General features: G+C 52.8%; 1 protein-coding gene across 1 annotated transcript; it reads right to left on the bottom strand.

The window, feature by feature from the left end:
- Positions 1 to 17,378: 17,378 nt before the first annotated feature.
- LOC124775169 (basic proline-rich protein-like) lies at positions 17,379 to 38,896 on the bottom strand. Its single transcript, XM_047250009.1, has 2 exons — positions 38,870 to 38,896; positions 17,379 to 20,903 (listed from the first exon to the last, which is right to left on the bottom strand). The coding sequence occupies exons 1-2, from the start codon at positions 38,894 to 38,896 to the stop codon at positions 17,379 to 17,381; spliced, it is 3,552 nt and encodes a 1,183-aa protein (XP_047105965.1).
- Between the last annotated feature and the right edge of the window lie 33,193 nt (positions 38,897 to 72,089).

Genomic DNA, 72,089 nt, shown 5'->3' with positions numbered 1-72,089 from the left:
TAGCTAGAGGGGAGATGTTTGTCCTTTCCAGGTTTCGGAACGGGAACGACAATAGCTTCCCGCCATCGCCTGGGAAAGGTACTGTCGGTCCAAATTTGATTATAAAGGCGAAGGAGGTAACGCAGGCTATGGGTTGATAAATGCAGCAACATTTGGACATGGATACCATCCGGTCCTGGGGCGGAGGAGTGAGAAGAAGAGAGGGCATGTTGGAGTTCCCGCATGGAGAAAACAGTATTGTAGCTTTCGTGATTTTGAGAGGAGAAAGCAAGATGTCGCACTTCCGCTGCACGTTTCTTCGGGAGAAACGCTGGCGGGTAATTTGAAGAGCTCGAAATTTCAGCAAAGTGCTGACCCAATGAGTTGGAAATTGCGACGGGGTCCACTAAGGTATCATGCGCGACAGTGAGCCCACAGACCGGGGAGAAACTAGGCGCGCCTGAGAACCGTCGAAGCCGACTCCAAACTTCCGACGAGGGAGTGAAGGTGTTAAATGAGCTAATAAAGAATTTCCAGCTTGCCTTCTTGCTATCGCGGATGACGCGACGGCATCGCGCACGGAGCTGCTTATATCGGATACAGTTGGCCAAAGTTGGATGGTGACGGAAAATGCGAAGAGCACGTCGCCGCTCACGTATTGCGTCACGGCATGCCTCGTTCCACCAAGGAACTGGGGGGCGCCGGGGCAATTCGGAGGTGCGTGGTATTGAACGTTCCGCAGCTGTGAGAATAACGTCGGTAACATGTGTGACCTCATCGTCGACGCTGGGAAAGTGACGGTCATCGAATAACGCTAGAGACGAAAAAAGTGTCCAATCGGCTTGGGCAAACTTCCAGCGTCGCGAGCGCATATTTGGCAGTTGAGGCTGCAGTCTAAGAACACATGGAAAGTGGTCACTCGAGTGTGTATCATCAAGGGCGAACCATTCAAAGCGCCGAGCTAGCGGAACAGTACCGACCGCAAGGTCCAAATGAGATAAATTTGTCGTGGAGGCAGACAAAAATGTGTGGACCCCAGTATTGAGGCAGACTAGATCCGCTTGGTGGAAGACGTCTAGCAATAGTGAGCCACGTGGACAAGGATGTGGAGATCCCCAAAGCGGGTGGTGGGCATTGAAGTCCCCAACCAGCAAATAGGGGGGTGGAAGCTGATCAAGAAGATGAAGGAGATCAGCTCGTGCCATTGGTGTAGACGATGGAATGTATACCGTACAAAGAGAGAAAGTGTATCCAGAAAGGGAAAGACGGACGGCGACAGCTTGGAAGGAAGTGTTTAAGGGGATTGAGTGATAATGGAGAGTATCATGGAGCAGAATCATGAGTCCTCCATGGGCTGGAGTGCCTTCAACACAGGGGAGGTCATATCGGACGGACTGAAAATGAGGGAGAACAAAGCGGTCATGGGGACGCAGCTTTGTTTCTTGAAGACAGAAGATGACCGGCGAGTAGGATCGTAAGACGATCGACAATTCATCCCGATTGTTTCGAATGCCGCGGATATTCCAGTGGATAATGGACATAGGGTGAACAGAAAATGGAGAAACGTGACCAAGGGTGCTGTCAACTCAACGACTGCTCAGAGCTTGCGACCGACAGCATGGAATGGCATTCAGTCGAAGGCAGAAGATCCTGATCCATAGGTTTGTCAGGAGTAGCTCCTGCCACCAACGATCGGCCAGTTGACCGGCCACCAGCAGTGCGCCTCGGCGACACAGAAGACGGCCGAGGGCGATTTCCGCCAGGTGGTGCTGTAGATGGGACACGCCTTGGAGGAGAAGGAGAGGAACTGTGTTTCTTCGTAGCCTTCTTGGAAGTATGATGTTTAGATGAAGGAGGAACCGATGGTTGTGAAGTTGCGGTACGTAAAAACTCTTCACGAAAATGCTCTTTTTTCGAAGACTTGGCGTCTGACTTTCGGGCTCGAGATTTAGCAGAACCCGACGAAGGGTGAGCCATAGAGTGGACAGGCGAAAGTGGTGAGGTTGAACGGGCGATCTTTGCGCTGGCCGATCTGACGACCGTGGTACTAAAGGTGAGGTCGCAAGTCTGCGTGGCCGCCTCCTTTGTTGGCCGAGGAGAAGCAAGGACAGTGCTGTATTTTCCTTTCTGAGGCACGGTGGGCTGTCGACTAGCGAGTAACTTTCGAGCAGCAAAGGTCGACACCTTTTCCTTCACTCTTATTTCCTGGATGAGATTTTCGTCCTTAAAAACGGGGCAATCTCGAGAGGAAGCAGCGTGGTCACCCATACAGTTGATGCAGCGAGGGGATGGAGGTGGACAAGCACCCTCATGGGCATCCTTGCCACATGTAACACATTTGGCCGGATTGGAACAGGACTGGCTGGTGTGATTGAACCGCTGACATCGATAGCAACGTGTAGGGTTTGGGACGTAAGGGCGAACGGATATTATCTCATAGCCTGCTTTGACTTTTGATGGGAGTTGAACTTTGTCAAATGTCAAGAAGACAGTGTGGGTTGGAATGATGTTCGAGTCAACCCTTTTCATAACCCGATGAACAGCCGTGACGCCCTGGTCAGACAGGTAGTGCTGAATTTCTTCGTCAGACAGTCCATCGAGGGAGCGTGTATAAACGACTCCACGCGAGGAATGTAAGGTACGGTGCGGTTCCACCCGGACAGGGAATGTATGGAGCAGAGAAGTACGCAGCAATTTTTGAGCCTGGAGGGCACTGTGTGTTTCTAACAACAGGGTGCCATTCCGTAATCTGGAACAAGACTGTACAGGACCCGCTATTGCGTCGACACCTTTCTGAATAATGAAAGGGTTGACGGTGGAAAAGTCGTGACCTTCGTCAGACCGAGAAACAACAAGGAACTGTGGCAACGATGGAAGAACCGTCTGTGGCTGAGACTCAGTGAACTTACGTTTGTGAGCAGACATAGTGGAAGGTGAGGAAACCATTGTGGAAGAATCCCCCACGATTACCGGCGTCTCCGATGGCGCGCTCCTCCCTTGTGGGGGCCCTCGCTGAGGGCACACCCGCCTTAGGTGATTGTTCACACCTCAAGTCACACCTCCCGACAAACGGACGGAGGGACCAATCGGCACTTTCGGAAGGTATCAGCTCGGGTAATCACCCCTCCTGGGCCTGGCCGTTACCAGGGGGTACGTACGTGTCCTACCTGTCTACCCGGGGCGGGGAATTACGCGTTACCCCGTCACCGGCTACGCATGGAAGTGCGTGGGTCGGCCTTCAGACACGCAGAGGGAGGAAAAAAGAGAAAGGGAAAGGAAAGAAGAGGGGGTCTCAAACGCCGCAACGGAGAAAAGGGCAAGGAGAAGAGGGAAGGAAAAGATAAGGACAGAGGAAGGACGAGGACTTGCAAGTGCAGAAAGCAAGGAATTTGGAACAGTTTCGAGCGTCCGTCTCCGGACGTAGGCACAAACCATACTCCCAGAGGGGGAGGAAGGGAAGGAAAGAGCCAGAGGTGAGGGGGGGGCGAAGATGGGGGACGGGGAGGGATGCGGAAAGGGAAGGGAAGGTATGCAGCCCGGAAAGGAAGGAGGGCCACATTAGCTCGGGGTCCCGTGCTCGCTACGCACGTGTCCACAAAAGAGTTGTGGACCCCTGGGGGGGTGGAAGGCAAGTGCTTGTCCTTCCCCGGCTTAGGAATCGGTACAATAGACTCGCGCCAGCATGCGGGACCATGTCCCTCAATGCAGATGCGATTGTAAGTACGAAGAAGGAAACCTTTACCCGCAGCAGAAAGGTTCTTCAGCATCTGAATATGAATAGAAACAGGCCCAGGAGCGGAGGACCGTGACCGGGCAAGTGCAATTTGGAGTTCCCGCATGGTGAATGGGGCATTATACCTTTCACGATTCAAGGAGCGGAAGTTAGGTGGCCTAGCCTCCTCTGCCTCTTTTCTGGGGAGGAAGGCAGGGTGGTAATGAGCGGAGCTCGAAACCTCTGTGAAAAAGCGGCAGAAGGCATTGGAGACATCCTCAGGGGCCACAAGGACGCCATTCGCGACCGTCAAGCGAGAAACTGGTGAGTGGACCTTAGTGCCAGATAGCCGGCGCAGGCTACCCTAGACAACAGAAGAAGGAGTAAAACTGTTGAAGGTGCTTGTGAAAGCAGCCCAGCTGGCTTTCTTGATTTCTTTAATAATAAGACAACACTGTGCACGTAATCGTTTATAACTGATACAATTCGCCACTGTAGGGTGGCGTTTAAAGGTGCGTAAAGCACGTCGACGAGAACGTAAAGCGTCTCTACATGCTGCGGTCCAACAGGGGACCGGCACGCGACATGGAGAAGAAGTAGGGTGAGGTATGGTATATTCAGCAGCAGTGAGAATGACGTCCGTGAGGTGTGCGACCTGACTATCGCAGTTTGTGAAGGTTTGATCCTGAAAGGTCGCCCTGGAAGAGAAGAGCCCCCAGTCTGCTTTGGAGATGGTCCAACTAGATGAGCACGGAGGGGGGGGGTATGCTGCAGGAGATGGATAACACACGGGAAGTGGTCGCTCGAATATGTATCAGAAAGTGCATACCACTCAAACCGGTGTGCAAGTTGGGGAGTACATATAGAGAGGTCTAAATGGGAATAGGTGTGAGATGTGTCCGAAAGAAAAGTAGGGGCGCCAGTATTGAGGCAGACAGGATTGAGGTGGTGGAAAAGGTCTGCTAACAGGGAGCCCCTCAGGCAGGATGCTGGAGATCCCCAAAGGGGATGGTTACCATTGAAGTCTCCAGTTAAGAAAAATGGTGCAGGTACCTGAGCAATAATTTGCAGCATGTCTGCCCTGGAAACGGCAGATGACGGTGGAGTGTCAACGGTACAAATGGAAAATGTAATAGTGAGGAGAGTAATGCGGGTGGCAACTGCCTGCAGGCCAGTGTGCAACGTGATGGGATCGTAGTAAATATCATCCCGGACCAGCAACATAACCCCTCCATGAGCCGGGATACCTACCACAGGGGGTACGTCAAAACGCACAGAGGTGTAGTGTGCCAAGGCAATTTGATCTTATGGGCGTAGCTTCGTTTCCTGGAGGGCTACGACGAGCGGACGGTGCAAGCGGAGCAACAACTTCAAGTCCTCTCGGTTGGAGCGAATGCTGCGAATATTCCAGTGAATAAGTGCCATCGTAAGAAAAGGAAGATGAAAGAAGGGGTCACCTCGAAGGCCGCTGAGGGCCTGGCTTTGAGCGAGCACTGCCGCCGCTATCAGTAGGCGGACAGTCATCGTCCATTGGGTCTATTGGTTCATCGGCCATCTTGGGAAGATGGCCGGGAGGGGGAGCTTCCTCTGCCGGTGAACGGCCTGATGTTCGGCTACCAGAGGAGCGGCCAGGCGAAACGGATGACGGCCTGGGGCGGCAACCGCTGGGTGGCGCAGGAGAAGAAATGCGCCGTGGCGGAGAAGGAGAACTGTGCTTCCTATGAGCCTTCTAGGAAGGACGTTTGGTGGAAGTACCGGTCGAAGGCTGGGAGGTCGAGGTACGTAGGAAGTCTGCACGGGACGGTTCCTTCTTGATGGCCCGTGCATCTGACTTCTGGGTCTTCGTCTTAGCAGAAGCTGAAGAAGGGGCTGGTGTCTGTGGGGTGATGGGAGGAAGAGGAGACGTCGACCGCGCGATCTTAGCACTGGCCGAACGGACGACCGTGGTGCTGAAGGTCAGATCGCATGTCTGGGTTTCCACCTCCCTAGCAGTCCGAGGAGAGGCGAGGACAGAACTGTATTTCCCCGCTGGGAACAGCGTGGGCTTCCTACTAGCCAATAGCTTGCGAGCAGCCGAGGTGGACACTCTCTCTTTGACCCGAATTTCTTGGATACAGCGTTCTTCCTTATAGACGGGACAGTCGCAGGAGGATGCTGCATGGTCACCCTGACAGTTCACACACAACGAGGAGACGGAGGTGGACAGTCACCCTCATGGGCATCCCCGCCACAAGTGACACATTTAGCTGCATTGGAACAAGACAGTCGAGTGTGATTCAAACGCCGACACTGGTAGCAGCGCGTAGGTGTCGGGACATAGGGGCGAACAGAAATAACCTCGTAGCCCGCCTTGATGCGCGATCTCAGCTTAACACTGCCGAAGGTCAAGTAAAGTGTCCGGGTCGGTACAAGGTCATTGTTGACCTTTTTCATGCCCCTATGGACAGCCGTCACGCCCTGCTCAGCGAGGAAAGATTGAATCTCCCCTCAGTCAATCCGTCGAGGGAGCTATTACAGACTACACCACGAGGCGAATTCATAGTCCAGTGAGCCTTCACCCGGACAGGGAACGTGTACAGGGGTGTGGCCCGAAGCAGTTTTTGTGCCTCAAAGGCGCTCTCGGTTTCTAGTAATAAGGAACCGTTACGCAACCTGGTAAGAGATTTGACAGATCCGGCTATGGCATCTACGACCTTCTGGGTAACGAAAGGGTTGACAGAGGAAAAATCCTTTCCGTCCTCAGATCGAGAAACGACGAGAAACTGTGGGGCAGGCGGTAGTACTTTTGTCACTGGTGGCTGGTCATGTTTCCGTTTTTGGGCAGAAGTCGAGAGAGATGGAGTGAAAGCCATTGCGGAGGAATCCCCCATGATTGCCAGCGTCTCCAATGGCACGCTCCTTCCTTGTGGGGACCCTCTCAGAGGGCACTCCCGCCTTAGGTGAATGTTTCCACCTCAGGTCACACCTCCTGAGAAACAGTCGGAGGGACCAATCGGCATGGTCAGAAGGTATCAGCTCAGGCAATCACCCCTCCCTGGGCCTGGCCTTTACCAGGGGGTACGTGCGTGCCATACATGTCGACCCAGGGTGGGGAATTACGCGTTACCCCGTCACCGGCTAAGCGTGCGAACGCGTGGGTCGGCCTTCAGGCACGCACAGGGAAGAAGGAAGAAGAGGAAAAAGAAGAGAGAGAGGGAGAGAGGACAGACTGTCTCAAACGCCGAGGCGGAGACCAGAGGAGGCAATGAGGAGAAGGCAATGAGAAGAAGGCAATGAGAAGAAGGCAATGAGAAGAAGGCAATGAGAAGAAGGCAAGGAGAAGAAGGCAAGGAGAAGAAGGCAAGGAGAAGAAGGCAAGGAGAAGAAGGCAAGGAGAAGAAGGCAAGGAGAAGAAGGCAAGGAGAAGAAGGCAAGGAGAAGAAGGCAAGGAGAAGAAGGCAAGGAGAAGAAGGCAAGGAGAAGATGGCAAGGAGAAGATGGCAAGGAGAAGATGGCAAGGAGAAGATGGCAAGGAGAAGAAGGCAAGGAGAAGAAGGCAAGGAGAAGAAGGCTAGGAGAAGAAGGCAAGGAGAAGAAGGCTAGGAGAAGAAGGCTAGGAGAAGAAGGCTAGGAGAAGAAGGCTAGGAGAAGAAGGCTAGGAGAAGAAGGCTAGGAGAAGAAGGCTAGGAGAAGAAGGCTAGGAGAAGAAGGCTAGGAGAAGAAGGCTAGGAGAAGAAGGCTAGGAGAAGAAGGCTAGGAGAAGAAGGCTAGGAGAAGAAGGCAAGGAGAAGAAGGCAAGGAGAAGAAGGCAAGGAGAAGAAGGCAAGGAGAAGAAGGCAAGGAGAAGAAGGCAAGGAGAAGAAGGCAAGGAGAAGAAGGCAAGGAGAAGAAGGCAAGGAGAAGAAGGCAAGGAGAAGAAGGCAAGGAGAAGAAGGCAAGGAGAAGAAGGCAATGAGAAGAAGGCAATGAGAAGAAGGCAATGAGAAGAAGGCAATGAGAAGAAGGCAATGAGAAGAAGGCAATGAGAAGAAGGCAATGAGAAGAAGGCAATGAGAAGAAGGCAATGAGAAGAAGGCAATGAGAAGAAGGCAATGAGAAGAAGGCAATGAGAAGAAGGCAATGAGAAGAAGGCAATGAGAAGAAGGCAATGAGAAGAAGGCAATGAGAAGAAGGCAATGAGAAGAAGGCAATGAGAAGAAGGCAATGAGAAGAAGGCAATGAGAAGAAGGCAATGAGAAGAAGGCAATGAGAAGAAGGCAATGAGAAGAAGGCAATGAGAAGAAGGCAATGAGAAGAAGGCAATGAGAAGAAGGCAATGAGAAGAAGGCAATGAGAAGAAGGCAATGAGAAGAAGGCAATGAGAAGAAGGCAATGAGAAGAAGGCAATGAGAAGAAGGCAATGAGAAGAAGGCAATGAGAAGAAGGCAATGAGAAGAAGGCAATGAGAAGAAGGCAATGAGAAGAAGGCAATGAGAAGAAGGCAATGAGAAGAAGGCAATGAGAAGAAGGCAATGAGAAGAAGGCAATGAGAAGAAGGCAATGAGAAGAAGGCAATGAGAAGAAGGCAATGAGAAGAAGGCAATGAGAAGAAGGCAATGAGAAGAAGGCAATGAGAAGAAGGCAATGAGAAGAAGGCAATGAGAAGAAGGCAATGAGAAGAAGGCAATGAGAAGAAGGCAATGAGAAGAAGGCAATGAGAAGAAGGCAATGAGAAGAAGGCAATGAGAAGAAGGCAATGAGAAGAAGGCAATGAGAAGAAGGCAATGAGAAGAAGGCAATGAGAAGAAGGCAATGAGAAGAAGGCAATGAGAAGAAGGCAATGAGAAGAAGGCAATGAGAAGAAGGCAATGAGAAGAAGGCAATGAGAAGAAGGCAATGAGAAGAAGGCAATGAGAAGAAGGCAATGAGAAGAAGGCAATGAGAAGAAGGCAATGAGAAGAAGGCAATGAGAAGAAGGCAATGAGAAGAAGGCAATGAGAAGAAGGCAATGAGAAGAAGGCAATGAGAAGAAGGCAATGAGAAGAAGGCAATGAGAAGAAGGCAATGAGAAGAAGGCAATGAGAAGAAGGCAATGAGAAGAAGGCAATGAGAAGAAGGCAATGAGAAGAAGGCAATGAGAAGAAGGCAATGAGAAGAAGGCAATGAGAAGAAGGCAATGAGAAGAAGGCAATGAGAAGAAGGCAATGAGAAGAAGGCAATGAGAAGAAGACAAGGAGAAGAAGACAAGGGAAAGAGTAAGGAAGACAGTGAGGTGGAGAAGAGCATAGAAAGGAACCAAACAAAGGAAGGAAGAAACGAGAAGTGAAAAAGCAAAATGACCGCAAATAGAGGTCATGGAACCGTCCGTCTCCGGACGCAGGCGCTAACAACCTCCTTGAGGGGGAGGGACTCCTTTTAGTTGCCTCTTACGACAGGCAGGAATACCTCGGGCCTATTCTAATTCCCGGACCCACAGGGGGGGAGGGAGAGGAGAGGGCGAGGGTAAGGGAGCATGGAGGGGAAAGGAGGGGAAGGGAGCGGAAATGCAGCAATGGCTCGGGGCCCCATGCTCGCCACTCACGTATCCACAAAAGAGTTGTGGACCCCATGGGGGAGGCTTCTGTCTGGCAGTATGTTGCAGCGTCTCAGTCACGTTGCCAAGAACTGGACAGAACCACCCTAAAACTCACGTGTAAACAATCAGCAGCTTATTTCACGTGTTGATAACGACGTGAGGCAACGTAACTACGCGTATTACGATCTGTCCGACAAATAGAGAGGCTTGGAGGTGGTACCGTGACCAGCTGCACGGTGCGGACACGCCGTTCGCTCTCTTCCGCTGACAGCTTCCAAACCGACCAGACGCCCTCTTCACCTGCTGTCTTGGGCGGCTCCTCATTCAGTCTTGGCGGCTTTAACAGGCCTGCTCTTCATTACGGCATTGAAACATCATACAGTTTGAAATATATTTTATTCTTCGCCTCAACAGGTGCCTACTGCTTTCCCCTCCCGGCCAATCCTGCCGTATTAACAGTCATTACTCTCTCTGGCGCCTGTGTGCTACTTACAATAATTTTGTAAGGCCTGCGTGTTATAGGAAACTATTAATTCAACACTGTTTGCCTTGATGTGACCTGAATTTGCCGTAAGATTCGATGATGGCGGCATTAGTTTCGCCGAAACCTGTAAATAAGGAATAAAAATAATTCCTGCGACCTTGGCTGCCAGTTTATTGTTTTAGGTTTAGAAATGTTCCTGTTTCTACCACAAAGCTTCTTAGATTGAGGGAATAGATCAAGTAAATAAGGATTGTGAAGGATTCCGAAGGATGAGGGAACCTTTCTTCCCTGTGAATGAAATCGTGCAGCAATTATGATAATCGCCAGCCATAAAAACTGATTAGTAGAAACCGTCAAATAAAGGTGAGAAAGGACCTCCAGTGACCCATCGGTTGGTATCTTCGTGTCACAGGGCGACATGTAGCCCAACTGCTGTCAGATGAAGTAATCGAGGAGGTAAATTCAAAGATAAAAAAGCATATGGCAGACATGTATGTCGAGGAACATATATCACTGCCTGAGACAGAGCGGCTGTCAGCACCAAGAGTCTGACAATCTGATGCCCAATGTTAAATCTAGATATTGGAATGTCTTGTGAGGTATTATGTTAGGTTGGTTTGTGGGATGAAAGGGTCCACACTGCTACGGTTATTGGTCCCTTTTTCCAAAACTTAATAACAGCCACATAGAATAAAAGCAAACGAGGAAAACATGACAGACGACACAGGACAAGAGAACCTGAGACAAAGACCAGACAAAACAAATTAAAATCACACAGAGTGACTGGTTGGCTTGCCATAGAGATACAAAAAAGGGAATGTCTACCACAGAATAAAAAAAACACTAAAAACTCTGACTAAAATCGTTGGCCAAAGGCCAGAGTCAATACAAAAGGAAAAACACTGAAATTGAGTGATAAAAGCCCCCTGCCCGAATAAAACTCAATAGTAAGCCCGCCATAGCATTGTCATCAGTTAAAAGGGCAGGGAGCGTGTCAGGCAGCGCAAACGTCTGCCTGAGCACAGCTAAAAAGGAACAGGCCAACAAAATGTGGACCACTGTCAATGCCGACCCACAGCGACATACAGGGGGGGGGGGGGGGGTCCTCAGCGTAAGAAGTGGCTGTGCGTCATCAGTGTGTGCCCAATGCGCAGTCGGCAGAGAACGACAGACTCCTTGCCACAGACTCTCAAGGAGGAGCTCCACACAGTCGTCGTCTCCTTGATAGCACTGAATTTACTGGGCGCACTCAGATCGCGCGATAAAGCGTCCCAAACGCGGTAACTTTGCGGCGTAAGACAGCTCGCAAGTTAGTGTGCGCGAGGCCAATGTTCACAGATAGTTCAATGGTGGCCTCTATCGCCAGGCAGTCAACAGTTTCATTGCCGGGTATCCCAACATGGCGTGGGGTCCACACGAAGACCACAGAGCGGCTGCAACGAGGAAGAGTATGCCGGGACTCCTGGACAGCCATCACCAGACGAGAACGAGGGATACACTGGTCGTTAGCTCGTAAACCACTCAGGGAATCACTACAGAGAAAGAAGGACTCACCTCAGCAGGATCGGATGTACTGTAGGGCACGAAAGGGGGCGACCAGCTCATCAGTGAAAACGCTGCAGCCAGCTGCCAAGGATCGTTGTTCATAATGGACCCCTACAGTGAGAGCTTAACCAGCACGACCAGCAACCATCGAACCGTCAGTGTAAAAAACGCCGGAGCCCTGATACAGGTGGTGGTGGTTGTTGGATGTTTAAGGGGGACTAAACAGCGAAGGTCATCAGTCCCCCATTCCAAAATCAGGTGAGCCGAAAATCTACGGAGCAGATAAAAACCAAAGGGGGAGGAGACGTCCCCCCAGGCGCTAAAAGAACACAAATGCAGCAAGAAACACAACGGACAAGAAAAGGACAGAGGAACACCAGACAGAAAGAAACAGAAGGAAGGAGGATGGCCGGAGACTGGTTGACTGACCATGAGAACAAAAAAGGGAAAGAGTCAACCATCTGACGGCACACCAGAACAGCAACAGACACAAGGACAAAAGACACAGAAAGGGAAAGGTGCAGGACCGCCCTAAATCTAACCATAAAACGGACTACCACGGATAAAATTTAAAACGTCATCAGCCATGGAGGCATCGTCAGATAAAACCAAAGCCAAAGTGCCCGGGAGATTAAAAGATTGCCGGAGTGTGCGCAGTCGAGGACACTCCAGCAAAATGTGACCGACCGTCAGCCGGGACCCACACCGACACAAGGGGGGATCCTCCTGACGCAACAGATGGCCGTGCGTCAGGTATGTATGGCCGATGCGCAGCCGACACAGGACTACCGAGTCCCTGCGAGAAGCCCGCAGGGAGGAACGCCACACATCGGTCGTCTCCTTGACAGCCCGCAGCTTATTCGGGGATGTCAGGCCACGCCACTCATCAGCCCACACCCCAAGCACCTTATGGCGCAACACCAGCTGCAGGTCGCGAGCTGTGAGGCCGATCTCCAAAGCTGGGGCGTCGATCGCCCCTTTGGCCAGCCTGTCAACACGTTCGTTCCCCGGGATGCCAACATGACCTGGCGTCCAAACCAAGACCACCGAACGACCAGAACGGGCAATGGCGGAAACAGACTCCTGAATAGAGGACACCAGAGGAGAGGAGGGATAGCAGCGGTCGATGGCCTGAAGGCTGCTCAGGGAGTCACTGGAGATGACGATGGACCCACCTGAGCAGAAACGCATATGCTCAAGAGCGCGCAAGATTGCCACCAGCTCTGCAGTAAAAATACTGCAGCCAGCCGGCAAGGAGCGTTGCTCAACATGGGCAGCGTGAGCAAAAGCGTAGGCAGTGCGACCATCAACCAGGGAACCATCCGTGTAGACAGGCTCACAGCCCGGAAATGATTCGAGGAGCGCAAGAAAACGGCGACGGAGGGCCACAGGCGGAACCGAGTCCTTAGGTCCCTGTGCCAAATCCAGACGGACGGACGGACGGACGGCCGGGACAAACACCAGGGAGGCGTAGGTGTACGGACCCGGAAGGGAGGCAGAAGAGGGAATGACCCCAGTTCTGACAGCAGGGACTGGACACAGACAGCTACGGAAAGCCCAGACCTAGGTCGCCGTTCGGGCAGATGGAGGACCATAGCAGGGAAAAGCAGGCGACGATTGGGATGGCCTGGCGAGCAATGCACGCGGACAGCATAGTCGGCGAGCAGTCGATGGCGGCGAATCCGCAGCGGGGGAACCCCGGCCTCCACCAGTAGACTATCCACGGGGCTGGTACGAAAGGCGCCAGTTGCAAGCCGAAACCCACAGTGGTGTATGGGGTCTAACAACTTCAACACTGAGGGTGACGCAGACCCATAGGCCAGGCTCCCATAATCAAGCCGGGACTGCACAAGGGCTCTGTACAATCGCAGCAGCGTGCAGCGATCTGCACCCCAAGATGTGTGGCTAAGGTAGCGGAGGGCGTTGAGGTGCCGCCAGCATTTTTGCTTCAGCTGAGTAACATGAGGAACCCTTGTGAGCCGGGCATCAAACACGAGTCCCAAGAAGCGGCAATTGTCCACCACTTCAAGCAGGTGGCTGTCGAGGTAAAGTTCAGGATGAGGGTGGACCGTCCGACGCCTGCAGAAGTGCATAACTCGAGTCTTGGCTGCAGAGAACTGAAAACCATGAGTCAGAGCCCATGATGCTGCCTTGCGAACGGCGACTTGCATCCTGCGTTCGGCGACTCCCGTAATCGTGGAGCTAAATGAGATGCAGAAGTCGTCGGCATACAAAGAAGGAGACACCGACGACCCCACTGCTGCAGCCAGACCATTAATGGCCTCCGGGATCCCATTTTCTTGTATATAAGATGAACTAGAGGTGGCACTGACTTGCACCTGGAAAGAGCGGCGCAATAGAAAGCTTTGAACAAAAGCCGGGAGCAGTCCACGAAGACCCCACTCATGCAACGTGGCAAGGATGTGATGCCTCCATGTGGTGTCATACGCCTTCCGCAGATCGAAAAATACACCAACGAGATGCTGACGTCGGGCAAGGGTCGTACGAATAGCAGATTCCAGCCGCACCAAATTGTCCGTGGCAGACCGGCCCCGACGGAAGCCACCCTGGTATGGAGCGAGGAGACCGTGCGACTCAAGGACCCAACACAAACGCCGCCCCACCGTACGTTAGAGCAATTTGCACAAAACGTTGATGTGCGTAATGGGACGATAGCTGTCCACCGCCAGTGGGTCCGCACCGGGCTTCAAGATGGGGACAGTAAGACCCTCTCGCCATTGCGACGGGAACACGCCCTCGCTCCAGATGCGGTTAAAGATGGTGAGGATGTGTCTCTGGCAGTCTGGCAGTCCCTGGAGAGATGCTTCAGCATCTGTGCGTGGATGCAGTCCGGTCCTGTTGCTGTATCAGGGCAATCGGCATGGGCAGCGAGGAATTCCCTCTCGCTGAAAGGAGCAATGTATTTTTCAGAACGACGCGTGCGGAACGATAACTGCGTCTGCTCGGCACGCTCCTTGAGAGAGCGAAAGGCGGGGGGATAAGTTGCAGTCGCAGAGCTCGTAGCGAATTGCTCATCAAGGCGTTCAGCAATGGCGGCAGCGTCCGTGCAGACAGCGGCGTCCAAAGAGATCCCAGGGACCCCCGTAGGGGTCTGGTGGCCATAAATCCGCAGTATCCGGGACCACACGAGCGAGGGGGAGACACGGGAGCCCAAGAAGGAGACATACGTCTCCCAGCACTCCTGCTTACGCCATGTATTAAGACGACTGGCGACGGCACGTAGCCTCTTAAAGGCGATGAGGGTCTCGAGAGACGGGTGCCACCTATGACGCTGGAGGGCCCGCCAACGGTCACGAATAGCCTCAGCAATCTCCGGCGACCACCAGGGTACAGCCATCCTCCGAGGGAGTCCAGAAGAGCAGGGGGTGTCAGCCTCGGCCGCCGAAATGATTGACGTGGTTAACACACGGACCACCTCGTCAATGTCACCCTGTGGGGGAGACTCAATGGAGGCCGCAGAAGTAAAACCCGGCCAGTCAGCCCTGTGGAGAGCCCAGCGGGGCAGGCGCCCAGAAGAATGACACTGGGGCAGTGACAAATAGATGGGAAAATGGTCACTACCACACAGGTCAGGATGCACTCTCCAGTGGAGGGATGGGACAAGTCCGGGGCTGCAAAGAGAGATCGATGGCCGAGAACGAGCCATGGGCCACACTGAAATGCGTGGGAGCACCGGTGTTCAAGAGGCTAAGGTCGAGCTGAGCCAACAAATGCTCCACGGCACGACCGCGGTGAACGGAGACAATCCCACCCCATATAGGGTTGCGGGCATTGAAATCGCCCAGCAACAAGAAAGGTGGCGGCAGTTGCGCTAGCAGAGCAGCCAGGACATGCTGCGCGACAGCACCATCTGGTGAAAGGTAAATACTGCAGACGGTAATAGCCTGGGGCGTCCACACCCGAACAGCGACAGCCTCTAAAGCTGTTAGTAGAGGTACAAACTCGCAGTGAAGAGAGTTAAGGACATATATGCAGACGCCACCAGACACCCTCATAAGCTGCCCCGTTCTTACAATAACCCCGATAGCCAGGGAGGGCGGGGGTTCACATTGCTGGAAACCATGTTTCCTGCAGAGCAATGCAAAGGAAAGGATGACGGCTGAGAAGTCTGCGGAGCTCAGATAGATTGTGGAAGAAACCGCTGTAGTTCCACTGGAGGATGTTATTAGCCATGGATGGGAAAGACGTGAAGGGACTGGGGAGGCAGATTACACCTCCGGGGCCCCTGCTGCTACTGATTCACCACCTGGACAACAGCTTCTATTGCATCCGAGGGACTGGCGAGATCCATGTCCTCAGCGGACGCCAGAATCTCCACCTCATCCTCAGACGCAGAGCTTGTAGGAAGCTGTGGAATGGGTGCCACTGCAATGTCGGTAGCCTTGGGGAGTTTCGTCTTCTTCTGCTTCTCGCGCTGTGCCTTTGGTGGTTTAGGCTGGGAGGGTCCCACTGGGTCAGTCTCAGGGACGGACGACGACCGAGAAGCCCTATGACCAGCGACCGGTTACTGTTTCAAAAAGTTGCGGGTGTCCGCTTTGGCACTGGGCATAGCCAGGGATGGGAGGGCCCCGAGGGACCACTACCGGGCTAGAGTAGCCGACGAAGTCTCACGCTTCTCTGGCCGGGAAGGGGGAACGAATATCCCCGATGGTTTTGGGGGTGTTGCTCCTGAAGTAGGTGGGGCAGGATCAATAGAGGGGCAAGTGCCCCAACAACCAAGGGGGCCAGTTCATTCTGACATAGCTGAGAGGCAAGAGTATGTGACGACATGGGAGAGGATCATACTGGTGTTGCAGCAGCAGCATAGGTGGATGTCACGGGCACAGGATGTAGTCGCTCATATTTCCGCCTTACTTCGGTGTAGGTCTGGCGGTCCGGAGTCTTATACTCCATTATCTTCCTTTCTTTCTGGAAGATCCTACAGTCCGGTTAGCAGGGGAATCGTGTTCTCTGCAGTTAACACAGATAGGAGGCGGGGCACATGGAGTATCAGGATGGGAAGGACTGCCACAATCTTAACAGGTGATGCCGGAAGTACAGCGAGATGACATGTGCCCGAACTTCCAGCATTTAAAACACTGCATCGGAGGAGGGATATATGCATCGTTGGACTGCAGAAGAAGATCCCTGTGGAATATAATACCCTGGACCATGTTTAAACTTTTATACGGAGTGATGGTGACAGAAACATCCCCCAACTTGGTACAAGTGAGCAACCTCCGTGACTTTGCAGAGGATGATCTTTTGATGAGAACCGACCCAGAGCGCATTTTGGACAAGCCCTCCACCTCCCCGAACTTGTCCTCTAAATGCTCCACAAAAAACTGAGGCTTAGTTTGCAAAAAAGATTCACCATCGACCCGCATACAGACAAGGTACCGGGGTGAATAATCTCCACTGCTGTCTTTAGCCATGTGTTCCTCCCATGGAGTGGCCAGGGAGGGAAATGATCTTGGATTGAATTGCTTGCTGTTGAGTTTAGACCTCGATCACGTAGAGACTGCTGGTGGAGGCCCATTAGCGAGAGATAATGTACCACACTTCATTGCGGGTCATCCACCCCGATGCCACCCACTCCGACCAGGGGCTCTCCCCACGGGCACCACCCAGCCACAAGTAAGACCTCCTGGCAGGATGGCCTTTGGTGGGAGTCCTGATGCCCCAGAGGAATAGGCATCTACTCCTTGATATATGCAGGGGGGCAGCAGCTCGGGCATCATCAGTGCTATCCCTGTGTAGTCAGGGGGCTACCACCAAGAGGGTACACTACAACCCCACCACAACAGACTGGCTACCGTGCTGGATGTCGGGTGTCGACATATCCATGTACATCATGAGGGCAAAGATGGAAGTGCACAATGGAGGGAATGTATGCTACCCGGAACACACTGCAGCCAATGTGGCCAGAAGCCCGATGGAAGTCCAACTCCATGACAATATCGGGTGTGCCAGATGTTAGGACAAGATGGATATATAATACACCACGCAAGGCATCCTTCCCCAAATGGTACGCACAAACAGAAAATGTTGAGTGGTAGTGGTCAAACCCCTTAGGGGACCAACACATTAAGGCCAAAACGTTTGAGACTCCTTTTAGCCGCCTCTTACGACAGGCAGGAATACCGGGGGGCGGGGGGAGACGGAGCGTGGGGGCGGGGCGAGACGGAGCGTGGGGGCGGGGCGAGACGGAGCGTGGGGGCGGGGCGAGACGGAGCGTGGGGGCGGGGCGAGACGGAGCGTGGGGGCGGGGCGAGACGGAGCGTGGGGGCGGGGCGAGACGGAGCGTGGGGGCGGGGCGAGACGGAGCGTGGGGGCGGGGCGAGACGGAGCGTGGGGGCGGGGCGAGACGGAGCGTGGGGGCGGGGCGAGACGGAGCGTGGGGGCGGGGCGAGACGGAGCGTGGGGGCGGGGCGAGACGGAGCGTGGGGGCGGGGCGAGACGGAGCGTGGGGGCGGGGCGAGACGGAGCGTGGGGGCGGGGCGAGACGGAGCGTGGGGGCGGGGCGAGACGGAGCGTGGGGGCGGGGCGAGACGGAGCGTGGGGGCGGGGCGAGACGGAGCGTGGGGGCGGGGCGAGACGGAGCGTGGGGGCGGGGCGAGACGGAGCGTGGGGGCGGGGCGAGACGGAGCGTGGGGGCGGGGCGAGACGGAGCGTGGGGGCGGGGCGAGACGGAGCGTGGGGGCGGGGCGAGACGGAGCGTGGGGGCGGGGCGAGACGGAGCGTGGGGGCGGGGCGAGACGGAGCGTGGGGGCGGGGCGAGACGGAGCGTGGGGGCGGGGCGAGACGGAGCGTGGGGGCGGGGCGAGACGGAGCGTGGGGGCGGGGCGAGACGGAGCGTGGGGGCGGGGCGAGACGGAGCGTGGGGGCGGGGGGAGACGGAGCGTGGGGGCGGGGGGAGACGGAGCGTGGGGGCGGGGGGAGACGGAGCGTGGGGGCGGGGGGAGACGGAGCGTGGGGGCGGGGGGAGACGGAGCGTGGGGGCGGGGGGAGACGGAGCGTGGGGGCGGGGGGAGACGGAGCGTGGGGGCGGGGGGAGACGGAGCGTGGGGGCGGGGGGAGACGGAGCGTGGGGGCGGGGGGAGACGGAGCGTGGGGGCGGGGGGAGACGGAGCGTGGGGGCGGGGGGAGACGGAGCGTGGGGGCGGGGGGAGACGGAGCGTGGGGGCGGGGGGAGACGGAGCGTGGGGGCGGGGGGAGACGGAGCGTGGGGGCGGGGGGAGACGGAGCGTGGGGGCGGGGGGAGACGGAGCGTGGGGGCGGGGGGAGACGGAGCGTGGGGGCGGGGGGAGACGGAGCGTGGGGGCGGGGGGAGACGGAGCGTGGGGGCGGGGGGAGACGGAGCGTGGGGGCGGGGGGAGACGGAGCGTGGGGGCGGGGGGAGACGGAGCGTGGGGGCGGGGGGAGACGGAGCGTGGGGGCGGGGGGAGACGGAGCGTGGGGGCGGGGGGAGACGGAGCGTGGGGGCGGGGGGAGACGGAGCGTGGGGGCGGGGGGAGACGGAGCGTGGGGGCGGGGGGAGACGGAGCGTGGGGGCGGGGGGAGACGGAGCGTGGGGGCGGGGGGAGACGGAGCGTGGGGGCGGGGGGAGACGGAGCGTGGGGGCGGGGGGAGACGGAGCGTGGGGGCGGGGGGAGACGGAGCGTGGGGGCGGGGGGAGACGGAGCGTGGGGGCGGGGGGAGACGGAGCGTGGGGGCGGGGGGAGACGGAGCGTGGGGGCGGGGGGAGACGGAGCGTGGGGGCGGGGGGAGACGGAGCGTGGGGGCGGGGGGAGACGGAGCGTGGGGGCGGGGGGAGACGGAGCGTGGGGGCGGGGGGAGACGGAGCGTGGGGGCGGGGGGAGACGGAGCGTGGGGGCGGGGGGAGACGGAGCGTGGGGGCGGGGGGAGACGGAGCGTGGGGGCGGGGGGAGACGGAGCGTGGGGGCGGGGGGAGACGGAGCGTGGGGGCGGGGGGAGACGGAGCGTGGGGGCGGGGGGAGACGGAGCGTGGGGGCGGGGGGAGACGGAGCGTGGGGGCGGGGGGAGACGGAGCGTGGGGGCGGGGGGAGACGGAGCGTGGGGGCGGGGGGAGACGGAGCGTGGGGGCGGGGGGAGACGGAGCGTGGGGGCGGGGGGAGACGGAGCGTGGGGGCGGGGGGAGACGGAGCGTGGGGGCGGGGGGAGACGGAGCGTGGGGGCGGGGGGAGACGGAGCGTGGGGGCGGGGGGAGACGGAGCGTGGGGGCGGGGGGAGACGGAGCGTGGGGGCGGGGGGAGACGGAGCGTGGGGGCGGGGGGAGACGGAGCGTGGGGGCGGGGGGAGACGGAGCGTGGGGGCGGGGGGAGACGGAGCGTGGGGGCGGGGGGAGACGGAGCGTGGGGGCGGGGGGAGACGGAGCGTGGGGGCGGGGGGAGACGGAGCGTGGGGGCGGGGGGAGACGGAGCGTGGGGGCGGGGGGAGACGGAGCGTGGGGGCGGGGGGAGACGGAGCGTGGGGGCGGGGGGAGACGGAGCGTGGGGGCGGGGGGAGACGGAGCGTGGGGGCGGGGGGAGACGGAGCGTGGGGGCGGGGGGAGACGGAGCGTGGGGGCGGGGGGAGACGGAGCGTGGGGGCGGGGGGAGACGGAGCGTGGGGGCGGGGGGAGACGGAGCGTGGGGGCGGGGGGAGACGGAGCGTGGGGGCGGGGGGAGACGGAGCGTGGGGGCGGGGGGAGACGGAGCGTGGGGGCGGGGGGAGACGGAGCGTGGGGGCGGGGGGAGACGGAGCGTGGGGGCGGGGGGAGACGGAGCGTGGGGGCGGGGGGAGACGGAGCGTGGGGGCGGGGGGAGACGGAGCGTGGGGGCGGGGGGAGACGGAGCGTGGGGGCGGGGGGAGACGGAGCGTGGGGGCGGGGGGAGACGGAGCGTGGGGGCGGGGGGAGACGGAGCGTGGGGGCGGGGGGAGACGGAGCGTGGGGGCGGGGGGAGACGGAGCGTGGGGGCGGGGGGAGACGGAGCGTGGGGGCGGGGGGAGACGGAGCGTGGGGGCGGGGGGAGACGGAGCGTGGGGGCGGGGGGAGACGGAGCGTGGGGGCGGGGGGAGACGGAGCGTGGGGGCGGGGGGAGACGGAGCGTGGGGGCGGGGGGAGACGGAGCGTGGGGGCGGGGGGAGACGGAGCGTGGGGGCGGGGGGAGACGGAGCGTGGGGGCGGGGGGAGACGGAGCGTGGGGGCGGGGGGAGACGGAGCGTGGGGGCGGGGGGAGACGGAGCGTGGGGGCGGGGGGAGACGGAGCGTGGGGGCGGGGGGAGACGGAGCGTGGGGGCGGGGGGAGACGGAGCGTGGGGGCGGGGGGAGACGGAGCGTGGGGGCGGGGGGAGACGGAGCGTGGGGGCGGGGGGAGACGGAGCGTGGGGGCGGGGGGAGACGGAGCGTGGGGGCGGGGGGAGACGGAGCGTGGGGGCGGGGGGAGACGGAGCGTGGGGGCGGGGGGAGACGGAGCGTGGGGGCGGGGGGAGACGGAGCGTGGGGGCGGGGGGAGACGGAGCGTGGGGGCGGGGGGAGACGGAGCGTGGGGGCGGGGGGAGACGGAGCGTGGGGGCGGGGGGAGACGGAGCGTGGGGGCGGGGGGAGACGGAGCGTGGGGGCGGGGGGCGACGGTGTACCAAATGCTCTGCCAAGCAGTTGGCAATTACGTCGGAGTGAGTGGAAACTGCTCCATTCTGTGAGGGCGGTGGAACACTGCCAGGGGTCCGATAGCCGTAGGGGCAAGGAATCATTGCCCAGACCTGCGAGGGAGTGACATGATGGCCAATGGCGGACACATACCGCTCCCAGCACTCCTGGTTGCGTTGGCGAATAATGCGGCGGGCCCATGCACGCAGCCGTTGGAAGGCGATGAGGTGTTCTATGGAGAGATGTCGCTTGTGCCACTGGAGTGCCCACCAGCCACATTTAATCGTTTCAGCGATCTGAGGCGACCACTAAGGCACTGTCCTCAGCCGAGGGGACCCAGAAAAACGGAGAATTGCAGATTCTGCGGCTATTTACGATGTTGGTAGTGATTGAGTGAACCACCGTATCAATGGTTATATGAGAAACAGGGACAGTAGCGGCAGTGGAGGAGAACGAGTCCCAGGCAGCCTTATTCATAGCCCACCTACAAGGGAGCCCAGGCGAGAGACGCTGTGGCAGCTACAGAAAGATCGGAAAGTGGTCACTAACACACGGGTGGTCATGCACACTGCAGTGGACAGTAGGTAAGCGGCTAGGGCTGCAGATCAAAAGGTCGATGGCGGAGTACGTTCTGTGCGCGACCCTGAAGTTTGTGTAGGCACCGCCATTCAAAATCGAAACACAGCCCCACAAATATACGCTCAATTGTGGCGCCTCGACCTGTGGCCACTGATCCACCCCACGGAGGGTTATGGGCGTTGAAGTCGCCCAGTAACAAGAATGGTGGCTCCAATTGGGCTATCAGCGCAGCCAGGATAAGTTGCGCGACGTCACCATCCGGTGGAAGGTGAAGACTGCAGACGCCACCAGACACCCTTTCATAAGCTGCCCGGTTCTTATAATAACCCTGATAGCCACGGAGGTTTGGGTTTCACATTGGTGGAAACCTTGTTTCCTGAACAGCAATTCAGTAGAAAGAGTGAAGGCTGATATGTTGTCAGAACTCAGATGATGAAAGGAACCGCTTCAGTTCCACTGCAGGATGGTATTTTCCATGGCTGAGAAATACATGAAGGGACTGGGGAGGCCATGTGTTCACTTGCTGCCACCGTTTCAGTACCTCCACGAGTGACATCCATGGCGTCTGACCGGCGGGCGAGATCAAGGTCCTCAGTGGACGCCAGGATCTCCACCTCATCCTCATACGCAGAGCTCGAAGGGTGCGGTGGTGTCGGTGCCACCCCAAATTCTTTGGCCTTAGAGGTCTTTAGCTTGGACTTCTCTTGCTGAACTTTGGGTTTCACCAGCTGGGAAGGCTTCACCATTGAGTCTCCAGGACGGAGTTGGATCGCGAAGCCCTACTACCAGTCGCTGCTGGGGACTTATGCCACTGTCTGGCGTTATCTTTCCTGCTTTTGGAAGCCTGGCCAGGGAGGGATCCAAGGGAACCCTTACGAGCGAGAGTAGCGGAAGACGTTAGACGCTTCTCCAGCTGAGAGGTGGGGATGGACTGACAGATGGGTGGGAGGATCTTGCTCCTGAGGTAGGTGGTGCAGGAGCAACTGGGTGGGTAGAGCCCCCCCCCCACAGGCAAGGGTGCAGGAGGAGTTGTACTGCTCATCGAGCTGGGTGGAAATCTCGAAACTAATGGGCCTAGCACAGTAGTTGTAACAGCGGCGTAAGAAGGTGTCATTCTCACAGGATGTAGTCTATAATATGTCCGTCCGTTTGGCCTCGGTATAGGTCAGTCGGTCCAGGGTCTTATATTCCATGATGTTGCGCTCTTTCTGAAAGACTTTGCAGTCTAGCAAGAAAGATGAATGATGCTCTCCGCAGTTGACACAGATGAGAGGCAGGGTGCTTTGAGTATTGGGATGTAATGGGCGTCCGCAATCTCGACCTGTGAGGCTGGAAGGGCAGTGGGAAGACATATGGCCGAACTTCCAGCACTTAAAGCACCGAATCGGGGGAGGGATATAGGGCTTGACGCCACAACGGTAGACCATCACCTTGACCTTCTTCGGTATTTTATCACCCTCAAAGGCCAAGATGAAGGCACCGGTAGCAACCCGATTGTCCCTTGGACCCCGATGAATGCGCCGGACGAAATGAACACATCTATGCTCTAAGTTGGCGCGCAGCTCGTCATCAGAATGCAAAAGGAGGTCCCTATGGAAAAGAACACCCTGGACCATAATTAAACTCTTTATGTTGTGTAATAGTAACGTTAACATCCCCCAACTTGTCACAAGCAAGTAACCTGCGTGACAGGGCGGAGGATGCCGTTTGTATCAGCACTGTCCCAGAGCGCATTTTGGGCAAGCCCTCCACCTCCCCAACTTTGTCCTCTAAATGCTCGACGAAGAACTGAGGCTTTGTGGATAGAAAATACTCCCTATCACCTCTCGTACGAACTAAGAATAGGTTGGTTGTTTGAGGGTTTATGGACCAAAGAACAAGGTCGTCAGTCCCTCGTTTCCAATTTAGTCCATTCCGCTAATGTGACATCTCAGGAAAGTCAGAACAGTAAAAGCGGAAAGGCTAAAAACGTAAAGGGGCAGTCATGTTGTCAATGGTAAAAACAAAACGAGGGAATTCAGCAAGAGAACGAACCTAACGCTATGCTGAAGCAGCATAGGCAAGACCACCTGTGACTTGAAAGGTGCAACCGCTAGAATGTAGAAAGTACATATGGGAAAAGGAGACTAACCAAACCTTTAAAACAGAGTAAAAGGGGAAGAAAACAGGATTTCGGTCAGGGAAGTGAATTGGGAATCTCCGAACACTGCTTACAGTGGGAGACACCCAAACACACACCGCCCTGCCTGAATATCAGAGATTAAAAACCTTAAAACAGAATAAAAACCACTTTCCCAGAGGAAACCGAGAACCAGAGAGACCATCCAGGAATCGTCAGCCAACATCAAATGTATAGTGTGGGGGAGTCTGTACTTAGCGCACACGGCCAAAAGAAGGGGGCATTCAACCAAAATGTGGGATACTGAATGGAAGAGTCCAGATGCCCCAGAGAGATGGGCATCTACTCCTTGGCATACGCGGGGATTTAACGGCGCAGGCATCAGTAGAGCGATCCCTGTGTTGTCAGGGGGTTACAAACAACAGGGTACATAGCGGCCCCACCACAATGGACTGGCTACCATGGTGGATTTTAGGTGACATGTAGTCTATGGTCGCCGTCAGTGCAGAAACTGGCACTGGACATTGCATGGCGGAAAGTGCACACACGAACGTATCCATGCCCCAGAGATGGAGAGCAGGCAGGACTGCAATGCCCAGGAGGAATAAGCTGGCGAAAGGTCTCAACTAGAGATGGACACAATGCACCAAGTAAGGCGCCCTTACCCAATCGACTCGCTCTTCGGAAAAATTGAGATATGGAGGTCAAACCAAACAGGGGACCATCAAATAAGGCCGAAACATTTGAGACTCATTTTAGTCGCCTCTTACGACATGCAGGAATACCGCGGGCCTATTCTAACCCCCGAACCCGCAGGGGGGGGGGGGGGGGGGAATTCGTGGAACTTTGAACCCTTCTTTATGCACCACCAACAATTTTAGACCCACTAACACGCAGCACCAATGAACAGGCCACGCACTGTAGCATCTACGTTTTAAGGACACTGATGGTCTAGGATGAAACTTCTATGTGGCACATTTCCTGCAGGTTTATTTAATAAGCCCACCAGCTCCAGAACAGAGTAATTTTAGTTGTTCCTGTCCTTACGCTATTCCATGTAACGTTATTGTACTTTGCTCAAAACTAACGCCCTAGGTCGAGTCTGTCAAGTGTTTCATGAGGCGCACTGTAGAGTGAACATTATGTTGTGGAACACCTTTTAGATGCCGCTTACGGAGTGCACCGAGTGCAATCACGTGGTCGTCCTTAAGTTTACACACCTACGAAAGAGGGACGTGCGTGAGCAGTCGGGTGGTCTGTCTTCCATCACGCTGCTACCCAGTACCTCATGGGCCTCCGCAACACATGTCCCGTTAGCGGAGCGAAACTCTTAAATAGTGGACGTTTTGTGCGCACACCGTTCCAGTATGCCAGTACTCATTTAATAACAGAAGTATTCGGTATCGCTTTCTGCGTGTATACCCCCACAGTCCTCGACAATGTGTATTTGTGGTTGGAGCTCACGGGCAATCAGCGGCGAAGTTATTTATTAACGCCCTTAAACATCTAAGAACATACTAACGAGAATGAAATAATTAAACATTTTGTCACAATATGTGGTAATACCACAAAATAACACCCATTCCGAACATGACCCACATTCAACATCTCACTAGCCATAACGGAAGGTAAGAATAACTTAATGGTGCTTCACATCGGATTAAAATGTACCGACATCTATCATAGAGAAAATAATGACGCAGGGAAACTTAACTGGCTGAACACTTACAGCAAACTTGGGTGGATCAGTCACCATAACACTTTCAAAATCCTCCTGAAACGTCTAAAGAATAAGTTGAACCCATCACAATACTTACAAACACACCAGACACACTTGCGTCTTCTTGCTGGAACAAGAGGCCATGGGCTACAATGCCACAACTGCTGAGAGTTAGGTGGAAACAGTGATCAGAAAGTTCTGAATAATCAACAGTCTTATTCCCACTGATGTCAGTATTGGACTATTGGCTGTCGATATGTAAAAACCCGCGACGGGAAACAAATGGAACATTGCTATTAACGCTTCCCCAGAAACGCATAATATGATTATTTCGTCCAGAACTTCTGATAATGAAGTGTTGACGACGCGTATGTGTTTCAGAAAATAACGGCATTATATTACGATGTGTCCCCACTAGCAACAATGAGTGACCCACAGTCGAACAGCCGACCCGAGCGGAACGCTGCTCTCTGCACCTGGCGTAGCTGCCCGTCAGATAGCTCTTCGGAGTGGTCACAAATAAGCTGCAACTGGCGTAGCTGCCGGTGATAATCTCCTGAGAGGCACGAGCTAGTGTGTGTGTGTGTGTGTGTGTGTGTGTGTGTGTGTGTGTGTGTTGGGGTTTATGGCCGCTCAACATCGAGGTCATCAGCGCCCTGACACACAGTAAAAGGAACGAACGAGCTAGCGCAAGCCACTTAACGCTTCTGGGCGCTAAGTGGCAAGCGTTTCGGCTCAACTTCCTAACAGTACGGTTGCAAATCTCCCCAGTGGGACTCTCCCGTTCTTTGCTAGGGTAATCTCAGTGTCAGGGGCCCAAGAGTCTGAAATGCCGGCTACTGCCGCCATCATTTCCGTCCCACTGTCCACCGTTCAAGAGCAGGTGGCCTTGAAGGACAAGCAGATTTCTGAACAGCAAGAGCTGATCGCAGAGCTGACAGGCAGTGAACACACGCAGGCAGCAGCACACCCACACACACACACACACACACACACACACACACAAACACACACACACACACACACACACACACACACACACACACACACACACACACAAACACACAAGGTGCTACGCAGAACCCAAACAACACCGCGACTGGCTTCCCACCAGTCATCATACACAACTACGGAGACCTCAGTCTCCGAAACAAGGAATTTAATAAGAAACACAACGCCACAACATACTACTCTAAGCTCACTGGGGAACACGCCGCACTGTACGTGGCGTACAAGTCAGATTACTTGAATCTACTGGACTTTCTTAAAGAAAGGAAGGTAGAGTACTTCACGTACAGAACAGTCCTTGAAAGTACACAGCAGTACGTGATAAAGGGGATACAGTCACGAACCCCGACCGACTCGGTACACAAAGAACTCTCAACTCTCGGGTGGGGGTGCATTCGGGTAAACCGAATGTCATAGTTCGGCACAGTAAGACCGTCGCATAACTACATGGCGGAATTGGCCGACACGGCCAAGTCCCGCGACCTGTTGAAGTTGTTTCTTCACATGGCCGTCAATGTAGAGATCTACAACACGCCGCGCACCCCCCAACAATGCCATAACTGCCAGCGCTTTGTGCACGTGGGTACCAGATGCGGTTTCGCTCCCCGCTGCTGTATTTGCGCTGGCGGTCACACAAACCAACACTGCAAACTCCCCATACAGCACCTCGCAAGTGCGCCAACTGGTGTGCTGCCCATCCGGCGAACTACAGGGGTGTGCAGTGCTTACAAAGCAGCTCTGAGGCGCAAAATAGCCGAACACGCTAAACCTACCGCCATCACAGTTCCGAAACCGCCCCCGCGCCCCGTAAGAAGTGGAGTATCCTTCGCTGCAGTGGCCACTGGCAGACTCAGCAGCAGCAGCAGCAGCAGCAGCAGCAACAACAACAACAACATAAACACCACCAACAACACCACCACCACCACACCAGCAGCAACAACACCACCACCATCACCACACCAGCAGCAACAACACAACCCTACCCCCTGAGATCGCGGACTGCAGTCCACCACAGGCTACAGAAGACACACCAATGCAGGTTGGTTGGTTGGTTGGTTTGGGAGATTAAAGGGACCAGACTGCTATGGTCATCGGTCCCTTTTTCCAAAGACAAAGAACACCCACAGAGAATAAACACGAGGAACAGAAGAGATCACAGACGATACAGAACAAGAGAAACTGAGACAAAGACAAGACAAAACGAACTAAAACCACACAGAGTGTGACGGTGGTTGGCCGACCATAGAAATAAAAAGGAAAAGCCAACCACTTGAAACACATTAGAAGATCAGTTTAAAACCGGAGACCAAAGGCCGGAATCAACACAAAACAATAAGATAAAAACAGAAACACTCAGAGTAAAGAATAAAAACCCCCTGCCCGAATAAAACGTAAAACTAAGTCAGCCATAGCCGAGTCATCTGTTAAAAGGGCAGGGAGCGAGTCAGGCAGTGCGAACGACTGCCTGAGCGCAGCTAAAAACGGACACTCCAATAAAACATGAACCACGGATAAAACGGAGCCGCAGCGACATAGAGGCGCGTCCTCACGGCGCAATAAGTGGCCGTGCGTAAGCCGAGTGTGCCCAATGCGCAGCCGGCAGAGGACAACAGACTCCTTGCGAGAGACACGCAAGGAGGAGCGCCACACACCGGTAGCCCCCTTGATGGCCCGAAGTTTGTTGCGTGAAGGCAGGGCGCGCCATTCAGTGTCCCAAAGGTCCAGAATTTTGCGGCGTAGGAACGCTTGCACATCTGTCTCCGGGAGGCCAACGTCCAGAGATATTGCACTAGTCGCCTCTATCGCCAGCCGGTCAACATTCTCGTTGCCGGGGATCCCAACATGGCCTGGGGTCCACACGAAGACCGCAGAGCGGCCGCAACGCGCAAGAGTATGCAGGGACTCATGGATAGCCATCACGCGACGGGAACGAGGAAAACACTGGTCGAGTGCTCGTAAACCGCTCAGGGAATCGCTACAGATAACGAAGGACTCACATGAGCAGGAGCAGATATACTCTAGGGCTCGACAGATGGCGACCAGTTCAGCAGTGTAAACGCTGCAGCCATCCGGCAAGGAACGTTGTTCGGAAAGGTCCCCTAGAGTGAGCGCATAACCGACTCGACCAGCAACCATCGAGCCGTCGGTGTAAACAATGCCAGAGCCCTGATACGTGGCCAGGATGGAATAAAAGCGGTGGCGGAAGGCCTCTGGAGGGACTGAGTCCTTCGAGCCCTGTGCCAAGTCTAGCCGAAGGCAAGGGCGAGGAACGCACCACGGGGGTGTACGCAGAGGTGCCCGGAAAGGAGGCGGAACAGGGACAAGCCGAAGCTCGGAGAGAAGCTCCTTGACGGGTATGGCGATCGGACAACCCGACCGGGGCCGACGTTCCGGCAGATGGACGACCGACTGCGGGAAAAGGAGATGATAGTTAGGATGCCCGCGCGAACTAAGAACATGGGCAGCATAAGCGGCCAGCAAACGTTGGCGTCGGAACCGCAATGGAGGGACACCTGCCTCCACGAGTAAGCTGTCCACAGGGCTGGTGCGGAAAGCACCAGTGGCAAGGCGTATCCCGCTGTGGAGAATTGGGTCCAGCACCCGCAACGCAGATGGGGATGCTGAGCCATATGCGAGGCACCCATAATCCAGACGGGACTGGATTAACGCCTGGTAGAGCCGTAACAGGGTAGAGCGGTCGGCTCCCCAGTGGGTGTGGCTCAAACATCGGAGTGCATTGAGATGCCGCCAACACGTCTGTTTGAGCTGCCGGATATGAGGCAGCCAAGTCAACCGGGCATCGAAAACCACCCCCAAAAACCTGTGTGATTCCACCACCGAAAGAAGTTCGCCGTTAAGAGAAAGCTGCGGCTCCGGGTGGACAGTACGTCGCCGGCAGAAATGCATAACGCAGGTCTTGGCTGCCGAAAACTGAAACCCATGCGCTACAGCCCAAGACTGCGCCCTACGGATAGCGCCCTGTAACTGACGTTCAACAGCTGCAATGCCGGGAGAGCTGTAATAAAGGTAGAAGTAGTCAGCATACAGGGAAGCGGAGACAGAGTTTCCCACGGCTGCAGCAAGACCGTTAATGGCTATTAAAAACAGACAGACACTTAAAACGGAACCCTGTGGCACACCGTTCTCCTGGACGTGGGAGGAACTATACGAGGCCGCGACTTGCACGCGGAAGGTACGACACGACAGAAAATTGCGGATAAAAATTGGCAGAGGACCCCGAAGACCCCATCCATGAAGCGTAAAAAGAATGTGATGACGCCACGTCGTATCGTACGCCTTCCGCATGTCGAAAAAGACGGCGGGAAAAGGCAGTACGGATGGCCGACTCCAGGCTCACCAGATTGTCGGCGGCGGAGCGGCCTTTACGGAACCCACCCTGAGATGGAGCCAGAAGGCCCCGAGACTCCAGTACCCAATTCAAGCGCCGGCTCACCATCCGTTCAAGCAACTTGCAAAGAACGTTGGTGAGGCTAATGGGACGGTAGCTGTCCACCTCCAGAGGGTTCTTTCCAGGTTTCAAAACGGGGATGACAATGCCTTCCCGCCATTGCGACGGAAACACCCCCTCGACCCAAAGACGGTTGTAAAGATCGAGAAGGCGCCGCTGGCAGTCCACTGAAAGGTGTTTCAGCATCTGACAGTGGATGCCATCTGGCCCAGGAGCGGTATCAGGGCAAGCAGCGAGGGCACTGCGAAATTCCCACTCACTAAATGGAGCATTGTAAGATTCTGGGTAGTTGGTGCGAAACGAAAGGCTCCGACGTTCCATCCGCTCTTTAATGGAGCGGAAGGCCTGGGGGTAATTCGCAGAAGCGGAACTCATAGCAAAATGCTCTGCTAAGCGATTTGCAATGACGTCGGAGTCAGTACAAACTGCTCCATTCAGTGAGAGCGCAGGGACGCTGACAGGTGGCCGATAGCCGTAGACGCGTCGAATCTTGGCCCAGACCTGCGATGGAGTGACATGGAGGCCAATCGTGGACACATACCGCTCCCAGCACTCCTTCTTGCCTTGGCGGATAAGGAGGCGGGCCCGCGCACGCAGCCGTTTGAATGCGATAAGGTGGTCGAGGGAGGGATGGCGCTTGTGACGCTGGAGCGCCCGCCGGCGATCTTTAATCGCTTCAGCGATCTCAGGCGACCACCAAGGCACAGCCTTCCGCCGAGGGGACCCACAGGAATGGGGAATGGCAGATTCGGCGGCAGTAACGATGCCGGTGGTGACCGATTGAACCACCGCATCAATGTCATCGGTAGAGAGAGGCTCAAAAGCGGCAGTGGAGGAGAACAAGTCCCAGTCAGCCTTATTCATAGCCCATCTGCTAGGGCGCCCAGAAGAGTGACGCTGTGGTAGTGACAAAAAGATCGGAAAGTGGTCACTACCACACAGGTCGTCATGCACACTCCAGTGGACAGACGGTAAGAGGCTATGGCTACAGATTCAAAGGTCAATGGCGGAGTAGGTGCCATGCGCCACACTGAAGTGTGTGAAGGCACCATCATTTAACAGCGAGAGATCGAGCTGCGACAATAAGTGCTCAACGATGGCGCCTCGACCTGTTGCCACTGACCCACCCCACAAAGGGTTATGGGCGTTGAAGTCGCCCAATAGCAAGAAAGGTGGCGGCAATTGGGCGACCAGTACAGCCGGGACATGCTGCGAGACATCACCATCCGGTGGAATGTAAAGACTGCAGACGGTAACAGCCTGTGGCGTCCACACGCGTACAGCGACAGCCTCTAAAGGCGTCTGGAGAGGGACAGACTCGCTGTGCAGAGTGTGAAGAACATATATGCAGACGCCACCAGACACCCTTTCATAAGCTGCTCGGTTCTTATAATAACCCCGATAGCCACGAAGGGCGTGGGTTCGCATTGCTGGAAACCAAGTTTCCTGGAGAGCAATGCAGAAGAAAGGGTGAAGGCTGATAAGTTGGCGGAGCTCAGCTAGATGGTGGAAGAAACCGCTGCAGTTCCACTGGAGGATGGTGTTGTCCATGGCTGGGAAAGGCGTGAAGGGACTGGGAAGGCAGATTACGCCACTGGGTCACCTGCTGCCTCTGATGGAGCATCCGTGCAAATGCCATCCATTGCGTCCGCGGGACCGGCAAGAGCGAGGTCCTCAGCGGACGCCAGAATCTCCACCTCGTCCTCAGAGGCAGAGCTTGTAGGAAGCGGTGGGATCGGTGCCACCGCAATACCGTTGGTCTTGGGGACTCTTCTTTTTCTGCTTGTCACGCTGTGCCTTCGGCGGTTCAGGCTGCATGGGCTTCACTGGGTCAGTCTCAGGGACAGACGACGACCGCGAGGCCCGACGACCAGGGACTGGCGGTTGTTTCAACCACTTGCGGGCGTCCGCTTTTGCACTGGTCGGAACTTGCGAAGGGAGGTCCCCAAGGGATCCCTTCCTAGCGAGAGCAGCCGAAGAAGTCTTACGCTTCTCCGGCTGGGAAGGGGTAGCTGATGTCCCCGATGATTGGGAGGGTGTTGCTCCTGGAAAAGATGGAGCAGGAGCAACAGGGTGTGAAGTGCCCCCCACAAGCAAGGGGGCCGGTGGAGGCTGACGATCGTAGAGCCGATACGTGATGACGGGAGACCCGTCGTTGCAGCAGCGGCGTAGGTTGAGGGCATTGCCACAGGATGGAGCCTCTCATATTTCCGTCTAGACTCGGGGTAGGTCAGCCGGTTCAGGGTCTTATATTCCATTATCTTCCGTTCTTTCTGCAATATCCTGCAGTCCGGCGAGCAGGGGGAATGGTGTTCTCCGCAGTTAACACAGATAGGAGGCGGGGCACATGGAGTATCGGGATGCGAAGGACGTCCGCAATCCCGACACGTCATGCTGGAAGTACAGCGAGATGACATGTGCCCGAACTTCCAGCATTTAAAACACCGCATCGGAGGAGGGATATATGGTTTCACATCACAACGGTAAACCATCACCTTAACCTTTTCGGGTAAGACATCACCCTCAAAGGCCAAGATGAAGGCGCCGGTGGCGACCTGATTATCCCTCGGACCCCGATGGACGCGCCGGACGAAGTGAACACCTCGTCGTTCGAGGTTGGTGCGTAATTCATCGTCGGACTGCAGAAGAAGATCCCGGTGGAATATAATACCCTGGACCATGTTCAGACTCTTATGCGGCGTGATGCTAACGGAAACATCCCCCAACTTGTCACAATTGAGCAACCTCCGTGACTGGGCAGAGGATGCCGTTTTTATCAACACCGATCCAGACCGCATCTTGGACAAGCCCTCCACCTCACCGAACTTGTCCTCTAAATGTTCTACAAAGAACTGAGGCTTCACGGATAGAGAAGATTCCCCATCAGCTCTGGTACAGACAAGATATCTGGGCGAATACGTCTCACTGTCACGCAATGCATGTCGTTCCTCCCATGGTGTGGCGAGGGAGGGGAACGATTTGGGGTCATAAACGTTACCTTTAAAATGGGCTCTCGAACGCTTAGAGACTGCTGACGGCTGGCCGCCAGCGAGAGATGATGTACCACGCTTCATTGCGGGTCATCCGCCCTGATGCCACCTACTCCGACCAAGGGCCCTCCCCACGGGCGCCACCCAGCCACAGCAAGGGCCACCTGGCAGGATGGCCATTGCCGGGAGTCCCGATGCCCCAGGGAGATGGGCATCTACTCCTTGGCATACGTGGGGAGTTAACGGCGCAGGCATCAGCAGAGCGATCCCTGTGTTGTCAGGGGGCTACTACCAAGAGGGCACATGGCGGCCCCACCACAACGGACTGGCTACCGTGCTGGATGTTAGGTGACATGTGGTCCATGGGCGTCGCCAGTGCAGAAAATGGCCCTGCACAGTGCTTGGCAGAAGGAGCACGCAGGAGCGCATCCATGCCCAAGCGATGGAGAGCGGGCAGGACTGCAATGCAACGACGAATAAGATGGCCAAAGTCCTCAACACAACATGGACACAATGCACCAAGTAAGGCGCCCTTCCCCAATCGGCTCGCTCTTCGGAAAAATTTTGAGATATGGAGGTCAAACCCGACAAAGGGCCATCACATAAGGCCGATACGTTTGAGACTCCTTTTAGTCGCCTCTTACGACAGGCAGGAATACCGCGGGCCTATTCTAACCCCCAAACCCGCAGGGGGAACCAATGCAGGGACGACCACAACGCCAGTGGAGGAGAAGGAGAAACAGCCGCAACAGGAGGAACACGATCACACCATAACAAGTACACAGACAACAGGACACCGACACTCGTGAACACAACCCGGACACCAACTCGACAACCCACACAACACACCCACTCACCTCAGAAAGTACACAGGCGCCCACAACTGTCACACGAACAGCCAACACAGAGTCCAGCCCTCACCAGACGCCAACACAGGAACAAGCGGCCGCTAACACTACCAACAAAACACAGGCCGACATGACCAACATTATGTCAACATTCCAGAGAATAATGGAAACATTATTCCCCGGACGCATGACCACAGAAATAGTCACGAAGGTCAGGGGATGTGTCTCACAGCATGCAGTTATTGTCGAGCACGCGTAACTGGACTAGCTTCCAAGCCACTATCACACCACTTATTACACTACTACATGGATAATACACCACACCAGCCCCGAAACTCAGACGGTAACACAAACTCACAGATCCTGTTTTGGAATGCCAACGGGATCGCAAGCAAAAACCCGAAATGGCCGCGTTCGTGGAGCGAAAGGGTATCCGAATCGCTCTTGTGAACGAAACACTGCTTACGCCTCGCAAACAACATCGTACCGACCGAGCGGATGGCAGGCGGCACGGCAATCCTCATGCACAGAGACATTGAACACACGAACATCGAGCCCCCAGCGCTTGAAAGACTAGAGGCCACGGCCGTCAGGGTCAAGTTCAACGGAGCCAACACCACACTGGTATCGATATAAAATCTTCCTAATAACATAGTAACACGCGATATCAGCACAGTACTCAACATAGCACAGCGGGTAATCGCCGCTGGAGACCTAAACGCAAAATACCCCGATTGGAATTCACGAATACGAACCTCCAACGGCAATAAACTGTACGAAGACGCACTAGGCTGAAACTACATTATACTTGGGCCTGACGTTCCGAAGTTCGTGCCTACACAGGCTCGACATAGGCCAGACGCGTTAGACATAGCCCTCATAAAGGGCTGGACTCAGACCACGTGCCTGTAATACTGCACATGGAAGAAACGCTGCAGGACATCGAACCACGCAGGATGCTTAACTACAAGCGCGCGATTGGACACTTTTCAAGGAAACGCTTGATAGTCGCATTCCTGACACCCACGAAATTAACAACACAGCAAATCGATGGGGGCTGTGGAGGCTCTCACAACTGCCGCCCGAGACGCAATGACTGACGTCATTCCATTTACAACACCAAGACAAGACTCGACGGCCCTGTCCAGGAGATCCTGGGCCTTATCTCAATGAGGAACCGCCTCAAGAGATACTGGCAGTGTACCATGCGCCCGTTCTATAAACTGCACGTCAACAGACTCCAGAGCATAATACGGGATAAAATACATTCAGAAACGAGCAATGGGGACAAACTCGCTGGGCTGGATACCACACGTCCTGGAGTGTGGCAGCTGGTCAGACACTTCACCAGGGAGAAATATTACATTCCCACGTTTCAAGGACCAGACGGCCCTACTCCACGAAGGAGAAGGCAGAGCTTTTGGCCACAACACTTGCAGCGTCTTTCATGCCGAATCTGGTTCCCTCAGACCCAGTATTCACACTTAAAATGGACCAGGAGGTTACACGACTTGTAGCCCAGCCTTCGCGCAGCGAAATTAGACCTACTAGCACAAATGAAATCACACGGGCTATCAAGCACACTAACGCTAGAGAGGCCCCTGGGCCTGATGGCATTTAAAACTGTGTCCTCCAGGAGTTCACGGATAAAGCCGTAGAATACCTCACACACTTAACGAATGCCATCCTGAAACACCAACACCTCCCTGACTTTTGGAAGGCGGCCAAGGTCCAGATGTTCAGGAAGCCAGGGAAAGACCACTCCCTACCACAAAATTACCGACCCATCAGTCTGCTGTGTTCACTCAGCAAGATTGTTGAGTAAGTAATATTAAACGTAACACTAGGCATTGCATCACCAATGACACCTTAAGACAGGAGCAATTCGGCTTGGAACCACCACTCGACAACACAACTACTCCTCCGCATAGTCGAACATATAACACACGGCTACAACTTTGACAAAGCCACAGGGGCCGTGTTCCTGGACATCGAAGAGGCTTTCGACCGTCTCTGGCACAACGGACTCACACGCAAACAAAGCGAAGGTGGTTTCCAGGACGGACTCGTACGTCTCATACACTCATATCTAACGAACAGATGTTTCAACACTAACGTGCAGGATAAACAATCAACAACACTGTATCCAAGCTGGAGTACCCCAAAGAAGCATTCTAGGGCCAATCTTGTTTAACCTGTACATTAATGACTTCCCAGCAACACAAACACGACGTTAGCAGTCTAAGCGGATGACACCGCCATCCGTGCCCAAGATTGGAAACCGCCGAACATCAATTCACGAATACATACAGCACTCAGAACAGCTGAGCCTTGGTTGGAGCGATGGCGTATTAAAGTAAACGTCGACAAGGGCGAAGCAGTTCTGTCCACACGCAGACCGAAACTACTGCGCAAACATCAACACTGTAGACCAATAACACTACATACACGGCCAATACGTTTCCGAGAGATAGTCAGATACCTTGGTGTCTGGCTGGACCAGAAACGCACATGGGGGGACCACATCGAATACGTTCCAACCGAGCGTCGCAAGGCTGAAGCAGCTCTACCCAATGCTCAACAGGGAAAGCACACTGAATAGGAAGGTGTCGAGGTCCATATACATGACACTGATTAGACCTCTGATGACGTACGCGGCTCAGGTCTGGGGTTATGTAGCTCCTACACGACTTCGCCGGCTGCGGATCATACAGAACAAAGTGCTACAAATCATTAGCAACGCTCCACGCCACACACGCACCATAGATCTTCACCATGAATACCGCCTTGATGCCCTCAAGCAAGTATTCAAAAAACACGCCACACGACTATACAGGAACTCGAGACACTAACAATCCTTTCATCCTCACTCTGGGAAACTACGATCACAACCACAGGTGGAAACACAAGCGGCCAAAGACACTGCTAGCTAGGGCATAGCCACCTATGGTTAACATACGCAAACAAGTGACAAACGTCGGCAATCCCCTGTATATCAGCAACACTGACTAGTAACTACCAGCTGCTATTACAGCCGACCAACAGGCCATAGCAGGGACACCGACGAGCTCGCCCACAGACGCACAAACAATCTGCCAACATTCCCTCACACTGTGCTTCCGGTATATGACCTATTGGACACAAGATCGATAATAAACCTAACTGCTGCAGGTTGCTGACGCTGAACGAGGACTTTGTACCAGCACCCCGCGCCAGCCGCCGAGCAGCACAACCGCAGAACGCCAAGGTATCGACATTCATAACACCTAATACTAACAAGGCCTATCCTTGCACGACCTATCGCATGCAGCAAGACAACCGCTACTGCTATTGCTATTACCACCCGACCTAACTGTCGCAGAGGTTTCTTCCCTTGGCACTTTTTTCCCTCTGCCCTTCGAACCACTACCCTTCGTTCGATTTCGACCCAATCTATTTCCAGATGAGCGCGTATTAATGGTTAACCCTAACCAGACGTATGCAAACATCGCAATACCCACATCCTGCGACACCACACTCTTGCGAATACTAACCCCTATACAGAGATGGCAGTAGACCTATTGTGTTGGCCATCAAGCCGGTGTGGGCGTGGAGGGGCTCCACCACTTGTTAAAAAAACTAGCATTAATGAACGGCACCCCTTGCCATACAACTTTGTGGCTACTCAGCAAATACAACCGAGGTGACATTTGAGCTGGTGTGCTGACTTTGTACTCAGTTTGAATGACAACGTCAAAACTATGCCAGCAGCGATATTGCAACTAAACAAGCACTAGCGCTACAAAAGCTGACTAAAACAAGCAAGCGGTGGTTAGCTGCGTATCGAACCCTGTAAGCTTTTCCTGCTGTGATCACAGGATGCAAACCAAGATAAACGGCCAACCTAGAAACAAACCGACTGACATTTTTTTTTCAGAAGTAACACAAAGGAGCACCGTTAACTAAATACGCCATGTGTGTATGTATAAGCAGAACGAAGAGGACTAAGAAAAGTTCACGAAAAACGGACAGGAGTATCGTTTCTTGCACCCAGCTATAACAGCACCACAACTCAAGCCTAACACACACACGCTGGCGAACTTATGTTAGCCACAACCAATAAAGTAAGAAAAAAAACAATGATGGAAATACTGTAGTCGGACGGTGGCCAACAGCATGCTCCAACAAATAGACATGCTGACCTGTGGTCGATACTGAAGTACTACAAATACACGATGGAAGTCATGAAGCTCGCACTAGGTAGCAGTAGGTAACAACCAGATGCGTACACTTTCCTTGAATGTATCCCCATAGCCAAAAAAATTACAACATATTCGCGAAGCATGCGCCAGACTGTACACTCGGTCGAACACGTCCTTCACGAAACATGTACTCCGGTAAACCCTACAGACGCATGCTACCGAGGGGTAATTCCAAGAACAGTAAGGCAGCCGGCCTTTACTACGGCGACCACATTCTCCCATAGTCGTCAGATTGTACACATTAAAGAGGTGAGAATCTTTTTCAACCCCACAATGACGCGAAAATTTCACTGACGAACAACAGTCTCACCAATACACTCGTATTATGGTGTTTTAGGTCATCACGGCGATATTTCCGTAGCATTCCGCAAACACGAGAATATCACAAGATAATTCGTACTGCTAACTGTGAGACACACGAATAATAACTGTCTCTCCCATCTATTTGCGTGCAAAGAAATTGCGGAACCATTCGTAAAGCGCCCCGAGCCAGTTTCCTAATACGTGGTACCATTTAGAACAGTATCACACAGAAGTCACAGTGATACCACGCCTGCAGCATGTTGCCTCTCTTAAATGCAGCTAGTTTAATGGAACACACATCGCCAACACAACCATTGCGCAACTGAGTAATCATCGCACCGAACTACTGAGTAAAATAAACGCTTTTGGTTCTTAGGAGAATACTCACCAGTATGCAGCTACTCTAGACTCCACGTGGGGGCGTGATGGTGATGCGTCACTACACCATCTACGTTCTAAGAGGCCGACTCCGCCGTACTGCACACCAGGAGAAACAAGACTGCGCTCATGGCCACTGCAAGACTCAGATCGTAGAAACAGCCGCCAGAGAGCGTGAATTTGACGGACAGCGCCGCGGGCGATCGGTGGCGGAATTTTATAAACCTCTGAAGGCGGGACCAGTCACATCGAAGTGCAAACGGAAGACGTAACTGAAATACAATTCGCACCAATGTCGACGATTTTTACCGCAGTAGTTGATCCCGGCAGTGTCATGGCCGGAAAAAAAAAAAAACTTCAGGACTCAGCTCTACTTGCGATACTAAGCATAACTGACAGTTCCTGATTGAGCTATTGTGGATATTGAATTTATAGAATGCGTCTCCGGCCGGAATCTACTGTGATGCGGTTCTGTAAGAGATGCTGAATTTTGAGTGTAATTTCCTACCTTAGAGGAGGAAAACGCAGATGAAGTAATAAATGAGGCTATATTACTCGGATAGTAACATCAATAGCACTCGTTTGAAGACTTTAACCGTATGGAATCTAAAAAGGACCGAATCATATTTAAAGACCTGTGCTAATTAGATCTTCCACTGATGAAAAATAGGGACTGAAGACTAATTTTCAGAAAGAAATTGTATTAAATAGCTTTTCTGGCATTACAGTGAGGATAATCAATTATGTAATTTTGTTTTCGGAAATGCATATCAAATAAATATATACGTTGTTCTGTAATCATGATCAGGTATGGCACGCAGTCTCCTCTGTATGGCTCGACAACGAATCATCACGCTGCTGCACAGGTGACACGTGAGCCAATTAAGTTTTGATGTTTTGTAGGTGTACAGCTGCGTTCACAATGACGCGTCCAGTTGCAGGCGGCCGGTCACTTGCCTACATTTTTTTTCCGGCTCTTCGCATATAACCACACGCTATCAGAATGCTGCCTGTTTCGAAATGGAGATTGAAGGGGAAGCCATTCCATTACCCCACCATGTGTGAACATGCAGCTTTACCGGTTCGTGAAAAATGTTGTGGGGAATTTTATGATTTGCGAAACTATTAAGTGCCTCGTCACACCGAAGGCCTCTTTGTTTAACAGTTTTCACACGTTTCTCCGTTAGTAAGACATAATTATGGGGTAAAGTAAGGAAAATTCTTCCATGGTACATATCGTATCTGCCTAATCCACGATGTTGTCAGCGATCACCCACCATTTCGATGGAGCTACAACCAGTGATTTAAAATCTCAGTCGCTTTTCGCTATTTACAACAATGTTATTTTCGTTTTTACTGTGCATCGCCAGATAGTTCACGCAGCTTTAGTGGGAATTTTGGTTGGTTGTTTGGTTTGTGGGATTAAAGAAACCAGACTGCAACGGTCATCGGTCCCTTTTTCCAAAAAAATTAAAACCACCCAAAGAGAATAAAAACTGACAACAGGAAAGACGGCAGACGACACAGGACAAGAAATACTCCGACAGAGATCGGACAAAACACACAAAAATCACACAGTGTGACGGTGGTTGGCCGACCATAGAGAGAGAAAAAAAAAAAAAAAAAAAAGGAAAAGCCAACCACCGAGAACACATTAAAAACTCAGTTTAAAATCAGAGGCTAAAAGCCAGAACCATCACTAGAAAACAAACACTCAGATTAAATGATAAAAACCCCCTGCCCGAATAAAACGCAAAACTAAGCCACCCTAGCAGGGTCATCTGTTAAAACGACAGGGAGCGAGTCAGGCAGTGCGAACGTCTGGCTGAGCACAGCTAAAAGCGCACACTCCAATACAATGTGGACCACAGATAAAACGGAGCCGCAGCGACACAGAGGTGGGTCCTCACGGCTCAGTAAGTGGCCGTGCGTCAGCCGAGTGTGCCCAATGCTCAGCCGGCAGAGGACAACAGACTCCTGGTGGGAGACCCGCATGGACGACCGCCACACAGTCGTCGTCGCCTTGATTGGACGGAGTTTGTTTGGCGTGGGCAGATTGCGCCATTCAGTGTCCCAAAGCGATAGAACTTCGCGGCATAAGACTGCCCGCAAATCAGTCACCGGGAGGCCAATCTCCAGAGATGGTTTACTGGTGGCCTCTTCCGCCAGGCGGTTAACACGTTCATTGCCCGGGATACCGACATAGATGGATAAAAATGAGCAGAGGGCCCCGAAGACCCCATCCATGAAGCGTAGAAAGTATGTGATGACGCCATGTCGTACCGTACGCTTTCCGAATGTCGAAAAAGACAGCGACCAGGTGCTGACGGCGGGCAAAGGCAGTAGGGATGGGCGGCTCCAGACTCACCAGATCGTCAGTGGCGGAGAGGCATTTACTGAAGCCACCCCGAGACGGAGCCAGAAGGCCCCGAGACTCCAGTACATAATTCAAGCGCTGGCTCATCATCCGTTCGAGAAGCTTACAAAGAACGTTGGTGAGGCTAATGGGGCAGTAGCTGTCCACCTCCAAAGAGCTCTTGCCCGGTTTCAAAACGGGGATGATGATGCTTTCCCGCCATTGCGACGGAAACTCACCCTCGACCCAGAGACGGTTGTGAAGGTCCAGGAGGCGTCGCTTGCAGCCCACTGAAAGGTGTTACAGCATCTGACAGTGGATGCCATCTGGAACAGGAGCAGTATCAGGGCAAGCGGCAAGGGCACTGTGAAATTCCCACTCACTGAATGGAGCATTGTAGGATTCAGAATGGTGGGTGCGAAAAGAAAGGCTCCGACGTTCCATCCGCTCTTTAATGGAGCAGAAGGCCAGTGGGTAATTGGAAGAACCGGAACCCAGAGCAAAATGCTCTGCCACGTTGCTGGCAATTTCGTCGGAGTCGGTACTAACTGTTCCATTCAGTGACAGCGCAGGGACGCTGACAGGTGTCCGATAGCCATAGAGGCGACGGATCTTGGCCCAGACCTGCGAGGGAGGGACATGGAGGCCAATGGTGGAAACACACCGCTCCCAGCACTCCTGCTTGCGTTTGCGGATAAGGCGGCGGGCCCGCGCACACAGCCGTTTGAAGGCGATGAGGTGTTCTATGTAGGGATGTCGCTTGTGCCGCTGAAGCGCCCGCCGGCGATCTTTAATCGCTGCAACGATCTCAGGCGACCACTAAGGCAAAGTCCTCCGCCGATGGACCCAGAAGAACGGGGTATGGCTGATTCTGCGGCAGTAACGATGCTGATGGTGACCGAGTGAACCACAGCATCAATGTCGTCATTAGACAGAGGCGCAATAGCGGCAATGGGGGAGAACAAGTCCCAATCAGCCTTATTCATAACCCATCTGCTGGGGCGCCCAGAAGAGTGACGCTGTGGCAGAGAGAGAAAGATCGGAAAGTGGTCACTACCACACAGGTCGTCATGTAGACTCCATTGGACAGACGGTAAGAGGCTAGGGCTGCATATCGAAAGGTCAATGGCGGAGTATGTGCCATGCGCCACACTGAAGGGTGTGAAGGCACCATCATTTAAAATCCAGAGATCGAGCTGCATCAATAAGTGCTCAACGGTGGCGCCTCGACCTGTCGCCACTGACCCACCCCACATAGGGTTATGGGAGTTGAAGTCGCCCCGTAACAAGAAAGGAGGCGGCAATTGGTGTCTCAGCGCAGCCGGGACATGCTGCGCAACATCACCATCCAGTGGAAGGTAAAGACTGCAGACGGTAACAGCCTGCGGCGTCCACACCCAAACAGCGACAGCCTCTAAAGCTATTTGTAGAGGGACAGACTCGCTGTGAAGAGAGTGAAGGACATAGATGCAGATGCCACCAGACAACCTTTCATAAGCTGCCCGGTTCTTATAATAACCCAAACAGCCACGCAGGGCGGGGGTTAGCATAGCTGGAAACCAAGTTTCCTGGAGAGCAATGCAGAAGAAAGGGCGAAGGCTGATAAGTTGGCGGAGCTCAGCTAGATGGTGGAAGAAACCGCTGCAGTTCATCTGGAGGATGTTATAGCCCATGGCTGAGAAAGTCGTGACGGGACTGGGAAGGCGGATTACGCCGCTCGGTCACCTGCTGCCTCCGATTGAACACCTGTGCTAGTGCTGTCCATGGTGTGAGGGACCGGCGAGGTCCTCAGTGGACGCCAGAATCTCCACCTCGTCCTCAGACAAAGAACTGATTGGTTGCGGTGGGGTGGCTGCCACCCCGAGTTCCTTGGGCTTAGAGCTCAAATTCTTTGATTTATCACACTGCTCCTTGGGATTAATTGGCTGGGAGGGCTTCACAGAGTCAGTCTCCGGGACTGAGGAGGGTCGTGAAGCCCTACAACCAGCTGATTGTGGGCACTTACACCACTGTCGGTGGTCAGTCTTCCCGCTGGTGGAAACCTAGGAAGGGAGGGACCCATGGGGTCCCTTGTGACCGTGAGATGCCGAAGAAGTTGGACACTTCTCCGGCTTAGAAAGCGGGGACAGACGTCCCCAACGTGTGGGGTGGTGTTGCTCCTGAGGTAGGTGGCGCAGGAGCAACCCGGGGGGTAGAGCCCCCCACTGGAAAGAGGGCAGGAGAAGTTGTACTACTCGTCGATCCGGCCGGAAGTCGCGAAACTGATGGGGCTAGCACAGGTGTTGTATCAGCGTCGTAGGATGATGTCATTCTCACAGGATGTAATCGGTCGTATTTCCTTTTGGCCTCAGTATAGTTCTGTCGATCCAGGGTCGTATATTCCATGATTTAGCGCTCTTTCTGGAAGACTTTGCAGCCTGGCGAGCAAGGTCAATGGTGCTCCCCACAGTTGACACAGATGGGAGCTGGGGCACATGGAGTATTGGGATGAGATGGGCGTCCTCAATCTCGACATGTGAAGCTGGCAGTGCAGTGGGAAGACATATGGCCAAACTTCCAGCACTTGAAGCACCGCATTGGGGGAGAGATATAGGGCTTGATGCCACAACGGTAGACCATCATCTTGACCTTTTCCGGTAATGTATCACCCTCTAAGGCCAACACGAAGGCACCGGTGGTGGTGGTGTTGGTGTTGGTGTTGGTGGTGGTGGTGGTGGTGGTGGTTGTTGGGATGGTTAAGGGGGGACTAAACAGCTAAGGTCATCAGTCCCCCACTCTAAAATAAAGGCGAGACAGAAACGCACGAAGCAGGTAAAACCCCAAGGGGAAGGAGACGCCCCCCCAGGCCCTAAAAGAACACAAATGCGGTGACGAACACTACAGACACGAAGAGGACAGATGAACACCAGAGAAAAGAAACAGAAGAAAAGAAGACGGCTGGAGACTGGTTGACTGACCACGACTACAAAAAAGGGAAAGAGTCAACCAACCGACTACACGCTAAAATCTGCAACCAAATATGAGAGACTCGAGGACAAGAGACACACAAAGGGAAAGGTGCAGGACCACTCTAAATGGAACCATAAAAAGGACTAGCACGGATAAAATGTAAAACACTGTCAGCCATAGAGGCATCGTCGCACAAAATCGAAGGCAAGGTGCCTGGGAGATTAAAAGACTGCCGAAGGGTGCGCAGTCGGGGCCACTCCAATAAAATGTGGGCAACCGTCAGCCGGGACCCACACTGACACAGGGGGGGGATCCTCCTGATGCAAAAGATGGCCGTGCGTCAGGTATGTATGGCCGATGCGCAGCCGACACAGGATAACATAGTCCCTGCGAGAAGAACGCACGGAGGAGCGCCACACATCGGTCGTCTCCTTGACAGCCCGCAGTTTATTAGGCGCCGTCATGCCTCGCCACTCAGCAGACCACACCCCAAGCACCTTATGGCGCAACACCAACTGCTGATCGCGAGCTGTGAGGCCGATCTCCAAAGCTGGGGCGTCGATCGCCCCTTTGGCCAGCCTGTCAATAAGTTCGTTCCCGGGATGCTAACATGACCTGGCGTCCAAACCAAGACCACCGAACGACCAGAACGGGCAATGGCGGAAACAGACTCCTGAATAGAGGACACTAGAGAAGAAGAGGGATAGCAGCGGTCGATGGCCTGAAGGCAGCTCAGGGAGTCACTGGAGATGACGATGGACCTACCTGAGCAGAAACGCATATGCTCAAGAGCGCGTAAGATGGCCACCACCTCTGCAGTAAAAATACTGCAGCCAGCCGGCAAGGAGCGTTGCTCAACATGAGCAGCGTGAGCAAAAGCATAGGCAGTGCGACCATCAACCAGGGAACCATCAGTGTAGACAGGCTCACAGCACGGAAATGAGGCGAGGAGCGCAAGAAAACGGCGACGGAGGGCCACAGGCGGAACCAAGTCCTTAGGTCCCTGCGCCAAGTCTTGACAGTGAGGACGGCCAGGGCAAACACCAAGGAGGCGTAGGTGCACGGACCCGGAAGGGAGGCAGAAGAGGGAATGACCCCAGTTGCGACAGCAGGGACCAGACAGAGACAGCTACGGAAAGCCCAGACCTAGGTCGCCGTTCGGGCAGATGGAGGACCATGGCAGGGAAAAGCAGTCGACGATTGGGATGGCCTGGCGAGCAATGCACGTGGACAGCATAGTCGGCGAGCAGACGATGGCGGCGAATCCGCAGCGGGGGAACCCCGGCCTCCACCAGTAGACTATCCAGGGGGCTAGTGCGAAGAGCGCCAGTGGCGAGCCGAACCCCACAGTGGTGTATGGGGTCTAACAACTTCAACACTGAGGGTGACGCAGACCCATAGGCCAGGCTCCCATAATCAAGCCGGGACTGCACAAAGGCTCTGTAGAATCGCAGCAGCATGCAGCGATCTGCACCCCAAGACGTGTGGCTAAGGCAGCCGAGGGCGTTGAGGTGCCGCCAGCATTTTTGCTTCAGCTGAGTAACATGAGGAACCCATGTGAGCCGGGCATCAAACACGAGTCCCAAGAAGCGGCAAGTGTCCACCACATCAAGCAGGTGGCCGTCGAGGTAAAGTTCAGGATGAGGGTGGACCGTCCGACGCCTGCAGAAGTGCATAACTCGAGTCTAGGGTGCAGAGAACTGAAAACCAAGAGTCAGAGCCCATGATGCTGGCTTGCGAACGGCGACTTGCATCCTGCGGTTGGCGACTCCCGTAGTCGTGGAGCTACATGAGATGCAGAAGTCGTCGGCATACAAAGAAGGACACACCGATGACCCCACTGCTGCAGCCAGACCATTAATGGCCACTAGGAATAAGGAGACGCTCAACACCGAGCCCTGCGGGACCCCATTTTCCTGTATAAAAGATGAACTAGAGGTGGCACCGACTTGCACCAGGAAAGAGCGGCGCAATAAAAAGCTTTGAAGAAAAGCCGGGAGCCGACCACGAAGACCCCACTCATGCAACGTGGCGAGAATGTGATCCCTCCATGTGGTGTCATACGCCTTCCGCAGATCGAAAAATAGAGCAACGAGATGCTGAGGTCGGGCAAAGGCCGTACGGACAGCAGATTCCAGCCGCACCAAATTGTCCACTGCAGACCGGCCCCGACGGAAGCCACCCTGGGATGGAGCGAGGAGACCGCGCGACTCAAGGACCCAACACAAACGCCGCCCCACCATACGTTCGAGCAATTTTCACAAAACGTTGGTGAGGGTAATGGGACGATAGCTGTCCACCGCCAGGGGGTCTGCACCGGGCTTCAACATGGGGACAATTAGACCCTCTCGCCATTGCGACGCGAACACGCCCTCGCTCCAAATGCGATTAAAGATGGTGAGGATGTGTCTCTGGCAGTCCCTGGAGAGATGCTTCAGCATTTGTGCGAGGATGCAGTCCGGTCCTGGTGCTGTATCAGGGCAATCGGCGATGGCAGCGAGGAATTCCCTCCCGCTGAAAGGAGCATTGTATTTTTCAGGACGACGCGTGCGGAACGATAATGGCGTCTGCTCGGCTCGCTCCTTGAGAGAGCGAAAGGCGGGGGGATAAGTTGCAGTTGCAGAGCTCTGAGCAAAGTGCGCGGCAAGGTGTTCAGCAATGGCGGCAGCGTCCGTGCAGACAGCGCCGTCGAAGGAGATCCCAGGGACACCCACAGGGGTCTGGTATCCATATATCCGCCGGATCCGGGACCACACGAGCGAGGGGGAGACATGGGAGCGCAAGGATGAGACATACCTCTCCCACCACTCCTGCTTACGCCGTGCTGTAAGACGACGGGCCAAGGCACGGAGCCCCTTAAAGGCTATGAGGGTCTCGAGAGACGGGTGCCGCCTATGACGCTGGAGAGCCCGCCGACGGTCGCGAATAGCCTCAGCAATCTCCGGCGACCACCAGGGTACAGCCTTCCTCCGAGGGAGGCCAGAAGATCGGGCGATGGCAGCCTCGGCCGCTGAAATGATGGACGTGGTTAAAACACGGACCACCTCGTCTATGTCACCCTGTGGGGGAGACTCAATGGTTGCAGCAGAAGTAAAAGCCGGCCAGTCTGCCCTGTGGAGAGCCCAGCGGGGCAGGCGCCCAGAAGAAAGACACTGGGGTAGTGACAAGTAGATGGGAAAATGGTCACTACCACACAGGTCAGGGTGCAGCCTCCAGTGGAGGGATGGGACAAGTCCAGGGCTGCAAAGAGAGAGATCGTTGGCCGAGAACGAGCCATGGGCAACACTGAAATGCGTGGGAGGACCGGTGTTCTAAAGGCTAAGGTCGAGCTGAGCCAACAAATGCTCCATGGCCCGACCGCGGTCATCGGAAACAGTTCCACCCCATAGAGGGTTGTGGGCATTGAAATCGCCCAGAAGCAGCAATGGTGGCGGGAGTTAAGCCAGCAGCGCAGCCAAGACATCTCGGGGGAGCTCCCCATCCGGAGGAATGTAAACAGAGCAAACAGTAATAGCCGGCGAGAGCTCAACCCTGGCAGCAACTGCCTCTAAAGGCGTCTGAAGGGGTACTGGCGAGCTACAGACAGAGTGTTGAACAAAGAGGCAAACCCCACCTGACGCTCGTTGACAGGCAGCACGGTTCTTATAGTATCCCCGATAACCGCTAAGGGCGGGGGTCCGCAGTGCAGGAAACCAAGTTTCCTGCAGAGCAATTCAGAGAACCGGGGAATCACTCAGAAGCATCCGGAGCTCAGGCAGGTGGCGGAAATAACCGCCGCAGTTCCATTAGAGAATGGAAGCAGGAAGGGACTGGGAGGGTGTGAATGCGACTAAGAGGCAGACAGCGCTTCAGAGCCAACTGCCGCCACCGGGGGAGAGTTAGCTGAGTCCATTGGAGAGGCCCCCAAGGGTTCCGTGAGGGCGAGATCCGCGGCAGAGGCGAGGATCTCCACCTCATCCCCGGAGCCAGGACTATGTACAGCAGGCGGTGCTGAAACCGCCGGAACGGCCTCCTCCTTGGCCACATGCCGTTCCTTCTTCTCACGTCGGCCCTTAGGGTGAAAGGGCTGGGAGAGCTTCTCTGAAGGAGCGTCGGAGGCTGACGACGACGCAGAAGCCCTACGACCAGCAGGTGGCGGAACCTTCAGCCACTGGCTGACATCTGGCTGGGAAGGAGATGAAACGGAGGAAGGGAGAGCCCCGAGGGACCCCTTCCGCGAGAGAGGAACCGGCGGAAGCAACGCCGGCGGAGAAGGAGGGGGAGGGATCGAGCCTCCCGGTTGTGGAGCAGATGTCACTCCCGAAGTAAGCTTGGGGGGAGCGACAGAAGAGTGTTCGCCCCCAACTGCTGAGGGGGCAACAGAGGAAGGCCTGCCCCCAGACACGAGGGGGCAGACAGAGATACACAGCCCCGAGGGCCCACCGAAGGCGGCACAGATGAGGCGACAACCGTCGCTCACGTGGGCGACGATAACGTGGCTGCAGCATAAGATGGTCGAATGGAAGCAGGATACAACCTTTCATATTTCAGTTTTGCCTCTCGATAAGTAAGCCGGTCCAGGGTCTTGAATTCCATGATCTTCCGCTCCTTATGAAGAATGGGGCAATCCGGCGAGCATGGAGAGTGGTGCTCCCCACAGTTGACACATACAGGCGGAGGCGCACATGGAGAATCGGGATGAGAGGGGCGTCCGCAATCTCGACATGTAGCGCTGGATGGGCAACGGGAGGACATATGCCCAAACTTCCAGCACTGGAAGCACCGCATCGGGGGAGGGACGTATGGCGTCACGTCGCAACGGTAAACCATCACCCTGACCTTCTCGGGCAAGACATCACCATCGAAGGCCAAGATGAAGGCACCGGTGGCCACCCTGTTAGCCTTGGGCCCTCTATGTACACGACGGAGAAAATGTACACCACGTCGTTCCAAGTCGGCTCTCAGCTCGTCATCGGATTGTAACAAGAGGTCACGATGGTAAATAATCCCCTGGACCATATTTAAGCTACTGTGGGGAGTGACGGCAACAGGGACGTCACCCAGCTTATCGCACAAGAGCAACGCTCGTGACTGGGCTGGGGAGGACGTCTTGAGGAGGATGGACCCATTCCTCATTTTAGACAACCCCGCCACTTCCCCAAACTTATCCTCCAGGTGTTCCACAAAAAACAGAGGCTTCATCATAAGAAAGGAGTCACCATCAGTCCTGCCGCAGACAAGGTATTGCGGTACATAAGGCTCCCGCTTGGCACTAGATCGGCGTCCCTCCCATGGTGCAGCCAACGAGGGGAACGACTGAGGGTCATATTGTGCAGCATCAACGTCTACTCTACCACACTTAGAGACGCTGGTGGCCGTGCGACCACCAGCTTGGTGTGATTTATTGCGCTTCATTGCGCCACATCCGCCCAGATGCCACCTACTCTGAACGAGGGCTCTCCCCAAGGGCGCCACCCAGCCAAAGCAACGGGTACCTGGCCGATATCCCGTTGCCCGGAGTCCCCGTGCCCCAGACTAGATGGGCACATACTCCTTGGCATGCATGGGGAGGAAACAGCTATGGCATCTGTAGTGCGATCCCTGCGTGGTCAGGGGGCTACCACCAAAAGGGTACATGACGACCCCACCACAACGGACTGGCTACCGTGCTGGATTTTAGGTGTTGAAAGGGTCCACAGTTGTCGTAGGCGCTAAGAAGAAGAGTGCGCACAAGGCGAGAAGGAGACAACCCAGAAGATGTTGGGCGTACTCCCCCCCCCCCACCACACGACAATAGGTAACATGCAAGATGGTGGAGCATGATGGACCAATAGGAAAACACCATGTAAGGTGTCCTTCCCAAATGGCACGCACTAACAACGGAAATTTGGAAAAAAAAGGTCAAACCCAAGACGGGACCATCACAGAAGGCCGAAACGTGTGAGACTCCTTTTAGTCGCCTCTTACGACAGGCAGGAATACAGCGGGCCTATTCTTACCCCCGAACCCGCAGGGGGGGGGAAGGCACCGGTAGCAATCCGATTTTCCCTCGGACCCCAATGAACGCGCCGGACTAGATGTTCACCTCGGCGCTGTAAGTTGGAGCGCAGCTCGTCATCAGACTGCAAAAGAAAGTCCTTCTGTTAAATAACTCCCTGGACCATATTTGAACTCTTATGGGGTGTGATCGTAACAGCGACATCCCCCAACTTGTCACAAGCAAGTAACCGTCGTGACTGGGCAGAGGATGCCGTTTGTATCAGGACCGATCCAGAGCGCATTTTGGACAAGCCGTCAACCTTCCCAAACTTGTCCTCTAAATGCTCGACGAAAAACAGAGGCTTTGTGGAGAAAAAAAGACTCCCATCAGCTCTCGTACAAACTAAAAATCGGCGCGAATACCTGCTACTGCCATCTTTTTCTTTTGTTTTGGTTTCAGGGCGCAAAACTTCTATGGTCATTACCGCCCGGTCCGTGACTTAGGAAACAGTAAAAAACCGAAATTGAAACCCAGCAGCAATGGGAACGAAAGTCATAAAATTGGAGAAACTAAAAGCAGAAGGAAGGCTTAAAAATCCACTATAGAAAGGGATTGGTTGTCCCCAAAAAAAGCTTCAAATGACTGACGTCATTTCACTGGCACTAATAAACTTGAGAACGCGGTCGGCTGAGCGCGTGTCATCTGCTAAAATCGACGATGTATCAGGCGACAGCTGTAGACGGGAGAGTAACGGATTAAAATAGGAAAACTCAATTAAAAGGTGTCTTACTGTCCACAGCTGAGAGCAGTGGGGACAGAGTGGGGGAGGATCGCCGCTCAAAAGATGTCGATGGCTAAAAAGACAGTGCCTTATCCAGAGTCTAGTTAAAACCACCTCCTCCCGACGACGCGTTCGGGAGGAAGAGGTCCAAGCACAAGAAAGAGCTTTCATGTCCCGCAATTTATTACGGGTAAGTGTCGACCAATGCGTGTGCCACAAAAGAACAACACGTCGACATAGAACGCTCCGTAGAACGGCGAAGGGAATCGATTGAATAGCTGGCCGAGGAAGAGAGACTGCAGCCTTGGCTGCAATATCGGCCGCCTCGTTTCCACAGATACCAACGTGTCCCGGGAGCCAGAGGAACGCCACCGAGACGCCCCCCAGGTGGAGCAAGCGCAGACAGGCCTGAATCCGGTGGACCAGAGGGTGCACAGGATAAAGAGCTTGGAGACTGAGGAGAGAGCTGAGAGAATCTGAGCAGATAACGTACTGTATCCGCTGATGGCGGCGGATGTAGTGAACAGCCTGGAGAACAGCGTAAAGCTCCGCAGTATAAACCGAACACTGGTCGGGAAGCCGAAAGTGATTTGGGGTGTCGCCAACAATATAGGCACTCCCTACACATAACGATGTTTTCGAGCTGTCGGTGTAAATAAATGTGGCGTCCGTCATTTGTGCACATAGAGCAGCTAATGCCCGATGGTAAACAAGTGTAGGGGTACCATCCTTGGGAAATCGACATAGGTCTCGGAGCAAGTCGATCCGGGGACGGACCCAAGGCGGTGCTGTACCCCAAGTTGTCAAAAAGATTTTAGGAAAGCGGAAGGAAAGAGAATGGAGCAGTTGACGGAAGCGGACTCCCGGTGGTAGTAGGGAGGAGGGGCGGCCAGCATACCCTACATCAAAGGAGGCGTCGAAATTAATGTCATGGGCTGGATTAGCAGGCATGGAAGACAGATGGCTAGCATAACGACTCAGAAGGACTGCCCGCCGATTGGACAGCGGAGGTTCAGCAGTCTCAGCATAAAGGCTTTCCACAGGGCTGGTGTAGAAAGCTCCAGACACTAAACGTAATCCACGGTGGTGGATAGAGTCGAGACGCCGAGGAATAGACGGCCGAGCAGAGGAGTAGACTATGCTTCCATAATCCAATTTCGAGCGCACTAAGGCGCAATAGAGGCGGAGAAGGACCACTCATTCCGCTCCCCAGGAGGTACCATTCGGGGCACGGAGGGTGTTAAGGGAACGCAGACAGCGAGCCGAAAGATTCGAAAAGTGGGAGGACCAGCACAGTTTTCTGTCAAACATAAGACCCAAGATTTTAGCAACGTTTGAAAACGGAAGGTTGACAGGACCTAGATGCAAGGAGGGCGGAAGAAGCTCCATACGTCGCCAAATATTAACACAAACGGTCTTACTGGGAGAAAAACGGAAGCCGGGTTCGATGCTCCAAGAGTGGTGGCGATCGAGACTTCCTTGAAGACGTCGTTCAAGAAGGCTGGTCTGCTGAGAGCTGTAGCAGATCGCAAAATCGTCCACAAAGAGGGAGCCCGAGACATCAGGAAGGATACAATCCATTATTGGATTGATGGCAATGGCAAACAGTACAACACTCAGCACGGAGCCCTGGGGTACCCCGTTTTCTTGGGAGAAAGTACGGGAGAGGGTTGTGTTCACCCGCACCCTAAATGTGCGCTCTGCCATAAATTCGCGAAGAAAAAGGGGCTGCCGACCTCTAAAGCACCAAGAGAACAGTGTGCGGAGGATGCCTGTCTTCCAACAGGTATCGTATGCCCTCTCCATATCAAAAAATCTTGCTACTGTTTGGCGTTTCCGGAGAAAATTGTTCGTGATATAAGTGGAGAGACCAAAAAGATGGTCAACTGCAGAACGATGCTTTCGGAATCCCCATTGGGCAGGTATTAAAAGACTGCGGGATTCCAGCCACCAGGCTAAACGGTAATTCACCATACGCTCCAAAACCTTACAGACACTACTCGTGAGAGAGATGGGGCGATAGCTAGAGGGGAGATGTTTGTCCTTTCCAGGTTTCGGAACAGGAACGACGATAGCTTCCCGCCATCGTCTGGGAAAAGTACTGTCGGTCCAAATTCGATTATAAAGGCGAAGGAGGTAGCGCAGGCTATGGGTTGAGAGTGCATGTTGGAGTTCCCGCAAGGAGGAAACAGTATTGTAGCTTTCGCGATTTTGAGAGGAGAAAGCTACAGGTCGCACTTCCGCTGCACGTTTCTTCGGGAGAAACGCAGGCGGGTAATTTGAAGGACTCGAAATCTCAGCAAAGTGCTAACCCAACGAGTTAGAAATTGCGACGGGGTCAACTAATGTCTCATGCGCGACTGTGAGCCCAGAGAAGGGTGAGAAACTAGGCGCGCCTGAGAACCGTCGAAACCGTCTCCAAACTTCCGAGGAGGGAGGAGGGAAATGAGCTAATAAAGAATTTCCAGCTTCCCTTCTTGCTATCGCGGATGACACGACGGCATCGCGCTCGTAACTGCTTATAGCGGATACAGTTGGCCAAAGTTGGATGGTGGCGGAAAACGCGGAGAGCACGTCGCCGCTCACATATTGCATCATGGCATGCCTCGTTCCACCAAGGAACTGGGGGCCGCCGGAGCAATTCGGAGGTGCGTGGTATTTAATGTTCCGCAGCTGTAAGAATAACGTCGGTAATATGTGTGACCTCATCGTCGACGCTGGGAAAGTGACGGTCATCGAATGTCACTAGAGACGAAAATAGTATCCAATCGGCTTGGGCAAACTTCCAGCGTCGCGGGCGCATGTAGGGCAGTTGAGGCTGCAGTCTAAGAACACATGGAAAGTGGTCACTCGAGTGTGTATCATTAAGGGCGAACCATTCGAAGCGCCGAGCTAGTTGAACAGTACCGACCGCAAGGTCCAAATGAGATAAATTTGTCGTGGAGGCAGACCAAAATGTAGGGATCCCAGTGTTGAGGCAAACTAGATCTGCTCGGTGGAAGACGTCTAGCATTAGTGAGCCAAGTGGACAAGGATGTAGAGATTCATAAAACGGGTGGTGGGCATTGAATTCCCCAACCAGCAAATATGGGGGGTGGAAGCTGACCAAGAAGATGAAGGAGATCAGCTCGTGCCATTGGTGTGGACGATGGAAGGTATACTGTACAAAGAGAGAACGTGTATCCAGAATGGGAATGACGGACGGCGACAGCTTAGAAGGAAGTGTTTAAATGAATTGGGTGAGAATGGAGAGTTTCATGGTGAAGAATCGTGAGTCCTCCATTTGCTGGAGTGCCTTCAACAGAGGGGAGATCATATCGGACGGACTGAAAATGAGGGAGAACAAAGCGGTCATGGGGACGCAGCTTTGTTTCCTGAAGACAGAAGTTGACCGGCGAGTAGGATCGTAAGAGGATCGACAATTCATCCCGATTGGCTCCAATACCGCGGATATTCCAGTGGATAATGGACATAGGGTTAACAGAAAATGGAGGAATGTGACCAAGGTCGCTGTCAACTTAACGACTGCTCTGAGCTTGCGACCGACAGCATGGAATGGCATTCAGCCGAAGGCAGAAGATCCTGATCCATAGGTTGGTCAGCAGCAGCTCCTGCCACCAGCGATCGGCCGGTTGATCGGCCGCCAGCAGTGCGCCTCGGCGATACAGAAGACGGCCGAGGGCGATTTCCGCCAGGTGGTGCTCTAGACGGGACACGCCTTGGCGGAGAAGGAGAGGAACTGTGTTTCTTTGCATCCTTCTTGGAAGTATGATGTTTAGAGGAAGGAGGAACCGATGATTGGGAAGTTGCCGTACGTAAAAACTCTTCACGATTATGCTCTTTTTTCGAAGTCTTGGTGTCTGACTTTTGGGCTCGAGATTTAGCAGAACCCGACGAAGGGTGAGCCAGAGAGTGGGCAGGCGAAAGTGGTGAGGTTGAACGGGCGATCTTTGCGCTGGCCGGTATGACGACCGTGGCACTAAAGGTGAGGTCGCAAGTCTGCGAGGCCGCCTCCTTTGTTGGCCGAGGAGAAGCAAGGACAGTGCTGTATTTTCCTTTCTGAGGCACGGTGGGCTGTCGCCTGGAGAATAATTTTCGGGCAGCAAAGGTCGACACCTTTTCCTTTACTCTTATTTCCTGGATGAGCTTTTCGTCCTTAAATACGGGACTATCTCGAGAGGAAGCAGCGTGGTCACCCATACAGTTGATGCAGCGAGGGGATGGAGGTGACAAGCACCCTCATGGGTATCGTTGCCACACGTAACACATTTGGACGGATTGGAACAGGACTGGCTGGTGTGATTGAACCGTTGACACCGAGAGCAACGCGTAGGGTTTGGGACGTAAGGGCGAACGGAAATTATCTCATAGCCTGCTTTGATTTTCGACGGGAGTTGAACTTTGTCAAATGTCAAGAAGACAGTGCGGGTTGGAACGATGTTCGTGTCACCCCTTTTCATAACCCTATGAACAGCCGTTACGCCCTGCTCGGACAGGTAGTGCTGAATTTCTTCGTCAGACAATCCATCGAGGGAGCGTGTATAAACGACTCCACGCGAGGAATTTAAGGTACGATGCGGTTCCAGCCAGACAGGGAAGGTGTGGAGCAGAGAAGTACGCAGCAATTTTTGTGCCTGGAGGGCACTGTTTGTTTCTAACAACAGGGTGCCATTGCGTAATCTGGAACAAGACTGTACAGGACCTGCAATTGCGTCGACACCTTTCTGAATAATGAAAGGGTTGACGGTGGAAAAGTCGTGACCTTCGTCAGACCGAGGAACAACAAGGAACTGTGGCAATGATGGAAGAACTGACTGTGGCTGGGACTCAGTGAACTTACGTTTGTGAGCAGACATAGTGGAAGGTGAGGAAACCATTGCGGAAGTATCCCCCATGATTACCGGCGTCTCCGATGGCGCGCTCCTCCCTTGTGGGGGCCTTCTCTGAGGGCACTCCCGCCTTAGGTGATTGTTCACACCTCAGGTCACACCTCCCGTCAAACGAATGGAGGGACCAATCGGCACTTTCGGAAGGTATCAGCTCTGGTAATCACCCCTCTCTGGGCCTGGCCGTTACCAGGGGGTACGTACGTGTCCTACCTGTCTACCCGGGGCGGGGAATTACGCGTTACCCCATCACCGGCTACGCATTGGAAGTGCGTGGGTCGGTCTTCAGACATGCACAGGGAGGAAGAAAGGGAAAGGAAACAAGAGAGGTCTCAAACGTCGCAGCGGAGAAAAGGGTAAAGAGAAGAGGTAAGAAATAGAGAAAGACCAAGGAAGGATGAAGACATACCGGACGTAGGCACAAACCATACTCCCAGAGGGGGAGAAAGGGAAGGAAAGAGCCAGAGGTGAGGGGGGGGGCGAAGATGGGGGATGGGTAAGGATGCGGAAAGGGAAGGTATGCAGCCCGGAAAGGAAGGAAGGCCACATTAGCTTGGGATCCAGTGCTCGCTACGCACGTATCCACAAAAGAGTTGTGGATCCCCTGGGGGGACTGCCATCATGAGACTTACGTTCCTCCCACGGTGTGGCCACCAGCGACACGTGGTTTACCACGCTTCATTCCCCACGGGCGACACCCGGCCACAGAAAAAGGCCACCTGGCAGGATGGTCATTGCCGGGAGTCCCGTTGCCCCAGGGAGATGGGCATCTACTCCTTGGCATACGTGGGGAGTGAACGGCGCAGGCATCAGTAGAGCGGTCCCTGTGTTGTCAGGGGGCTACAACCAACAGGGTACATGGCGGACCCACCACAACAGACTGGCTGTCATGCTGGAACCTAGGTGCAAAAATGTCCAAGGTCGTCGTCGCATCTAAAAGCAACACTGCACAGTGCAGCGTGGTAATCGCACATAAGGACGTATCCACTCCCAAGAGATGGAAATCGAGCGGGGCATCATTTCAACGACGAGAAAGCCGACTAAAGGTCTCAATGCACGATGGATACAGTGCACCATGGAAGGCACTCTTCCCCAATGGGCTCGCTCTTCGGAATAATTTAGAAAGATGGAGGTCAAACCCGAGAGGGGACCATCACCTAAGGCTGAAACGTTTGAGACTTCTTTTAGTCGCCTCTTACGACAGGCAGGAATACTAGGGGCCTATTCTTAAACACGAACCCGCAGGGGGGCTAGTGGGAGTTTTTTTGGCATGCAAATACATTCGACACATTGATAGGTGAGAGCACTGCGTGAACCGGTGAAGATTTGGAATGATGTCTAGAGGAACAGTTTCTGGTTGTCGCCCAGACACAAAGAAGCACCAGTTAGGGAGAACCCCCAACGTGAAGTAGCTGAGGAGCAGAAACCTGACTAAAATTAACATGTTAAAGGATTTGTAGTCACGCATGCACTCTTACTGTCTTACGCCCAAGAAATCCACAATGTGAGTACCATGTTGAGCATCAACATCTAAGGAACTAAAAGCAAAGGTAAGGAAGACAGGACCGATATGCTTGTGAAGGAGGAGCAACCAGGACCCTGTGCTCTAATGAGGACAGGAAGCAAAGTCATTTTCAAGTGAAAGGTTGTAAGGACGTATAGCCAACACTAAATCTGGATGTGACAAAACAACCAAATAACCCTTCACTATCATTACCGCGACAACGGGGCCTGCGTGGTGAAGCTGTGAATTGATTGCTGTCTGAAATATTTTCACCCCCGACATTTTACGATCCTAGTGAATATTGCAACTATATCTAAACTCATCTAAGCAACATTGACATTAGTCATTGGAACATACTGTCACCACGTAATGGATGTAATTTTGTTAAGCCTGCTCACTGGTCGACTAATAGAGAATAATAGGATTACGCTGACTGAGGCCACAGTGTGTGTTTTCATGGCGTTTACTTGATCTATCTAAAATATACGACAAACTAATATTTTATTGTGCCTGGTATATAAGAGAAAGTTGAGAAATCAGTACGATGCCCAAGTAGTTAAATAGTTGTATTATCATGCGAAACTCACTGAGATGTCTCTGGGTTTATTAAGGTGTGTTAGAAGCGATAGAAAACCCAATTAAGAGACACCCACACCTATTAAATATGAAATGAGGATGGAGTGCATCACGCTGAACATCAGCTAATAGTTCAGATGTATATGCTTTATGCGTCAAATTGTGTGATGATCATCTTATTCGTGAGGTACGGTATGACGAAGACACCTCTGTGGTCTTCACACGAAGTCAAACATTAGATACACAATGCAGCTGGCTAGTTACTAACAGCTGGATTCAAACAAACCTTCTCACAGCTATCAACAGCTCCGTGCAAATGGGCCCTCTTCTACAGAACACCCAGGGCCAACTTACGAAGGGCGTTTCCTACAGAGCGCGCTGATCAATGGAGAAGAAGTCACTTACTTACTTACAGAACATTGCAGGAAATGAAAAAGCGTATGGCGCCATCCATCAAACTAGCACTGCTTGTAACATGGTGGCATCGACGTGAGACTTAGCGCCACTTACCTATCCTGCCTTGGAGGCGGTTAAGTGGGAGATGTGTCTCAGAGCTGGATAGTGACAGATGACGCGAGACTGGACGCGCACGTAGTTTATGTATCAGGCGATAGAGAACAATACTGGATAGGGGGACTGTCATTTGAGTTTCGATTGTGCCCACTAGAGTCAACTTAAGTACTAGAACGTTTTCATAAGCTTATTTTCATAAAGTGTTATGTCTTTTTGTGTATGTAAAATGTTATAAATGTGTTTCAGCAGTATGATTGATGCGTGATTGTGGTTTCACGTTAATATGAAGATAATTGTTTAACGAATTATGTAGTAGGATTTAGTGCGGAAACATTTTGAAAAAGTATGGATAGGGACAAAGGGGATTTTTGTCAAGTAAGTTTATGGTAAAGGGAAAGTTAATTCAGGTATAAATAACAATAGTAAATAACTTTATGCATAAGCAAAACTTATGCGTATTAGATAATTACGTCGGTAAAAAGTGCAGTCGTTAGGTTTACTATTTTGCGATTGGTTATTGATGAAAAGCACGGACTGACGGGGGAGAATGTTTTGCAATTGGCTGTTGAGTAATCTGATCGATGGTAAAGCAATATTCTTCGCGCGCCTTTCTCTGCTGGTAGAGAAGACTGAGTACTCTAGCGAAGAGTTGGAGCCTTGCCATGAAACAGTTCGGACGTGTGTAGTAATAGTTCCGATGGAAACTGTAAGTTGCCGGATCTAACAGTGTTTCATACATCAAAAGGGTTGGAAAGTGACGGCATAATTATTCCGATGTGTGTGTAGAAATTTCACAATTTTTAAGTGAATTTTGTGACGAGAAAATACAAATTCCGTGTGGAGTATTGAGCAGGTCGGTGACTAAGAACTGTGACTGTGTTAGGTACCGACAGACCTAATATTTGGCGAGCATTCACAACCAAAAACCATCCGTATTTTTATAGCTATTACGTTTTCGGGAAATGCAACACCATAAACTTGCTGACGAGAGTGAAAGGGATTGTGAGTGACTATGTGAAGACTAGTACGGGCTTGGCAGTGATACTTGTTGACCTAAGTTTCAGATTATCAGAATATATTAATTGAGGACGAAATTTCTAACCTTTCATTTCGTGTCAAAAATTTCTCCCGAAACGTAGATTAGTGACTTTAATTGCAGCTTGGTTCACGTCGAAGTACAGTAGGTTTCGCTCAGCTTCCCTACCGATTATATGATGAGACAATGTTCACAGGTAGGTGCAAGTCCGTCGTAGAAGGGACGGAAAGAACCGCGCCGCCGCAGACGTTCAACGTATTGCGACGCATACAGCGTGAAAGATTACGTGGTAAAAAGACAACATCAAATGGGCGTTTACCATACGAAGGAATGTTATCAGCAAGGAAAGCTCTATCAGTCCATCAGACTAGGAGTGTCCTTATCCAAAAGAATGTGATGCGTCAACTATGCCTACTTACCTAGAAGTGAAGCTATTTCAAGTGGCCAGAAAGTGACATCCGTACTGCTGAAGACAACCTGCTGTCCACAGTAGTTCTCAGCAACAGTTGCTGCAAAATGCACGCATCCCCTTCACTCACGAATTCTAATATTTCAAAGGAAGACGGCGTAACCTAAATTGAGGAACAACAGTGATACTGTTAGCTATAGTGCTACGTGTGATCGTTTTTGCAGCTTATGTAGCTGACCTTGATAAAATCAGTTTCTATGTTGATGAAATAAGAGACTTCAATACAACATACATTCACAGCACTGCTCCCTGCTGAAAGAAGCAGTGGTGCAGAAGCAAGCTGTGACGTACCAACTAATGAATATATTCAGCGGTGGAAAGTCTTTATAGGTAAATTGGTGAAAGTTAAGAAACATTCCTGTCAGCAACAGTAAACTTGTGAGAGTTAGAGGACAACGTCTATTTGGAAGAGTGGCTAAGGGAGCAGGACCAGTACTCTTGTTTGAATAAAGCCTGACAGCAATTAGTGACAACCACCAGCAACCAAAACATGAGGTAGCAGATACCTCTATGTGTATGAAATTCCAGAGATGGACCAGCTATTACCCCTCTATACCCAAGAACTGAATGTTGTATAAAAGGTGTCAACTAACATACCAAACGTGGAAGAGGATGTGACGGCAATGCCTGTGGTGCAAGAGGAGTCACTGTCCTGTGAAGTAAACGAAGACAAGTAACAAAGACTCCTGATGCAAGGTGTTTAGGAACTAAGACCGTCACGAATCCTGAATGATTCAAGAAGCCCGGAGTAGTATGAACTGTCTCTAACACGCGATATGGACTTACATGGTGAATCTGCAATGGTCATCTATTTTTAGTGCTATTACGCCAGAAACGAAGAATTTGTAATCACTGTTTTGACAGTCAACTAACATCTTTTGACGAATCTACACCAACACAAGAACATCATGATATGGTGGAAAACGAAAAGCTACAGACTTTCAATTTGAAATTCTGGCCGTATGTGCAAATATGTTACACCCTCTGTTCGCTCAAGTGAGGAAACAGTAAAAATGGACAATAATAGTCCCCAGCATAAAGGTTGAAAGCAGCATCACGTGCCGTCATCTGTTTATTCACACCAGTTGCTGGCATCCAAGCAGTGAGCAATAGGTCTTTTAAATGTAGATCATACGCTTGGTGGCCTTGCCTAGCACTGTGTTTCCACACCATGAATAAACAACCATGAAGCCAAGGACATTGTTCGTGTCCACCATCATTCTACGATTTCAAACCAGGTAATTACTATTTTGGATCATACTGGCAGGGAAGCTTGCTTTCAGCAGATACAATCGATTTCGAAGATTACTGCGGCCGTTACGTAACAAAAGTCTCGGGAAATGGTAGGCTGCACGAAAAATTAGCTAGTTCCACCGTCATATGATTCTGTATAGGAGGTTTTTTCCTTGATGTAAGTTGGGTTTACGAGTATCAGAGAACTCCAAGGATACTCAGACGACCCAAGTTGGAAAAAGGAATGACGCAAAACATCAGCTGACAGAACAGGTAGGCGATCATGTACATTACAGTTTGAGGCATAAATAGCCTACATATGTGAGGTTAGTGAGACGTGGTGACTTCATGAAGTACCAACTCAACGACCCACTTTGTCTCCAGGCATTAGGAAGCATAGAACAATTCACGTCCAAGCCTTGAACCTACCCGCTAACAGTCGAATTCAGACGAACCTTCCCAGAAATATCATCAGTGGACCAGGGAATTCCCCAAAGAAGAATGTCATGCCACCAGGAGACACCAATTCCTGCAAAGAACAACGGAGAATACACTAGTCACGAGAGGAATACCGCAGAAATGCCGTAAGCATACGTCAGCTGTCGGTGAGAGATACATAATGTGTGACATGGAGGAAGAAACGTTCAAAATCTTGTGACAAATACGCAAACATTCATGATCATTTTGGAATCAAAGAATCAAACGACTACTTTCGACGGAAACAACCAGTATGGCACCAGTTGTAACCGCGACCGAAACGGTCGAGAAGTGGCCGGTAACGAAGCGCGACGGGACCAAACAGAGAGAGGCCCGCGGAAAAACTAACGTAAAAGACGGACGCGAACCATGACGGGAGAACGACCAAGACCTGACGACGACAAGACGCAAGATGCAACGGGGTGACAGAGGCAACCAAAGGAATCCACGACGTCCACTAGAAACGAAAACAAAGTACAGTAAACGTGATGTCTGTTGTGACGAGGTCGATAGGCTCCACGAAATTCGAACTGCCTGACTGAGCGAGAGAAAGGCGCTTATATACAGGATAAGGTACGCCGCTATTAGCAGCTTGGACCACGTGCTCCACCGTGGCGCCCTCACGATATTCCCGTACCAGGAACTCGCGCAGCCGCGGATTACGGCGCGACGGCTATACAGACCTCTAGTAGTATTAGAGGTCCATGCCGTCTGGCGCGAATTCTGAACCCGCGGCGCTCGGTACCAAAGAAGCACCATTAAACCAAGGAATAAAATGACGTGTCACGTCATCAAGAAACAGGTGGTTTCAGTCCGCTTTCTAACTGGGAAGTCATCAGGTAGCAGTTGGGATAAATTTGAATTGTAGCCAACAGTCTGCAAATCACAAAATTTTCCGATAATAACTTCCCCACGATGTACACATTCCACCAACGAATTCCATATGGAACATTGCGTACCCGGATGGGAATGTACCTTTTGTAGGGAGACGCCCCGTACAACGGTCGCCACTGAGTTGAGCCCAGAGTATGACAAAGGAGCAATTCACATCAGACGTCTGGCGTAGTTGGCCAAGAAGTGGATCCTCATCCAACACAATACCATATGTATCTGGGTGGGAATGTATCTCACACACAATAAATAATATGTCAGGAGAGTGCGTAAACTTGAATGAGGAACTGCAAGCAGTGGAAGGGGCTGAAGAGCTCGTGATGGAACTACCAGTGTTTCTTAACACATCAAAACGAAACCTCGTGATAACTAGGAATTAAGATTAAAGAGAAGGGCATATAACCACCGTGATGACTGACTGAACCATTCTGACCTCTCCCAGAATAATGAATGGACTTTATCGGTGCCTAGAGCTTTCTCAACGTACAGCCAGCATTTGGATCAAGCTCTGAGTGACAGTCAACTTTTATAGAAGGGCTGCTAATTGCAGCAATAATAGCGACGTGACGAGCTGTATTAGTGAGATCGTGTGATAAAGTGTATTTATCGAAGATATGATCATGTGGTTTAGAGCTGTTTGATGTCGGGGAATAACGATTAAAGGCATACTGAATCAAACTAGAACCAAGAAACGCGTAGGAGAAATCTTACATTTGTGAAAATTTGTTTAAGCATAAACGAGTGTGATTAAACATCAGTCCATTCGTACCTACAATCACATTAGGAATGTGAATATCCATTAAGTTCTGAAACAGTGCATCAGGAAACCCAGGAAGTGAAACTGCTCATTTTGGATCAAAGCTCACACATGGCATATTTTTATCACTGAATGGAGTCAAAATGCACTCACAACAAAATTGATCTTCAACCGCAAACTGTAGTCACACCGTTTAATGCGAAAACAATAACCAATGTCTTTATCAGTGACCACTTTAGTCTCTCAAATCCACCAGCCTATTTCCTTATTATCAACTTCTTGTGGAAGTGAGACGGTGTCATACGAGTATATAGTTACGAACGGACTAATGGGAAAGAACCAATCACAAAAAAATGATGTTCATAGTTAAGGACTTGTGCAGCATGCGAGAATCGAGATCAACATTGAAACAAAGTGCAGTCGTTAGATCGAAGACTTTTGATGTAGCTCTACAGAATACATTCCAGTCGAAAAAGGCGGAAACCAGCAAAATCATTTGTCACCATCATCCAGTAATACGTAGCTGGTTTCTGAAGCTGGGGTTTACTTCTGTGGTGATTTAGTCTATTTCAGGTAACACAACACAACATCGTTTCTGAAGAAGAGAAATTTGTTAACATCGAGTATAGATTAAGTGTCAGGAAGTCGTTTCTGAAAGTATTTGTATGGAGTGTAGGTGGTGGTGGTGGCTGTTAGGATGTTTATGGGGGACTAAACAGCTATGGTCATCAGTCCCCCATTCCAAAAACAGGCGAGACATTAAGGCGCGGAGCAGATAAAACCCCTAGGGGAAGGATACTTCCCCCCAGGCCCTAAAAGAGCACAAATGCGGTAACGAATAAGACAGACACGAAGAGGACAGATGAACACCAGACAAAAAAACAGAAGAAAGAAGATGGCCGGAGACTGGTTTACTGACCACGACAACAAAAAAAAGGGAAAGAGTCAACCAACTGACTACACTCTAAAATCTGCAACCAAATATGAGACACTGGAGGACAAGAGACACACAAAGGGAAAGGAGCAGGACATCCCTAAATGGAACCATTAAAAGGACTAGCACGGATAAAATTTAAAACGTCATCAGCCATGGAGGCATTGTCACTTAAAACCAAAGGCAAAGTGCCCGGGAGATTAAAAGACTGCTGGAGGGTGCGCAGTCGGAGACACTCCAATAAAATGTGGGCGACCGTCAGCCGGGACCCACACCGACACGGGGGGGATCCTCCCGACGCAATAGATGGCCGTGCGTCTGGTATGTATGGCCGATGCGCAGCCGACACAGGATAACAGAGTCCCTGCGAGAAGACCGCAGGGAGGAGCGCCACACATCGGTCGCCTCCTTGACAGCCCACAGTTTATTAGGCGCTGTCATGCCTCGCCACTCAGCAGACCACATCCCAAGCACCTTACGGCGCAACACCAGCTGCTGATCGAGAGCTGTGAGGCCGATCTCTCAAACTGGGGCGTCGATCGCCCCTTTGGCCAGCCAGTCAACACGTTCGTTCCCCGGAATGCCAACATGACCTGGCGTCCAAACCAAGACCACCGAACGACCAGAATGGGCAATGCCGGAAACAGACTCCTGAATAGAGTACACCAGAGGAGAAGAGGGATAGCAGCTGTCGATGGCCTGAAGGCTGCTCAGGGAGTCACTGCAGATGATGGACGTACCTAAGCAGGAACGCATATGCTCAAGAGCGCGCAATATGGCCACCAGCTCTGCAGTAAAAATACTGCAGCCAGCCAGTAAGGAGCGCTGTTCAATATGGGCAGCGTGAGCAAAAGCGTAGGCAGTGCGACCATCAACCAGGGAACCATCAGTGTAGACAGTCTCACAGCCAGAAAATGAGGCGAGGAGCGCAAGAAAACGGCGACGGAGGGCCACAGGCGGAACCGAGTCCTTGGGTCCCTGTGCCAAGTCCTGACGGACGGACAGGGCATACACCAGGGAGGCGTAGGTGCACGGACCCGGAAGGGAGGCTGAAGAGGGAATAACCCCAGGGACTGGACGCAGACAGCAATGGAAAGCCCAGACGTAGGTCGCCGTTCGGGCAGATGGAGGACCATGGCAGGGAAAAGCAGGCAGTGATTGGCATGGCCCGGCGAGTAATGCACGTGGACAGCATGGTCGGCGAGCACTCTATGGCGGCGAATCCGCAGCGTGGGAACCCCGGCCTCCACCAGTAGACTATCCCACAGTGCAGCGTCTCAGTCACGTTGCCAAGAACCGGATACAACCACACTAAAACTCACTTGTTATATAATCAGCAGATAATCTCACATGTTGCTAACGAGGTGACGCTACGTAACTACGCGTCTTACGAACTGACCGACCAATAGGGAGGCTTGGAGGTGGTCAAGTGGGGGTCGAACCTAGACCAGCTGCACGGTGCGGACACGCCATTCCCTCTCTTCCGCTGACAGCTTCCAAACCCATCAGACGCCATCTTCACCTGCTCTCTTGGGCGGCTACTCATTGAGCCTCGGCGGCTTTTACAGGCCTGTTCTTCATTACGGCATTAAAACTTCATACCGTTTGAACTATGTTTTATTCTTCACCTAAACGGGTGCCTACTGCTAGCCCCTCCCGGCCAATCCTGCCGTAGTAACAGTCATTTCTCTCTCTGACGCCTGTGTGCTACTTACAACAATTTGGTAAGACCTGCGTGTTATAGGCAACTATTAATATCAACATTGTTTACCTTGCTGATGTGACCTGCATGTGTCCTAAGATTCGATGATGGCGGCTTTAGTTTCGCTGAAACCTGTAATCATGGAATAAAAGAATTCCAGCGGCCTTTGCTGCCAGTTCATTGTTTTACGTTTAGAAATATTCCTGTTTCTACCACAAAGCTTCTTATATTGAGGGAATAGATCAAGGAAATAAGGATTTGTAAGGATGCATACGGATGATGGAACCTTTCTTCCCTGTGAATGAAATCGTGCAGTAATTATAACAATCGCCAGCAATAAGAACTGATTGCAGAAATCTTAATCAAATCAAGATATGGAAGGAATTCCAGTGACCCATCCGTTGCTATCTTCGTATCACTTAGAGGCCTCCAAGTATCATGCTGCTGTCACCTGAAATAATCGAAGGAGGTACCATCCAAGATAAAAGAGGATATAGTAGATATGTATGTCGAAGAACAGCTATCACTGCCTGTGATGTGAGTGAGGACAGGAAGCAGAGCGGCTTTCAGCAGCAAGAGCCTGAGAATCTGATGCTCAATATTAAACCAAGATAACGGAATGTCTGGTGAGGCATGACCTATCGCAATCTCAGGACTCGAGCGTGGATGCTGAAGAAGCTACTTAGTATTAACAGTATTGAATGCTTTCACGAGGATGGCTTGATATCTTTGGTAAGTCTACGAAGTGAGAAATATTTCTTATGAACCAACACCAAAAGTGAATTAGCTCATTATGAGCTGTCACATTTAATTCCGGTGCCTTCCAGAAGCATTACACGTCTTGTTGGCATTATTAAGAGAAACAAAGGAAAAACTACAGTGAGTACCTCCAGTTTGGAGAGGTGGCTGAATGTCACGCTTGTTCCCAACACCCCTGATATGCCACGTTTTAAGCACTGTAATGTATCTTCATCTTGTGATTCAAATCAGGTGCAAGACTAAGTCAACTTGAATAGACACTGGAACCGAAAGACATACGTGTGTTTCAATTAATGTGCGCTCTGATAGTAGATATATGAAGAAAATGTTTGATAGTCCGAGAGCTCGTTGCCTTCGTTGCCTTTTGACTGGTTCAGATTTTGTACATATCTGACTACTTCTACACTTTCCTCATCCTCATAACAAGATGATTCACGTCAGCAGAAATAGCCACATTCAGATAACAGTAGCTGTATCCATGTTAAAGAAGTGAAAATAAGCAGACGCTGAATATTCAGTCAAGTAAACCCGTTACGATGCCTCTGCTTATATAAAGATGTGCTTATGAATGGCAGAGGCCTCCATGAAAACTTCAGATAACTGTCTGAAAGATGGAAATGTATCACGCGAAAAACCAGCTGATATAAAATATGGCGATCATGCACACACATATGAGGCACGCAGAACTGAAGTGTGTAGAAGAAGAGCGACGTAGTATCTATGAAGTACCCAGTCGCTCATCAACGTCGGTCCTGGCATCAAAAATGGAGACGCATTACACCTCCAGCACGGTTATCTTTTAAACTGGGAATTAGGAAGTGATAAATAAAATCAAAAAGTAGCTGTCACATTCATCAGCTGTGAACAATGCACTTCCTCTATAAAGAATGACCTGCCACGATAACTATTCCCCTACGAAGAGCCATGGAGAAGACTCATTAGCATTGTAACAATACAGAGAACTACAGCAGATGTGTGTAGTTCATGGAACGTTTGACGTGAGGGAGAACACGTCTATCGTCATGTATCACATGTGGTAAACAAGCAGATGGAAGTCACAAAGGATGTAGAGTGTCTAGCATTCATAGAAAATTGACTAAGTAGTAAAGCACCACCAAACAATGGAGACAGTGGTCATTCCGTATCATCCAGAGGAACTGGTAGAGGAAAGCACGCAGCCCTCAGGCAGCATTAGAGCGAAACCCTTAATGCCGCATTTGACAATTTTCAGTAAATACTTCCGCAAGATGTAGGAATTTCAATACTATCGACAAAATCCAGGAGAAACACACTTCACCAGAAAGATAATGAACCTTGTAGACAGGAGTAACATGGACTTCAACGTCTCTCAAACACGCTGTGTATCAGAGGAACAGTTGACATCCAACACCCATCCTAGTTCGTCATCAAGTAGATCCGTATAAAAAACAGCTCAAAAGAATTTGTGGATGAGAACGTACAACCAACATTCTGGAAGAGAATGTCAAGACAAAATATTCGCACAACAGAGAAATTGGAACAATATTTTAAATGGAGAAAAGTGCAACTGTCAGTAAAGTTATTCCAAATGAGCGTGAGAAAAACATGAGGAGTTGGTTGGTTGGTTGGTTTGTGGGATTGGAGGGACCACACTACAAGAGCCATCGGTAGTTTTTTCCACCAACTTTAAACACCCACAAAGGGTAAAAACAAACAATGGAGATAAGAGACGACACAGGACAAGAAAGAGTCAGAGATCAGACAAAACGAGTTAAAAATCACACAGTGTAGCAGTGGTTGGCCGAACATAGAGACGAAAAAGGAAAAGCCAACCACCAAGTGACACACTAAAAACCACATTCTAATTCCGTAGGCCGAATGCCAAACTCGGTACAAAAAAATGACAAAGGCTTAGTTTTGCGTTTTATTCGGGCAGTTGGTTTCCATCACCTGACCTAACCCTGCCATGGCAGTGTCATCTGTTACAAGGGCAGGGGGTGATCAGGCAACGGAAACGTCTGCCTCAGTACAGCTAAAAGGGGATAGACCAACAAAGTAAGGACCACCGTCAAAGCAGATCAGCAGCGACATACAGGTGGATCTTCAAGGCGCAGCAAATGGCAGTCCGTCACCCGGGTGTGGCCTATGTGCAGTCGGCAGAGGACAACAGACTCCTTACGAGAGACCACGCACCAGTAAACTCCTTAATGGGCCAAAGTTAGTTTGGTGAAAGGGTGAGCCATTCTTCACCCCAGGTGCAAAGTACATTCTGCCACAAAACTGCCCTGAGGTCACTCTCCGAAAGGCCAATCATAAGGCTGTTGCACCGACAGACTGTTTGGCCAGCACGTTAACACGTTCATTACCCCGCACTAAGACCTCAGAGAGGCCGCAACGGCAAGAGTATGGAGGGACTCCTGGATAGCCATCACCATACGAGAACAAATGAAGACTCGTCGATAGTTCGTAAACGGCTCAGGGAGTCGCTACAGATAATGAAGGACTCACCTGAGCAGGAGCGGATATACTCTAGGGCACGAAATATTGCTGCCAGCTCAACAGTGAAAACGCTGCAGCCAGTCGGCAATGGATTTTGTTCGTAGTGGTCCCATGGAGTCAGAGCATAACCAACACGACTAGCAACCATCTAACCATCAGTATAAACAACGCCACAGTCCCGACAAGTGGCAAGGATTGATAGAAAGCAGCGGCAGAAGGCCTCTGGAGGGACTGAGTCCTTTGGGCCCTGTGCCAATCCGAGCTGAAGGCGAGGGCGAGGGCGGGGCACGCATCACGGATGTGTATGCAGAGGGGCCTGGAAAGAAGGTGGACGAAGGGGAACCCCATGCCCTGAGAGAAGCTCTCTGACCCAGATCGCGATCAAGAACCCGACTGGGAACGACGTTCTGGGAGATGGACGACCTACTGTGGGCACAGGAGACGATAATTTGGATGCCCGGCCAAGCTAAAAACATGGCAGCATGAGCGGCCAGTAAATGTTGGCGTCTTAACCGCAGTGGAGGGACGCCCAGCTCCACAAATATGCTGTCCACAGGGCTGGTCCGGAAGGCACCAGTGGCAAGTCGTATCCCGCTGTGTAGGAGTGGGTGCAGCAGTTGCAATGCAGATGGGAATGGCGAACCATAAGCCAGGCTCCCATATTCCAGACGGGACTGGATTAACGCCTGGTAGAGCCGTAGGAGTGTGGATCTGTCAGCGCCCCAGCTGGTGTGGCTCAAGCATCGCGGAGCATTTAAATGGCGCCAACATCTCTTTAAGCTGCCAAATATGAGGCAGCCAAGTCAACCGGGCATCAAAAACCACACCCAAAAACCTATGCGACTCCACAACAGCAAGAAGTTCACCAACAAGGTAAAGCCGTGGCTCCGGATGAACAGTGAGTCGCTGGCAGAAATACATAACGCAGGTCTTAGCTGCCGAAAACTGAAAGCCAAGAGCTACAGCCCACAGACTGCGCCTTGCGGATACCGCCCTGCAGCGGCCGTTTAGCAGCACCAATGCCAATGGAGTTATAGTAGAGGCAGAAAACGTCAGCATATAACGCAATGAAGACAGACGTTCCCCCGCCGCAGCTAGCCCGTTAACTGCAGTTGAAAACAGGCAGACACTTAGGACTGATCCCTGTGGTACTCCGTTCTCCTGAACTTGGGAGGAACTATGGGAGGCCGCGGAAGGTACGGTACGACAGAAAATTTCGGATAAAGATCGGCAGAGGGCCCCGAAACCCCATCCATGAAGCGTAGAAAGTGTTTGATTACGCCATGTCGTATCGTACGCCTTCCTCATGTCGAAAAAGACAGTGACCAGGTGCTGACGGCGGGCAAAAGCAGTACGGATGTCCAACTCCAGACTCATCAGATTGTCGGTGGCGGAGCGGCCTTTACGGAACCCACCCTGAGACGTTGTCATTTTTGTTTTTTTGTTTTTGGTTGGGTTTGAGGGCGCTCAACTGCTGAGGTCATTAGCGCCCAGTCACTGGTGTTAGAGCACATGGAATCTGGTAAAACTCAAGGGGATGGGGGGGACACCAGAAGGACCTGACAAAGATGCAGATAAAATAAGCAAAAAGGTTAAATGTCTTTGGACAAGCCAGTTAAAGTTATAAAACGCAGAATACGAGCAGCTGATCGAGCGTCATCAGCTAAAACATCTGGTAAAGTAGATAGCAGGGACAGGACAACACGAAATTGACTAAAACGGGGACACGACAATAAAACATGGCGCACTGTTAATGCCTGACCACAAGGGCACTGCGGGGCTGGGTCACCGGAGAGCAGGTAGCGGTGGCTATACCGGCAATGCCCAATCCGCAACCTGGTCAGAAGGACCTCCTCGCGCCGAAATGGTCGGGACGATGTTGTCCAAGCAGTTGGGAGCGGTTTTACTGCCCGGAGATTGTTTCCTTGGAGGGATGACCAAGCATCCCACCACAACGACACAAGCCTCTTACATACATCCCCACGAACGTCAGATGACGGCACACAATGGGAGGCTGGCCGAGGCAGGAGGACTGCAGCCTTGGCTGCAGCATCCGCAGCCTCATTCCCAGGCACTCCTACATGTCTGGGAACCCACAGAAAGCTGACAGAACCACCATTATCAGCGAAAGAATGGAGGGACTGCTGTATCCGTTGAACCAAGGGATGGACCGGATAGGGAGCTCCAAGGCTCTGAAGAGCACTGAGTGAGTCAGAGCAGAGTACATACGATGAATGGCGGTGGCGGCGGGCATACTGAACGGCCTGATGGAGAGCAAAAAGCTCGGCCGTAAAGCTCGAACATTGGTCGAGGAGCCGGTATTTAAGGGTGGCGGCCCCGACGACAAAGGCACAGCCGACACCATCGTCGGATTTGGAGCCATCGGTGTAAATAAAGGTGTGACCGGCAAGTCGAGCACGAAGTTTGACAAACCGTGAGCAATACACTGCAGCTGGAGTACCCTCCTTCGGGAGTGATCTCAGGTCGAGATGAGTATGAACCGGAGCCTGGAGCCAAGGTGGTGTCGGGCTCTCACCCTCTCTGAAGGTGGTAAGGAGGGCAAAATCCAATTGTCGAAGCAGGCGACGGAAGCGGACACCAGGGGGCAGCAGGGCAGACACATACAACCCGTACTGACGGTCGAGAGAATCGGCGAAGAAGGACTGATAAGAGGGGTGGTCGGGCATAGACAACAGCCGGCAGGCATACCGACACAGCAGTACGTCGCGCCGGTAGGTCCACGGTAATTCGGCAGCTTCAGGATAAAGACTCTCGACAGGACTAGTGTAGAAGGCTCCGGTCGCAAGACGTATCCCCCGATGGTGGATGGAGTGGAGCCGGCGTAAGAGGGATGGCCGAGCAGACGAGTAGAAGCTCCCATAATCCAGCATCGATCGGACTATGGACCGATACAAGCGTAGCAGGACAGTGCGATCCGCTCCCCAAGATGAACCGCTAAGAACTCTGAGGACATTAAGGGAACGTGTACAACGGGCCGCCAAATAAGAGACATGTGGAGACCAACACAGTTTCCTGTCCAACGTGAGCCCTAGAAACTTAGTTGTGTCCACGAATGGGAGAACAACGGGACCGAGATGTAAGGATGGCGAAAGGAACGCTTTATATCGCCAAAAGTTGATACAAACCGTCTTCTCTTCAGAGAACCGGAAGCCAACGCTCCATGAGTAGAGGCTGTCTAGACAACGCTGAAGGCAGCGCTCCAGGAGGCATGTTCTCTGGGCACTGCAGTAGATCGCGAAGTCATCGAC

This window comes from Schistocerca piceifrons, chromosome 2, assembly GCF_021461385.2.
Source record: "Schistocerca piceifrons isolate TAMUIC-IGC-003096 chromosome 2, iqSchPice1.1, whole genome shotgun sequence".
NCBI classification, from domain to species: Eukaryota; Metazoa; Arthropoda; class Insecta; order Orthoptera; family Acrididae; genus Schistocerca; species Schistocerca piceifrons.
Note: the sequence above shows the minus strand (reverse complement) of the source record. Positions and strands in the feature narration are given on the sequence as shown.

Coding starts and splice junctions, on each gene's coding strand:
- LOC124775169 (XM_047250009.1), bottom strand. CDS start 38,896: ATGACACTGCCGGGATCAACTACTGCG. Junction 20,904..38,869: donor TGCCGGGATCAACTACTGCG/GTAAAAATCGTC, acceptor ACTGCTTGGCAG/AGCATTTGGTACACCGTCGC.